The following is a 68,442-nucleotide window of genomic DNA, read 5'->3' as shown; positions in this document are numbered from 1 at the left end:
CTGTAGGAGGAGTTATCCGTACAATGAGGGTACCCTTTTGGCAGCCGCCCGCCCGCCCGCCATTTTCACCATTTTAATAACCGGATTTTTCCGTTGGAAAACCCGGTTAAAAACTACTTTCATTTTTAACAAATAAAAACTTTTAAAGCTAAAATTTAAAGGCCGCTGCAAAATTGTGTATATATATATATATACATATACATATATATATATATATATATATATATATATATATATATATATATATATAGAGTACCCGCAACGTTATTTTTTACAAGATAAACGATAGGATAGGATTCACGCACGAAAGGATAGGATTAAGGCACGATAGAACAGTATACACGCACGATATGATAGGATTGATACACGATAGGAGTAGTATAGGCGTCTGTTTAACCCCCCCCCCCCCAAAAAATGGGCTATTGTTTAAAAAAGAACAATAGGAGAACAATGGGGGAGTATCGATTGGAGGCAGGTGGGGACCACCTGCCCCACCTGTCCCACCTCTCCCCCTAAGATTTTTAACCCCCCAAGACAATGGAGATTTATAACCCCACAAGAAATGGAGATTTATAACCCCACAAGACAATGAAGATTTTTAACCCCACAACACAATGGGTATTGTAGGGGGGTGGGGGGTGGTCACTCGACCCGATATATGTAGACCACCAAAACACAACGGGGTATTGTATAGAGATGACAAAAGCAAGTATTTGTCATTGACCTTAACAAAGAGGAAAGGGAAAGGAGACCTGAGTGTAGTAAAACTGAACGTGTACTTTTAAAACAGGGGTAGAGTAAGGACACGATCCTATGAATGAAAATGGAGTAGATTGATTACCCGAGCGTAGTAAAAGAAAATTGATATGGAGTGAAAGGTGTCCTTTTAAATATACAGAGTGGAAACTATGAATTGAGATCGGCTAGATTTGAATATCGGTGTTGTTTGAGTAATGATACGGAAATTGGGTAGATTTAAATCTCGTTGTCGCTTGAGTAAAGATACCTGAACGTAAATGTCTGAGTAAAGATGCCTGAACGTGAATATTTTTCTATCTATCTTTTTCTTTCATTCTCTATCATGTTTTAACCTAAGGGACACGGTTGCGTGAGAACATTCCACCTTCTGGCAGTTTGAAGCAATCTCGACCAATTGTAATATTGTAGAAAATGCTGCTAGCTACAAGGAATGTTTTTTCTGTCTATCTTTTCTTTCATTCTTTAACAGGTGGTTAATCCTGAGGAACTCTACTGCGTGAGAAAACACTGCCCCCTGTCAGTTTGAAGCAATTTCGACCAATCGCAATATCGTAAAATACTGCTGACTACAAGGAATGTAACTTCGACAATTTCATTTTCTGACCAGATCGATCGCCGCTCAACATGAACACGAACTGTAGGTTGATTAACGGACGTGCTGTGTGCCCGCCAGGTAAATAGCGGTTGCATTACATGTGTTCGAAATGATAATACGGTTATATATTTTTTGATGAAATATTTATGATTCTGTTTTATTTTCAGTGCAATTTATCACTCCCAGAATGTGGGACCAAGAGTCCGATGAATGTAAGTCATTGTTTGTTGAGTTGGTTTTGTATTAACATTGTTATTTATTCGTGTTCTTGTTATTTATTCGTTTTGTTTGTTTTCTTGTTTTTTTTTTTGTTTTTTTTCTTGTTATTTTCATTACAAACGCCGAAGGATAGCACTTTGGTATTTTTGCTCATGTATATTGTTTCTAGTTGTTCGTTTACTTCAGATACAATCCCTCATCGTTCAACCTCGACGAGCATAACGATTGACAGTGAACGGACACGCGTGTTAATCCAACCCCTGGTTACTACCCTGTTATGCACTTGAGTATTCATCCCCTAGCATAACCACAAACATCAATCTATTCCCAGTTTCATAAACATTGTTCCATTGTCATTTCTACTTAGGTCAGCACACACACTATTACACCCTTAAAACTACATAGTCTAGTATACACACTACCCCCCCCCCCCCCCCCCCCCCCTCACTACTCAGGCTAGTACACATACTGCCTTCGCCCCCACCTGTATTACTACTTGTGTTAGACATCCCCCCCCTCCTATCACTTCTTAGGTAAGGAACCTACTACCCCTCACCACCCCCTCTCCCACTACTCAGACTAACAGCCAGACCTTCAGGAACACCAATCATTCAGTAATCAAAGTAATTATGTTTATCTTTTTTAAAACTTATATTTATCTGATTAATAATCGGTTTTGCATGGTTTTATTCTTTCAATTTATTCCATCATGTTTTAATTATAAATGTTCAAGAAATTGTCCTTTTTCACATGATGTATTAATACCTGACACTGAAAGTTTTGTGTATGTAAGAAATAAGTCAACTAATGATTAAAAAAAGTGTATTGATATTCTTATTATATTAAAATACATTACTGTATTGATTTCAACAAGAAAATAGATCAATTTTCATTGGGTTTTTTTTATTACAGCTCTAGACATTAGTATAACCGCATTGGTTCTGGCCCTCCTCCTCCTGCTCGGGTGGATAGCCAAGAGGATGATGAGACACTGCGCCCGAGTGAGGAGGAGGAGCAGAGGTTTAGAAACTGTTCCAAAGGAACGTGTATGTACTTATTTGTTTTATATTAATATTTTTGAAACTCTTAAATCATTCATTCTGAGTCATATTAAATTCGGTTTGCATGAAAAGTTTCCCAGTAAAATTTTTTGTAGCATAGATGCATACTTATGTCTTTTGTTTTATACATAGTTTGAAATGGAACCCCGGCAAGGGCTCAACCCCCAAAGACCATCTGCACCACCCCCGCCACCCCAAGCTAGGTCGCTACCAGAGCCACCCCCGCGGGCGCCTCCAGCCCGGTCTCTGGCACACCCACCACCGCGGGCGCATGCGGGGGGGGGGGGGAGATATAATCTCCGCTCAGCAAAGAGGTAATTCAATGTTTAAAGTTCTCTCTCTCTCTCTCATACCAATGTATTTTTTTTTTTACATGAAAATACGAACAAGCTCTTAACATTTCTCTTTCAAAATATGACGAACTGTATTTGTAATTTTCATTTTTTTTCAAAACCAATTTTATATATATCTATCTTTTTTTTCTCTTTAATTTCAGACCTAGGACAGAGTAGATGGGGCCCGGCAACAGAGTAGGACAGAGTAGATCGGCGAGGTCTTCCAAGAAGAAGATTGTTTTTTTTTTTAAATAGTTAAATTTGTTTTTACATGATTTCAGTATTTTCTTCTTTTTTAAAATGAACAGGAAGGAATGTCATGCGCGGATCCAAGAAAAAAAATCGAAAGGAGAGGGGGGGGTGTCTGACAGTTATTTGAATTTACCAGGGGATTCGAGGTGTATTTTTTGAAATTTTATAATTTAATTTAAAAAAATGGAATTTTGAAGGGTATCTCTGACTCGTCCCCTCCTTCTCCTTTTCTAGAAACGTGCATGAATGTTGCGTAGTGATCCGTCCGCAAGTCCAAAATAATTTTCAAGGATGGGGGAATCTGATGTTTAATTATATTTTTGTTAATATTTTTAATTAAATTTTACAAAAAGAATTTTTCTGCAATTTTTACTCATTTCCACATCCTTGAAAACTTTTTTGGCTCCATGCATGAATGAAGTATCCAATCAGCAAAATCGTAAAATCATAGAAGTATATCTCTGCTAAAAAGGTTTACCAATCTTTTTCTCATGAAAAATATTTGATACAGTAGAAAGAAAAAGTCTCTTTGCAAGATAATACATTATTTATTCAATTAATTTGACATTGTCTTCTTTTGGGGTGTCTTCTTTTGGGATCTGAAATTTAAAATTGTTAGAATTAGTGATTTCAAATAATAATGAAATGATAGACAATAAATACACGAATAAATGAATGAACTTACGCAGGGACGTGACTTTCGTCTTGTTCGTCGTCCGATATAAAGACTGCATCGTCCAAATCTGACAGGTCGCTATTTTTACAATTAAAATAAACATTTTTTGCTCAGAAACGAGCTACTTCTTTAAAAAAAATGTATGACTATGTAAAACTTTCAGATAATTAAGGTAGTGTATTATAGATAAAAAAATCACTTACAAGGGAATAGCTAGAACCTCAGAACTGAGAAAAAAATGGTGAAGAAAAGAATTAATTTTCTTTCGCAATGTAAAAATTGTCAGTCTATTCGAAACAAAGAAATTTAAAAAAAACCTACGAGGATCTCTTCAGCGTTGTGTTGTTGACGTCGGAGTCTACACTGTAAACACAGTATATTGATTTTAAATAATTGAAATTTCTTCATTTTATATTTGATATAAAACATGTGAGTGATCCAAAAAAAATATAACCCAATGGGGGAGACTGCAGGGATCCATCTTCACCCTCCCCCCCCCCCCCCCCCGCCCCGGCAAGAGTCGTCTCGGTAGACGAAGTAAAAGAGAGACAATTCACGCATTGTAAGATAGCTTTTGATATCTGATACCCCCCCCCCCTCCCTTATTTACTCATTATATTGATATTTTACTTACCAATTTCTTTTTGGCGCCATTGGGGTTTCTTTTAATCTTTAAAAAGATAATGATTTTGAATTCATGATTTTTGAATTTATTGTTTAATTATCTTATTTTTATATTACTGATGTAAAAAAAAAGTATGAACTTGAGAATTACTGACCCCTTGCCGCCATTCACGGGTGTAGCTCTGAATAAAACAAAAAGGATGATTTCCCTTAAAATAACCCCAAATCTAGTCATGATTGAACTTGAAAATTTACAACGTTAATGAGAAAGAACATTTTAAAAAAATAACTGAAACCTACATTACAGGGGTGGAGGCGTTTGCCCATCTTCTACTGTGTCTTAAAAAAAAAGACCAAGAATTTTTTTTTTTAAAATTAACATTTTGTTCAAAGTCGGGAACACTTGTGAAAAAAAGGATCGATAGTTAATTAGCGAAAATTAATTGTTATTGTCAAATAAAAAATAACTTACGAGCATGGACATTCGTCCACGAGCGTTAGTGCTCTCTCCAGCAATTCAACGAGTAGAATTTTTTGGTTGCAAATGCAGTTGCTAAAATATTCGAATTAAACTAATTTTAATTATTGTAAAACAGGAAGGCTAATATTGTCGTCTTAAGTAAAAAGATAAATTACTGACCTGACCATTGTTTTTTATGATGAAATTCCGCAAGGTACAAATCCAAAAATGATGTCAAAAATTCGGGGGAAAACAAGGTGAATATTTACAATTTTTTCCAATTTGTTAAATATTCGTTTTTCTTGAATACGGAATATTGTCGTGAAAATGATTGGTTAAAAAAATATAATGAACATGAATAATGGGGGAGGGGGGACAGTTGACAACAAATATAAAGAGTTGGAGGAAGCAGCCTACTTGGAATGCATGAAAGGTTCAACATTTGTTTAGTCATAATTTAATTATTTTTTTTTCATTTTTAGCGTTAACACGTAACCAATGTTACCGCCCCTCACCTCTCTCCGCGCCCTCCCCCCCCCCCCTCCCTTTTCTTTAAATTTTAACACTTAGTTCATAACGAAGTATGTAATAGAATTATGATCAGCTTCGAAAATCTCGATGTAATTTTTTTTTCAAGAAACAATAGCATATTGTCTAATGATGTATGGGATTTCTCTCTCTCTCTCTCTCTCTCTCTCTCTCTCTCTCTCTCTCTCTCTCTCTCTCTGCACTTCTCTCATCAACTGGTAGATTAACTGTCGGAGATGTATTTTTTTTTAATGCAAAAAGTCAGAGTGTCATTGGTATAGGGGTTAATATGGTCTCTTTTTTAAAACAAAATTTAGGTGATCTAGGTATACAGTCAAATGAGGTATTGTTATCTAATTTAACGATAGGGTATGAGAATAAATGTCATTAAATGAGATATAATATTGACATTGTGAAAAGTCAAATACCAAAGTCGAATGAGACCGGTATAAAAATTTGGTGACAAACTATTCCAAGTCTACATTTGGATTTCATTCGAAACACGAAAGTACCACTCATAATGCTTTTTGCTATCATTGTTTTATTTCTGGGGATGAGTCTATCTGTAGACCCCCTCCCCCCCCCCCCCCCCCCCGTGTTCTTGCACGATCATCAGCTTCATGGAAACCTGTAAACATGTGTATGCATGTCCGATATTAAGACCGGTCGTCCAGGTAGAATGCCAAATTATTCAACTTGTGTTACAGCCAGAATTTACGGTAAATCAGCTCATAATCCATGGAGATTGCGACGACATTGAAAAGTTTAAAAAATTCTGCTCGACCCAGGTTAAAGGAAATAATTAATTAACACTTCATGATAAAAAGAAACACCACGATAATTATTTTTTTCTAAATTAATACTTAATGATTAAGATCAATAAGGGAGGATGAAAATTATCATCCAATTGCGCAATGACCACAAGCTATCTTTGATTACGAGTACAGGGTTTCATGACATTCGACTCGAATATCACCTGCCTGACACGGGGTACCGAAAAATCCTTTGTACTATTTTACGCAAGATCTTATCAGTATCCGGGTTAAACTAAATAATTGTAGACGGGCAGGTGATGTGTAAAATAAATTGTTTAATTTTCATGGTAATTACCGTTTCCTTGTAATTAAATTTCATTTTATTTGTGAATTATTAAAATTTATTAATATTTTCGCAACATGTATTGTATTTGAATTTGCTTTTTCTTGTTAGAAATGTCCACATTGAATTCAGCACTATTTACAGAAGTACTCAACAAAAGTGAGTAATCGTTATGAATTTTTATGTTCTCTTTTTCGGACAAAATGTTCATTATCGTTTTTTAAATGAAGCATAGAGACAGCTGACGAAGGTTATCTCACCCCTTTAGAGCAATTAATTTTACATTTCATTTTAGATTTCACAAAGAATAAAGACTCTGGAACTTTAAATCAATTTTCAGTGACAGACGGAATGAAAGCTACGACTACTTTGACTAATTCTGCTACTACCTCTGACGAATTTACTAATATGCATTCAGTTTCAGTTCTTCTCCGGGTCTAAGTGTAGCAATGTCTGCTACGTACATGGTAAGACCATGCACCAGTCTCATCTTCTCTTCTAGGGACCCCTCCCATTTGGTCCAAATAGCTTGTACCTAATCTTTACCAAACAAATAATAAACAATATATTAACCTCTTATCAATAAATTTACAGCACTATTAACAGCAGCAAAATTAATAAAAGATCATTTATTTTTTTAAGTTTTAGGGCCCAGGCTACAGTGCCTAATCTAAAATCAATTAAAGATAAAACATAAATTTACCTGATCATTCAGTTCTTCTCCGGGTCTAAGTGTCGCAAGGTCTGCTACGGACATGGTTAGACCATGCACCAGTCCGATCTTCTCTTCTATGAACCCCTACCATTTGGTCCAAATATCTTTTAGTAAATATTTACCAAACAAATAATAAACAATATATTAACCTCTTATCAATAAATTTACTGCACTATTAACAGCAGCAAAATTGATAAAAGATCATTTATTTTTTTAAGTTTTAGGGCCCAGGCTCCAGTCCCTGAAAATAAAATTAGAGTTCTGAAAACCATTGTGAACCTTTGTGAAAAAATTAATATGATAAACATATATAGTATTTATAAATACTCATTCAAAGTTTAAATAAAGGAAATCATTTATTAAATTACAAAATGTAATGAATCTCAGTAGATCTATATATCTGTGAGAATCTGAGATACATGCAAGACTTAAGTTTTATTTCTACTAAATATACTAAAAAACACTTGCTAACTTAGTGTTAGTATCTGGCTGATATAACTGAAATTTAAACTCTAGGGTTTATCTTGTTGATTTTTGTTGTGTGAGTTTATCCCCAAATTTTTAATTGCTTACGACATTGGACATAGGGATCTCCTTTCGCATCTATACGTCAACTATACCACACTAGGTTTATGTTATTATTCATGAGAACGATGAGAGCAAATTCGGAATTAAACTATAATTGTTGCATCCATTTAATACCGGTGTATCAAGCCAGCAATGGTAATATTATCATATTTACAAAATCTAGAAGCTTATTTTATGACAATCGAAAATAATTATTGTCAAGCAGCATCAACATTTCAGCGGGGACCAATTATGATTGGATAAGGTAATACTGTGTTTTTCGCGAAGAACAAGTTAGTACTTTGTTTTTGAAATTAGAAAACGCCCGATTTTCAGTTTTACACTCATTAGAGTTAAATACAGTCTCGGAGCGAAACCTACATACAGGTATTAACTTACCGGTGGTCTTGTGTTTCATAAGAGCCATTATCGCGATCTCGAAGACTGGTCTTATACTTAAAGCACCGATCCAAGCTGAAGAGAAGGGAAAAAGAAAGTTAATTTACATTCTTATCTTCAATGATAAAAGAGTTATACAATTGCTCATTAATACACATCTATTTTGGAACTATTTTCGGGTGACCTAGGGTCCTAGTTGAGCGTACGTTTTATCCTTCTGCTATTTTTACGCTTTGTATGCTCACATCACACCACGCCCGATCTAATTTGCCCGTCCTATTTATACGCTTTGTATGCCCACATCACAGCACGCCCGATCTAATTTGCCCGTCCTAATTATACTCTTTGTGCGCTCACATCGCTGCGATAATGAAACAATATGTTTTTAAAATATTGAATCAGTACTTCAATATTTATGCAAACAGATTTTTTTTTTTGGGGGGGGGGGGGGGGGGTAAGGGAATTGTTATTAGTATCACAACACTGGGACGGTTTGCTCTAAAATGTAAATGCACAGATAAAGAACATTGTTCAAGGGGAGATGGGAGGATATAAGAGAGTTTATTTGTATAATTTAGTTTGCAATTGGGTACGGGATCCGAAATCTACTATTAGTATTTGAAAAAGTTTGATTATCCTTGGTGGATCTAGGATGTATGTACCCTTGGGCCTTTTAGATCTGCGCATAAAAAAATAACCTTCAGTTATATTTAAGAGACGCTGTGTTCTCACGGTTCTAGTAGTTCGTTTCCGTATCCGATTACATTGTATTTACAGTCTGCAAATAACATTAGCGTAAACACATTCAAAGCTAAACAGGAACATTTTTTTTATATAACTGGTAAATAAAATATGAAAAAAGCCAGGAAATGAGTGATATTAAATACCTTTTAATCAATTTAAAAAAAATAATACCACTGAATATAGGAAAACAAACCTTTTTTTCAAGGAAGTATTTAAAATCTATTATGCTTGTGACCATTTTAAAAGAAAAATGATATTTAAAAAAAAAACATGAGGCTCATTTTTCTCAGTTCGCATAAAGATATATTCTTATAAAATTCATCGACCAGTTAATGTAAATTTATGCCCCTAAATACGCTCATGTACTCGCATGGCTTACAAATGTGCGGCGGAGCTAAAAACAAAAGTTTATGGATAAATATTGTACACAGTGTATCCCTAAAATAAACAAGTCATGATTTACATCTTTCGTGTGCTGTTTTTTTCCTTGGTTAAACAACGGACTCTATAAGAGAGCAGGGGCTACATTAAAGATAAGTACATGCATTCTAAATAGAACCATTCAACGATATATATTTTTTGCCAATTTCCTGGGGGCTGCATTAAATATATTCTTTGTGCGACGAATAAATGTACTGTCTAAGTTAAACTAATATTTTAATTCAGTTATTAATATTTAGTTTAGCTGAGATTTACAACTTATTTGCTCAAGGATATTAAACCGAATTTTAATCTCGTAAGCCTGATTTATCTTTCCCATTTAGTAATTTGAAACTCAATTTGCAACGTTGCAGAATCTTTTAAATTCCTTAATTTTACCAACATATATTTAATTATTCAATTCCGCCGTCTTGTGTCAAAAAACAAGTTACAAGCACTGAACTTTAGTTATATTTTCAAAACTTTAAGAAAAATAAGTAAGATTTTAAAACCTGCAAAATATGATTCACGTGATTTAACGTGGAATTAAATTCCTGGCGTTGAATGAAGAATATTCACAATTCAATACCTATGACTTTCAAACATTGGTATATTGATGTATGCCGTACTCGTAATGTTTACACGTACTACATTGAAGCAATACCGCGACCTTTTTATATTCTTCTTTTTTTCCAAAAAAAGTTTTATTTCTTTGTTATGTTCATGCTCAGGTCATAATTTACACAGCTACGAAGATATCAATATATCATAGACATGCACAACATTAAGAAAAATAAAACAGAGTCAAAGTTAGATTTAATTAGCATAAATACAAAAACAATTAAGTGGCAAACATGTGTAAATGTACTGAAGAATAAAGAAGTAAGCAGAATAATAATTAAAGCAAAACGTAGACTTCTGGCGGTAATTTCCTTCCATAATTTTCATCCTAAAGCAAATTTAAATGAAATTTAATCTTATCTTAATCTCACTCATATACTAACTAAATGAAAATATCTTTTAACAGATATAGTTTGTATATTTCTTATTCACCCAAAAGGTGGTGTAAAATACGTCCCCGAGTATTTTGGCAGGAGAAATAATTTTCGAATTTTCTCTTGATTAAGCATATACCTTCTAAGCCCGCAGAAAAAAAATAAAGTTGGAGATATAAATTATTGTTTATGTTAGAGATTCACAGTTTATCTTTAATTTCAGCGTATTTAGCCCCGACGCATACTTGAAAGCCTTTAAAATTTTCGAGTGCATTTAGTTACAAGTTTTTGTCAAAATAAATTGTTTGCAAAATGAAAAAACTGTGATTCAATGCTTACGTATAACTTCTGAAAAAAAATGAAAAGTCGAATGGGTGTTTTATATTGTAAAATGCTGTTGTTTACTAGTGCAAACTTTTTAACCTTTCATATTGATACTCGTCTCTGCCAAACATACTGTTACAATGTAACACACTTTTATTCGCGTGCAAGAAATTTTTGCGGGACTCACGAGTGCTTCATTGTCGCTAATATTTCTCGCCGTGGACTAGTACTTCCAATATAGTTTAAATGAAAAAAAACGTGTAAATAAGGCTTGGTTCACGTGTTCGACGTGATTACATATGCCATTTAACTTCATTTTTTAGAATGCATTATATGTAAGATGTAGTTTCATACATTGATTAAGGTATCACACCGGTAATTGGCCAATTGAACTTAGTCAATTGTAGTTCCATATATACCTCAGAATGATTTTTTTTCCTTGACTGCATTTTTACATTTTCCTTTACTTAGTTTTAAAAAATTTTGTACCACTGAGTAGGATCATATTTCATGTATTTTGTTAGGTGATGATCTTTTTTCACAGAGACTACTTCTTTCAGGGCACATGCAGCAGCTTCCTGGGGAGTGTGCAGTCTGTTTACATACAAATGGAAAACACGTGGTTTTGAGGGTAGACCTGTTTGGAGCTAGATATTTTGAGAAAATGCAGTATCGCTTGCCCTTTTTATTGTGTAACATTTCCTCCGAATATTTTGTCATGAAAAATACAAACTGATTTTTAAGAATGTTTTCCCCTCTATAGTGCTATATAGTGAAAACAATTACCGGTGTGATACCTTAAGATTTGGCGATAAATAATGCCACGTGATATGTTAACAGGTATTGTCTGGTCGGCATAATTCATTCCTATATATATCATGTATTGTACCTAGGTCCGTCCATTTTATTCAAATATATTAACTGAAAGGAAAACGTCACAAACCAGAATAGAATTCACTGACACAATGTGTACAAAAGCATCAATATTGCGTCCATTGTCAATTGTTACAGTTAATAAACAAAATTAAACATATCAACACTAATCAGGATGTTTACATTTGTTCTCTCGGGTTTCAAATGATCTAAATAATCATGTGTTTATGAACGCCATCATTTCCGAAATCATTAAAATATATTTTTTTTACTAATAGCTTTGGTTTTTGTAGTTTTGTTTATTTATGAATCTTATACTGTGGAATCATTAATATTCGTGGTGGCTCAATTTTCGTGGTATTCGTGGGTAGTCCTCTCCCACGAATTTAAATCCTCAATGAAAACAATTTTAGAAAGTGTTATCTTTGTTACTGAAACAGTAACCGACACATCCACGAAATAACATCCCCGTGAATGAACAAAAAAAACACAATCCACGAAAATTGGCCTCCACGAATTTAAATGATTCCACAGTACATGTAATTTAGATTCCCTGATTAGCTTTTAAAGTGTTTACGCTAGCAAACTTTGAAGAGTGTAATGTCAATGATAATGGTACGGGTGCAGATTATATGTACTATATGACCACAACGTCTCTTAAAGATAACTGAAGGAATACATATTTTACACGGTTCAAGAAGTTTGGGGGATACAGACACCCCAGGTCCGTCCTTGAAAATTCAAACTTATTGAAATTATTGACAGTAGGCCTCGGACTCCCCCTCTCCTGGCAAATAAAATCATAAATTTTCTATCGACCGCCTCCACCCTACCCTCGTAAAAACATTCTTGACATATGAATACACATATGAGAGCGAAAAAGTACTATTTTTCGTAAAATGGAGTTATAATTGAAGCGAACACACCGCTGCCTGGCGTTATTAGCACCGTGCGATAATCACTGTTCATTAACAACTTTATTTTGGACTTTAGTTTTTAAATTCAACATTCATTTTTTAATATTTTCTCAATAATTAATTTTATCAAAGTTATTAAATGAATTAGTGATTGACACGTTGAGAACTTTATATGTGATTTCAAAGAGACAGAGTATAACAACATTGTGCAATTATCTGTTTCTCATGTCTTGGACATCAAAGACTTATTGAGTTTATTTAATTTTTTTATATCTGTGATTCTTTCACCCAGCTTACTTAATGTCAATGTCAATTTTTACTCATGTAAAATTGTCAGACGAATGGCCAAGGCTTGCAGCCGTATTCCAGACTAAAAACTGGCTCACCCAAAGTCTGGAATACGTCCAGCTCATCAAGAGTCTGACTTCGTCTGTTTAATTGTTAATTCATGAGACTGTTGCCACAGCGATGTAAGTGTTTGTTTGACTTTATTGTTATACAATGACATATTTACATTTGTTTTAAATGTGTGTTGTTGGGAATTTGCCGGGTATCGTAAATTATCAGAGAAAATTCGGGTTAAGTGGGAACTTATTGTTTGTTTATTCATTTTTCAGTTATTTACCTTTTGTGAAGCCATTACTATTAAAAGTTTATGATGAACTACAATGGTTTCGAGGTTATTTGTTACTGGCTGCAACACCAGTCTGGGACTGAGACAGCATAACAGTGATATATATTATGATATCTAGCAAAATGTATAAATAGTGCAGAACTGCTAAGCTAGGATTATATCATAATATATTACAATATATCTGGTTTTCAGATGGAAATGATCATCAACTGCTTGTTAAATGATATTTTTAATAAACTACGTTCGTACTGTTAAAAGAACTGGTAAATGTAACTGGCTAGATCTTAGTTTTAGGAGTTATAAAAACTGAACTGCTTGAATCTGTTTGTAAACTGCCAATTTATTTGAAAACTGCCTGTGAACTGCTTATTTAAGCACCTCATTTTAGCATGGGATTGCATATCCATTTCATTTCTGTATCATTCAGATTCAGGGCCTAAACAGAAATCAGACATTTCTCTTTGAAATAATTGAATTTTAAAATGCATCTTTTATCAGAATCAGGTGGAGATTATATAAATAATATTTCAAATGAAAAAAAAAAACCCTGTAATAAAACTTGGGCAATTGTTGCAGTGTGTTTTCTCAAGTGGTTAGCGTAGATTCTCTCAATCTCAATTCAACTTCACTTTTTAATTTCACTTGATCGAGTGATTCCACGGCTCGAATAACAGTCCGACCAATACTCATGATCACTAACAAGGTAGACAGTTATGTGTACATTGACGTATGTCTGTGGATTGTTTGTCCCTATTTTGAAATAAAACTATAGTTATCACTCACCGGTATTGGCAAACATGTAGTTATTCTCTGGTCTTATGTTTGCTCTTTGTCTGGCAACTAGGTTACTCGGTTGATCAAGCACTTTGTTTGTTTCATTTGGAATTAAGACAGGTACACCTTTACCCGTCTGCATGAAAAAGATTGTCCAATTAAAATATGCACGATTCCTTTGCTAATTAAAAATAATTTACGGTACATGGCAAACTTGTTGATGAAAACCAAGTATTTATTACATATAACATGCAGTTATGCCGTGATCACTGTTAAAGGCGGAATACAACACACGTATAGCTGTTCAAAATACATTTTTAGCAAGACAGATCATTATTGAAGCAAGAGGCCCAGGGGCCACATCGCTCACCTTAGCAAAACTGTCCACCACTCAAAATATCAAACGTGTAATCACCTTTATTGAATGGCATGGAACATGACTGCAGTAATTTTCCATGAGGTCTTTCAGCATTCTGTAGCTAAACTCGAGCTTTCACCGTACAAAGCACATAGAAATCACAAACCTGCTTTGCCTGTTCAACATGATTTGTTCTGTAAAGGCACCGACTGTGTCTGCCCTTACTTCACTGCATGTCTTGCACACGTTAGGTTTTGGTTTTATAACTGTTTGAAATCAACACAGGAGTTCCACGCCTTTTTGAAGGTCATTAGCTCCATAAAGGAACTTTCAAGTTCCGAGCACGCCCCTTACATTTAGCGTCACCCCGACGATAAGACGAATAAATATGCTTTTTTATTTCGTATCGTTAATACTTTATACTGGGTGAACACTTATATAAGTTTTGTTAAGTGTTTGCACAACAAACATATTCAAAAATATTTAAAAACAAAACTCAACCTATTACATTTAAAGTTTACAACATGACAATCTAACCAAAATTTAATTTATTTTATGGCCTCGGACCGATGTGCCGGACAAAACCATTGTAGCCTGGAGAGGGCAGCCTGGGTTTTCACCCTTAAACCCAAACAATGACAGTGACACCAGTATTTACAGTCTTTTTTTTTGTACTCCCATCACACCCAAGCCACCTTACTCGTGTTGTAAGTTCTCCTTCCCCGCATACACGACACATCTTCGAGTTCGTAATGATGTGTTGTGCTTCAGTCTGAGTGGCCACATGAGTTGTTGCCTTTGATTGGTCCTCAGATACAACAAAATCACCCTAAATAAATAAGACGTGTTCAAGTTTTGAAAAAAAAATTAAAAGTCTAATGATATAAATAAAATCCAAATAAACACAGGGTTTGGGAAGTTAATTTTAAAGTTAAAAAAAGAGAAGAAAATACTAGTACTTCTCCATACACATACTTCGTCCCTGATGGACATCTTTATAGTGGCCCCCGTAGTCACTTCTAGGTCTCTTGCCTAATATCAATATTTTCATAATATTTATACATTTTATAGGTGAATGAATATATGGTAAATATACTGGGCATATCTGACAATATGTCACCAACAATGCCGCTGAAATTAAGACGATCTTTCATCATATCGATGATTTACTCTTCAGCCGCGGTTGGGAGCTTTGGTTGAGGGCCTCCGCCAGTGAGTTTAGACTGTTTCCGTGCAGCGCAGAAACATTTCTTGGCACTTTGCTGTAAGTTACCCTACTTGAATTTTACCTGGTCACCCGTGCGCCGCTGAATACCCACTTCATTTATCATTTCGGTTACCTCTGTCCATTTTGCATTCTTCGTAATCAAGTAGCCTTGCTTTTCCTTCAAAGCATCTTCATTTTTGTCAAACAATTGAGTCAAAATGCTTATTTCTGACTGTGACAAATTAATGCTTCTTTCTCGCTTAGTCGCCATTGTCACTGTCAGACAGTAGGGTAAACGCTCGTGCAGACGGCTTAAACGACGAATTAACTAAGTTCGCTCTGTTAAATCCTAGTTAAATAATAGACACTTAACAATATTCCGAGCAACCCAAAATTAACTCTTTGTTATGTAACTTGCCATTAAAAATTATCAGGTAGTTACGGTTTTAACTAAGAGTTAATTTAACTGACGTTCTTGCAACCGAATCCGGGAGCTGTAATTGAGATTAACAATTTAATTAATTCATAGATATGCGATGAAAACCATGTAAGTCATCAGTGGTGTCCCCAGCCACATCTCAACCGACGACTGCCTAGCGGAGATTTTCTTATTCGTGGGAGTATTCTGGCATCTGATAACAATTACGGAAAGGTGGCTCTCTGGGTAGAAATGCTGTCGTAAAAATTCCCTTCAGCAGACCACTTTCAAGCAGTTATATTATCAAATCAATTGGCAACTTTCGGAAAACCACAAGAGAGATATATTACAAGACTTCCGGGACAGAGATGTTGTAGTTTTAGGTATTGATTAAAGTACAATCATTGTTGTTCATTCAGTGTCACAAAAAATAAACAGGTGCGTAAGGACAGGATCGACCCCCCCCCCCCCCCCCCAGTATATAGACCCACAGGACTTTATTTTTTTTATTGAATTATCCTTTATGACATATTTCTATTTTAATTTATTCATCCATTGCTCAAAATTACATAAAAACAAACATTTTAAAAAATCAGACACTCTGTACATATAACACAAGAAGGTTGTACATATAACACAAGGAGGTTGCTAACTTCTTCCATCTAGAACCAACAGAAGTAAGGGTTTATCGCAAGGAGTTGTATTAAAACTAGTGGGTATTGTTTTGTTGTTTTTTTTTTTTACAAAAAAACACGTCTCCCCAAGGATTGTAACATGGGGCAAATTAGCAATTGAAAAAGAATGATGTCAGCTATACATTGTACATTTAAAAAAAAAGTAATTTAACAGCCAGTTATTCTAATTTTTTTAAAAATTCTTTAACTATTTTTGGCATTCATTTCTCCATCATTAGGGGCCTTATAGTTGCCTTTATTTGTCAAATATTTGATATTGTATTAAACTTTGCCATTTAGTATGTGTAATAGTGTTTATCATTCTTTGTTGACATAGATATTAAATTACTTTTGTAATACATTGGGTTTGATTTTATTTATTTTTTTTTCCTCTTGTTGGTATAATTAGCATTATCATTATTTAGTCATTTATTTATTTTTTGTTCTTTCAATTTAAATTTTGTTGGTATCATTTTCTAAATTTTCAAAATGTCACTGAACCCTGTCTATATAAACTTTGCATCGAAGATGGAATTACAAAAACTTAAAGGTGTAGGCCCAGCCGTTGCAGATAACATTAAAGCGTATCTCAGTGCGTCCGGCAATTATTTAGGACCAGAAGACCTGGCTCAGGTAAGGAACCTAAAGCTCAACAAAGAGGAAATCGAAAGAATAAGTTTCCATACAAATCCAAAATATAGCTTTTTGCATACCACTAAGAGTCAGTCTGAGGGTTCAACTTGTGTGGGAGATGTTAGCGGAAATTCCGGAAATTCTCCCTCACCTGCTATTCATGAGACTGCGGATGAGGAAGTCTTTACTGATCAGGGGATTGGGCCGGGTGATACACCACACGGCAATCCTCAATCAGAAAGGACCGGTTCTGAGGAAATTATGAATGACGCCTTGAGGGGTTTGATTACAAAGAAAAATAAAGGTAAAAGTCAAAGTGATAGACCAAAGAATTTAAGTTACCACCACCCGTCAAGGACCCAAGTGATCAAAGGTATGTCAAAAAAGCTCGTTCTGTAAATAATGAACAAAAGCCTGTTGTAGGAGCAGGTATTGATACATTTGAGCAAAAACATGCTGTGATTGCTGGTATGGAAGGAGGGTATCTGAATACACAGATGTTAAACACTTCAGTTGCTCCTCCCATACAAACCTCATGTTCTCCAGTTCCTCAAATGTTTCCGCCAACAACCGTAAGTGCACCATACGGTAGAATGCAGCCACAATGGGGTATGCAATATTCCCCGGGCTCATCAACAATGATGCCGCCCTACGGTATGGCGCCGTGGGGACCTTACCCATATCCATATTACCCTCCACAACCATATGGGCATCCCATAATGTCATTACCGCAGACTAAAGGGGTTTTTGTACCATCAGTATCTGCGGTAAATTCAGAACCTTTCAATATGTTTCCCCAACTTGTGCCTATGGGCCACCGTTGAGTAGCCAGGGAGCACCCATATATCCTCAAATGGGGCAATCGGTACCAATCATGAGTACATATCCGACCCCAAGAGTTGCACAGACAAGATATACATTGCAACCACAACATCAACAACATGCATTGCCACAACAAATACAACAACAACCAGTACAAACTCAACAACAACAAACTCAACAACAACAACAAAACTCAACAACAACATGCATTACCACACCAACAACCTGTACAACTTCAAAACCAGCAACAAGCATATCCACCACAAGCACGACAACAGCAAAACAATGCTGTTATTCAGCAAATACCACGTCAAGACAGAGTTGATATTTTGCCAAAATCCCTCCGATATGACGGCACAGATTCGTGGGTTGCATTTCAGCGAAAATTCAATCGTTTTGCTGAAGTAAAAAACATATAAAGCAGACCCCGATGTGAGAAGCAGACCCTCAAATTGCAATTGAAAAATGACCAATTAAGGTCTTCCGTTTCCAACGGAAGACCTTATTGTTATTGCTTTGTTTCTTTTTCCCTATTCTTATTAAGGTCTTCCGTTTCCAACGGAAGATCTTATAGTTTTCGTACGATTTCTTATTAAGGTCTTCCGTTTCCAACGGAAGACCTTATTGTTATTCTTCGGTTTCTTTTTCCCTATTATTATTAAGGTCTTCGGTGGGAAACGGAAGACCTTATTGTTTTCGTACTGTTTCTTATTATTATTTTTTTCCACAAATTTTGTGCACGCGATTTCTCAGAAACTATTCGGCGGATTTTCACCATTTTTTCACAGATGATTGCCAGAGGTCATAATTCTAGACGTTTTTTGAAATTTTGAAATCGTCACTTCCGGTACCGAGTTACGGCGGATTTTCTTTTTTTTACGACCTATTTTGTGCAGAGCTGATCTCAGAAACTATCAGAGATATGACTATGAAATTTTCAGGATAGGTAGTCTATAGTTTGAAGTTGTGCACTATTATGTTGTTTTACGCCAGTGGCGCCATTTCTGTGAGCTCGCCTAGGCACGAAAAATGAGTACGAATTTTGATTCAAAATTTTCATACGTTTTGATCTGTATCTTTTTATCAGTTGATATTTTGTTAAGACATATATAACAAAAGTAGTAGATAATTAAACGTTCTTTCCAACAAAATCAAGAAAAAGGGGCTGGCCCCTTAAATTAGGGGCCAAGACACTCGTAAACTCTATTACAAATAACTTAAAAACGATCAAATATTTGTAATGCAATATAGAAGCAAAGTTGTTGATTGTAGCAATATTTATCAGGTAAAATCCTTTTCACACCCATTTAGTCCGTAATTAGAGATTTTAAGGGGCCAAAGTACTTAAACTTTGACGCAAAATATCTAGAGAAGGAGACATATTTTGTTAGGCAATGAACAAAAGAAAATGTTTGCATTGATGATTCTAATCGGATCCACTAATCAAAACTCTAAAGTATGTCCCAATTAAGGATCTAGAGGGCTGGCCCCTAAAATATTCAATCATTTGTATCTCAAAAATGAACAACAATTTTAGATGGGTGTAAGAACAAAAAATGTTAGTATTCGTTAGACCTTTCGATTGAACTCAAGAAAAAGGGGCTGGCCCCTTAAATTAGGGGCCAAGACACTCGTAAACTATATTACAGATAACTTAAAAACAATCAAGATTTTGTTATGCATTATAGAAGCAAAGTTGTTGACCGTAACAATATTTATCAGGTAAAATTATTTCCACACCAATTTATGACGGAATTAGGGATTTTTAGGGGCCAAAGTACTTAAACTTTGATGCAATATATCTAAAGAAGGAGACATAATTTGTGAAGCATTGTAGCACAGCAAATGTCTGTATTGATAATTCTAATCGATTCCACTGACCAACACACCAATGTCAGTCCCTATTAAGGATCTAGAGGGCTGGCCCCTAAATTCTTCATTCACTTGTATCTAAAAAATGAGCAACAATTTTAGATGGGTGTAAGAACAAAAAAGTTTGTATTCGTAAGACCTTGTGAATGAACTCAAGAAAAAGGGGCTGGTCCCTTAAATTAGGGGCCAAGACACTCGTAAAGTATTATAGAAACAAAGTTATTGATCGTAACAATATCAGTTTGTAAAACTCATTGCCACACCGATTGATGACGCAATTTGGGATTTTAGGGGACTTAAATCTTAAATCTTCAATGTGCTGTATGTGAAAATGCAAAACACTTTGTTAATCATTTTAAAGGATATTGACAATCGTATACATTATGTGAAAGGGAGTAGTTGAGAGGAAATTCTGAAATTTCAATGATATTTTAATCGTATCGTTAAAAAATTGAACGGAAGACCTACTCGTTACTCGTAACGAGATCGTATCTAGTTATTTTTCTTTTTTTTTCTTACAAATTTTGTGCACGCGATTTCTCAGAAACGGCTAGACCGATTTTCATGAAACTTTCAGATCTGATAGATAGTGATCTGAACCTTATAGGTTTTTTATTTTATTGATGACGTCACTTCCGTTTTTGAGAAACTGACGTTTTAGCGATTTTCAGAGGGGTGGCTTGTCCCTCTAAGTTCTCCTTAACTATAAAAGATATTGAGTTCAAACTTTCAGGGATAGTAGACGAAAGATTGTAGATTTGTAATTTTATTTTCATTTTGATCTAGCTTTAAAGGCGCCGAAGCTCGCCTGGACCCTAAAATTGGGATTAAAAAAACGTTGTAATTTTTTGTGGTTTTCTTTAATTATCTTTTTTCTGAAAAATATTTTGTTAAGACATGTAATGTAAAAATAGTTTCTATTTACAAGACCTTTCTTTTAAAATCAAGAAAAAGGGACTGGCTCCTCAAATTAGGGGACAAAAGGGCTCTAAAGTCTTTAATCTGTAGCCCTTTACTGAACGATATTTTGTGAAATGTTATAGAAGCAAATATGTTCATCTCACAGTTATGTATCCAAGCAATGTAATGATTTTTCCATGTGTTACGTAATTAAGGGTTTTTAGGGGCCGAAAGTCCAAAATTCTGATCACCCATATCTCAGAAAGGAAAAATATTTTGAAATGCAGTACAGAAGAAAAGTTGTTCAAAATGATGTTTTTAACAATATGCAACCTTCAAAATTTCGTTCAACGGCCCCTATAAGGAGATAAGGGATCGGCCCCTAAAACCTTCTTTCTCATATATCTCCAGAACGGTAACATATTGCTAAACACTTGTTGAACAAAATGTGTTTAGAATTAAGTGACCTTTTATTTGATATCAAGACAAAGGGGCTGGCCCCTTAAATTAGGGGATCAAAGGGCTCTAAAGTCTTTTATCTATAGCCCTTTACGGAGGGATATTTTGTAAAATGTTATAGAAGCAAATATGTTTATTTCACAGTTATGTATCTAAGTAATGTAATAATTTTATCATGTGTTATGTAATTAGGGGTTTTTAGGGGTCAAAGGTCCAAACTTTGATCACCCATATCTCAGAAAGGAAACATATTTTGAAATGCAGCACAGAAGAAAAGTTGTTCAAAATGATGTTCCTAACAATATGCAACCTTCAAAATTTCGTTAAACGGTCCTTATATGGAGATAAGGGATCGGCCCCTAAAACCTTCTTTGTCATGTATCTCAAGTATGGTAACCAATTTTTAAACACTTGTTGACAAAATGTGTTCAGAATTAAATGTCCTTTCATTTTATTCCAAGAAAAAAGGGGCTGGCCCCTTAAATTAGGGGATCAAAGGGCTCTAAAAATTTTATCTATAGCCCTTTAATGAGAGCCATCTTGTGAAAGGTTACTTAAGCTGAATTAGGTATAATACGTTTATATATCCTAACAATATAATGATTCTCTCTTGCGTTACCCAATTAGGGTTTTTAGGGACCAGATGTCAACAATTTTAATCTTTTCAATCTTAATTGGAAGAAATGCAAGTATTTTAAAAAGCAATGTAATAGAACTTATAAAAAGCGATACAATAAAGCATTAGTAGTTCACTCCTTTTTCCATATCATGTTTTGTTGTTGAAAATCAAAGTCGATGATGTCATATTTTCTTCTAAATATTGGACGGAAGACCTCCTCGTTGCTCGCAACGAGATCGTGTCTAGTTAAGGTCTTCCGTTTCCAACGGAAGACCTTATTGTTTTCGTTCGGTTTCTTTTTCCCTATTATTATTATTAAGGTCTTCCGTTTCCAACGGAAGACCTTATTGTTATTCTTCGGATTCTTTTTCTTCTTCTTCTTTTTTTTTCTTACGGTTTTTTGTGCACGCTAAATCTCAAAAACGGCTCAACCGATTTGCACGGAATTTACAGATCTCACTAACTATGTTGTGAACCTTATCAGAAATTTTTTTGGTTGATGACGTCATTTCCGTTTTTGAGATATTGGCCTTTTAATGATTTTTAGGGGGTTGGATTGTCCAAGAGTGTTCTCATAAACTACAAAAGATATCGATTTCAAAATTTCAGGGATGATAGACAAAAGATTGCTTTTCTGAACAAACGCGTTCATATTTTTCTAGCACAAGAAACGCCGGCGCTCGGTAGGACTCGAAAATTGAGATAACAAAAGCGTTCTTATTTTGTTTGGTTTTCTTAGTTTATCTCTTTTCTCGTAAATATTTTGTTAAGACATGCGAAAGAAAAAAGATTTATATTTACGAGATCTTTTGTTTGACATCAAGAAAAAGGGACTGGCCCCTAAAATCAGGGACCTAGAACCCTTTCAAGTTTTCACTTTATAACTCAAAAGCGGTTAAGATTTCGATATAGCTGTCGCTGCAAAAGTTGTTCATTATGATCTAATTAATGTCATAACAATAATATTTTGTTGGGGTATTGCGTAATATGAGTGTTAAAAGCTAGACTTGTTACCATGTATTTGTGTTTTATTTGGCAAATAAACGGGGTATTAGTGCGTATAACTGACATAAAGGGTACCAGTTTATATTACGGGAATTGTTAGAACGTTTTATTTATTTTCTGGTGAAACACATCATGGATAAAAGAACTTCTTCTATGCAATGCGTTTGAGTCGCATTTAAAATCTAGCTGGATTCCGAGCTGTGTATGTGAACAATTACGTATCCGATCCCTTGCCCGCGGCAGAGGAAATAGGTCACGGCTGGACTAGCGAGCGGTCTACCGTTATCCGATACACAAAATTTGCGCCTTGCTGTTATGCACCCATGGGTTTATTAATTTAGCTGCAAACAGAAAAATTCCAATTTTAAAGATTTTACCTACTTCCATAGACAGTAAACCAGCTTCCATGCGGAAAGTGTTTAATCAGTGTAATACTTTTCTAGTAAAACACATTATGAATAAAAAAAACTGTTCCTATGAAATGAATTTGAGTCGCATTTAAAAATCTAGCTGGATTCCGAGCTGTGTATGTAAACAAATTTAAGCACCGATCCCTTGCCTGCGGCCGAGGAAATAGGTCGCGGTTGGATTAGCGAGCGGCCCAGCTATACCGTTATCCAATACACAAGATTTGCGCCTTGCTGTAATGCACACATGACTTTATATCTTTGCAAAAGATTATACCTTTACCTACGAATGAATTCTGTTTTGGTCTCGTAATTTCAAAAAAAAGATAGTATGACTGTCATTGAAAAAAGGTGTTACATAATTGTTCTTTGTGATCTTGTCTATGTCATAAAATAGTTCTTTCGTTTAACAGCGCATCGATTGTGAACATTTCAGTGTGGTTTAAAACAAGAGGGTTAAACGACCACGAATTTTGACAGATTTGGCTACAAAGAGTGTAAAAAAGACACAAAACACAAGTGCGATTATATCTTGTAGGAGATAAAAAATATATATAATTAATCTACGTTTGCAATAAATACAAAATTTTATCATAAGAATATTTGAACATTTAGATCCGCCGAATATTTCTATTTCCCTTCATTGTTAAATGCTGATTTGAAATAACGTTTCGAGGTATAATAAGTGGAGACATTTTTATTAAGCTGCATGTTCCGATTGGCCATTACATCTTTGTAAGATCATTCATTTGGTTTGCATAGAAAATTATTTGATACTCGTATTTACACGGAATTGATAGCCTTTTAACGTTAGAAATATTCAGAGTAAAAAAATATAATTGGGCATACAAAACCCCCATAAATACATCATGGGATAGTTTAGCTCGGTTAACTGTTTGGTCTCATCCTTCGAATGACCGGGTTTATTCATCCTGCATGTTTTGCATCAATTATAAACAACGTAAACTTCAAAACTATTAATGAACAAGTATACACTTTTTTATCAAATAGTCATGCTGTATATTTTATTTGTTATTGTCAAAATCGTAATACAATCATACTAGCTTAGGCGTAAGGGGCCAGTTTAAACTCGAGGCGAAATAACGCGAAACCCTTTTATGTCGTTTATTTTGTAAATAAATTTGTACATTGTACGGTAAAACTTGTCTAATTTGGTGGATAAAAAACTTGGCAGGAATGGCCAACTTCCTTTTAAAGATATTTGTTTCAAAATAATTATAGTATTCATTGCAGTAGGTCTTGATCGTGTATTCTTGCAAAATTTTCAATTCTTTTGAAATATATTAGATTACATCGATCTTATTTACGGTACCTATTTTCATTTTCATTTTTTTTCGGGGGGGGGGGGGCGGGCAATAAATCCATAACGGAATACATACGATGAACATGCTTTTTCAATCGTAATTGATAATTTTTCAAACATCCGATTAACCTGAAAATTCTTAACCGGAAATTGCTAATAAACATTAACAAGTCAACAGTGGGCTGAACGAATTATTGACGAGAACTGTTATTATGCAGGAAACAATAGATTAATATTTATATATAAATGAGAATTTTATATATAAAAAATTGAGAATTTTGACAGAATAATATGCAACTTTGTACGTGTACCCATACAACGGGGATAACAAACGATATCGGCAGTTTTACTCCCACGGTATCCTGAATCACGGCCTTAAAAAAATGGGGTGAATTATAATCTACCTATCTAATTTTGGCAAAAAATGCGTATATATTTTTAACAAGACTTAACGGTATAAACTGAAATGAGCTGCTAGTTTGGATCTTTATCCACAGTTGTTTAAATCAATAGCTACGACAGAAACAATTGTCGATAATTGAGCATTAATTATCTCGCAGAAGGCCGATCGATCGATAAGTGACCGGACTACGGGAGATAACTCTCACTAATTATAAGCATCGCGGCCGGAATAGACAAGATCCCGATTGCACAATATTTTTTAATAATGCAGAATATCCGGATTCAACAAGTTTCAACATGTATATTATTTTTTCATTGAAATAAGGCTAAATTGACCAGGAAAACTACTGCAACGTACAGTGCTGCTATCCTGAAAGTTGACAAGGATAGGATAGGATAGGATGCAGGATGCACGATACATGATAGAAATATAAAAGTTAAGTTCTATCCTATCCTATCCTATCCTATCCTGCATCCTGTAGCCAATCAGATTCGAATATAAATTTCAGAGTTATTTTGCGAAACGAAAATTGGCTAAACAATGTCAATTTAATACGTTTTACAAGTTAAACCATTTAAGAATAATTATTTTATCAAGAACGCGGTGCATAACATTAATGCGTGCTAAAATGTCGGCGCTACATCTTTGTCAATTCGTACGCAAGTACGGAGTTACTGCGAGAATTCGTTGCAACATTTGACAACGTCAGAAATAGATTTCTGTATTTACTTCATTTAAAGTCTGCAAATCAATAAAAGCTTGAATTTATAAACGACTAATTTGGCATTTTAAAAGATAAACATGTATACAAGAAACAGACATTGCTTCACGTTTCATATAATTTCTTCGATGCCCAATAACAGGGACGCATATTTCTGTCCGATATTAACCTGAACATATCGAATTAATAAATGTCAGATAGCTATAAAGGCTTAAGAATTTATACTTTAAAAATAACTCCGAGTGGTTTAACTATAAACGATATAAACTTCCTAAAGGAATCATTTATATTCAGATCGTGTTTACATTTATCGCCGAACGAATCGCTCGAATAATGAGAATTACGCTCAGTTATATGTGATAAGAAAATAGTTTGATAAAAATATGTGACTAAACAGTTCCTCAATAAGTGCATCGAAGTTATTTATCTTTTTTTTATGCATAAATATAATTAAATCAAAAATCTAATCGCTTACTTTGTTTGTTTACGTTATTGTTTCCATCCCGCGTACGATTTAATTTTACCGTAGCACAGGTAATTAAGTTATCCCGCTCGATGAATATTCGGTTTTAAGATTTAATTATTCATTTTGAGTACTACCTTAATTGATAAAATCATTTTATTTTTAAATTTCGTTTCATTTAACTTGCATTCCTATATTTTGAAAGTATGGGATAGGATAGGATAGGATAGAGCTTATTTGCAGGATAGGATGCAGGATACAGGATATAGGATAGGATAGGGTAGTTTTGTCAACTTTCACGATAGCAGCACTGTATATCATTACACACATTCTTAGCATAACCCTCGTTCAAAAGCGTACAATTATTTTATTAAAAATCGGACCAAGCAGCTTTAACATTAAGATTTACATGTGTAAGACACTTATTTGTCATGTGCATGATCCTGGGCATGAATTATTTTCAATACTTGTTTATTTCTCCAAAGTGATCTCTAATTCTATTCACAACTGTTGTCATTTAAAATTACGTGAGGTAAAAAATTTGAGTCGATCTCAACTGTTAACTGTTATATATCGAAGAAATCTATTGATTTTATCATGTGTTACGTAATGAGGTAATTAGATTTTTAGGGGTCAAACGTTGAAAATTTTAATCACCAATATATCATTTGATATTTGACATTTCATTTGATATCAAGAAAAGGGGACTTGCCTCTCAAATTAAGGGACCAGAGGGCTCTAAAGTCTGTTGTTTTGCCTCGGACTAGAATGTCGCGACGTCATTGGATGAAACGCGTCACGTGGCTGCCTTACAAATTTCTTTAAAAGGCAAGCGTCAAAATTTATAGCGCAACATGGCGGACGTAACGTTATTTGAACTGATTTTCTACACAAACGTTTGTTTACATATCAAACTTTAGGTCCTCGACAAAACAAAACACTTATTAGGTTTGTTACTGACTGTTTAAAGAAATTTGTGGGGTCGGTAAAGTCCATAGAAGGCTCGGCTCCGCCTCGCCTTCTATGGACTTTACCGACCTCACAAATTTCTTTAAACAGTCAGTAACAAACCTAATAAGTAATATTATCTATAGCTGTTTACTGAGAGATATTTTTTGAAAGGTCATAAAAGCAGAAATGTTATCTTACAGTTATGTATCCAAGCAATGTAATGATTTTATCATGCGTACGTAATAAGAGGTTTTCAGAGGTCAAATGTTCAACATTTAAACACCAATATATCAGAAATGAAATATCTTTTGAAATGCAGTATAGATGAAAAGATGCTCAAAATGATGTACTAAACAATATTCAACCTTCAAAATGTCGTTAAACGGCCCCTATAAGGTGATAATGAATTGGTCCCTAAAACTCTCTTTCCCGTATATCTCAGGAACGGTAACAAATATCTAAACACGTGTTGAACAAAATATGTTTCAAATTAAAAGACCTTTCATTTGATATCAAGTAAAAGGGACTGACCCCTCAAATTAGGGATCAAGATGGGCCTAAAGTATTTTTATCTATCTAGTCATTTACTGAGAGATATTTTTAATAGGTTTTAAAAGCAAAATAAGGTATGCAACGTACTTTGAAAAAATTACGCAGTTTGAATTTTTTTTATTTAACCTAACAATTCAATGATCAATTATGCGTTACCTAATTAGGGATTTTAGGGGCCAGAGGTAAAACGTTTAATCTTTTCTATCTCAATTGAAAGAATTGCAAGCATTTAAAAAAGCAACGTAAGAGAACTTATAAAGCATTACAGGAAAGCATTAGTACGCAACTACTATTTCCAGTTCATGTTGTCAAAAGTTAAGCCCATGACGTCAAATCCGTTCTAAAATTCGGACGGAAGACCTCCTCGTTGCTCGCAACGAGATCGTGTCTAGTTATTAAGGTCTTCCGTTTTCAACGGAAGACCTTGTACTGATTCTGTTGGTAATTAAGGTCTTCCGTTTCCAACGGAAGACCTTCTTGTTATTCTTCGGTTTCTTTTTCCCTATTATTAAGGTCTTCCGTTTCCAACGGAAGACCTTCTTGTTATTCTTCGGTTTCTTTTTCCCTATTATTATTATTATTTTTTTTCTTCCTTTTTTTGTGCACGCGATTTCTCAAAAACGGCTCTGCCGATCTCAATCAAATTTTAGGATGTGATAGATAGTGGTCTGAACTTGATTGGAAATTTTTTGTATTGATGACGTCACATCCGTTTTTGAGATATTGAGATTTTTCTAATTTTTATATGGGTATTTTGTCTTCTGTTGTTCTCCTAAACTATAAGAGATATTAAGCTCAAATTTCTACGGTTGGTAAACGAAAGATTGAAGTTTTGCATGATTGTTGTTTTGTATGTTTAGCACTACTGGCGCCAAAGCTCGCTATGGCTCGAAAATTGACATTAAAAAAGCGCCGTGAATTTTTGTGCTTTTCTCTTTTTATCTCTTTTCTGGAAAATATTTTGTTAAAACATGTAATGTAAAAAAAGTTTATATTTACAAGACCTTTCTGCTGATATCAGGAAAAAGGGGCTGGCCCCTCAAAAAAGGGATCTAGAGGGCTCTAAAGTGTTTTACCCATAACTCTTTACCGAGGGATATTTTGTAATAAATTATAGAAGCAAATATGTTTATCTCACAGATATGAAGCCAAGCACTATAAGGATTTTCTCATATGTTACGTAATTAGGGATTTTTAGGGGTCAGAAGTCCAAAACTTTGACCACCTATATCTCAAAACGGAAAAATATTTTGAAATGCAGTATAAAAGAAAAGATGCTCAAAATGATGTCCTTAACACCATGCAACCTCAAAAATTTGGTTCAGCGGCCCCAATAAGGAGATAAAGGACCGGCCCCTAAAACATTCTTTCTCAGATATCTCAAGAATGGTAACGAATTTCTGAACACTTGTTGAACAAACTGTCTTTATAATTAAATGACCTTTCATTTGATACCAAGAAAAAGGGGCTGGCCCCTAATATTAGGGACCTAGAGTGCTCTAAAGTCTTTTTACTATAGTTCTTTACTGAGGGATATTTTGTAATAAATTATAGAAGCAAATATGTTTATCTCACAGTTATGAAGCCAAGCAGTATAACGATTTTCTCATATGTTACGTAATTAGGGATTTTTAGGGGTCAGAAGTCCAAAACTTTGACCACCTATATCTCAAAACGGAAAAATATTTTGAAATGCAGTATAAAAGAAAAGATGCTCAGAATGATGTCCTTAACAACATGCAGCCTCAAAAATTTGGTTCAGCGGCCCCAATAAGGAGATAAGGGACCGGCCCCTAAAATATTCTTTCTGAGATATCTCAAGAATGGTAACGGATTTCTGAACACTTGTTGAACAAAATGTCATTATAATCAAATGACCTTTCATTTGATACCATGAAAAAGGGGCTAGCCCCTAATATTAGGGACCTAGAGGGCTCTAAAGTCTTTTTCCTATAGTTCTTTACCGAGGGGTATTTCGTAATAGATTATAGAAGCAAATATGTTTATCTAACAGTTGTGTAGCCTAACATTATAATAATTTTTCTCATGTGTTACGTAATTAAGGATTTTAGGGGTCAAAAGTCCAAAAATGTGATAACCTATATCTCAAAAAGAAAAAATATTTTGAAATGCAGTATAAAAGAAAAGATGCTCAAAATAATGTACCTAATAACATGAAACCTTACAATTTTTGTTCAGCGGCCCCAATAAGGAGATAAGGTCCGGCCCCTAAAATATTCTTTCTGAGATTTCTCAAGAACGGTGACGAATTTCTAAACACTTGTTGAACAAAACTCTTACACCTGAAACAAAATAGTATCAGGCACTTAAAATGAAGATCCTTTTTTCCTGTTTTAAATCATGTATAGCTGTTAAATAGCAAAATCAAGATCGAACATAAATCTCAATTTCTAAAATCAGACGGAAGACCTCCTCGTTGCTCGCAACGAGATCGTGTCTAGTTAAGGTCTTCCGTTTCCAACGGAAGACCTTATTGTTATTGCTTTGTTTCTTTTTCCCTTTTATTTTTTTTTTTTCTTACGCTTTTTTGTACAAGCGATTTTTTGAAAACGACTTGACCGATTTTCGTGAAAATTGCAGATCTTGTAGATATTGATAAAAACCTTATATATAATTTTTTATTTTAATGACGTCATTTCCGTTCGGGAGATATTGACGTTTTAGTGATTTTTAGAGGGTCATTTTGTCCTGCTATCTCCTCCTAAACGAAAACAGATATTGAATTTAAATTTTCAGGGATTGTAGACAAAAGATTGTAGATGTGTTTAAAGACATTTGTGGTTGTCTGGCTTCAAAGGCATCGAAGCTCGCCTGGACCCGAAAATTGAGTTTAAAAAAACGACATAATTTTTAATGATTTTCGTTCTTTATCTCCTTTCCTGAAAATATTTTACCAAAACATATAGAGCAAATAAAATTTATATTTACAGGATCTTCCGTTTGATAACAAGAAAAAGGGGCTGGTCCCTTAAATAAGGGGCCAAAAGGGCTCTAAAGTCTTTATCCCATAGCACTTTACTGAGAAATATTTTGTAATATGTTTAAGAAGCAAAAATGTTCATCTTTTACTAATAAAACTATACATTATAAATTTTTATTATGCGTTACGTAACTAGGGGTTTTAAGGGGCCGAAAATCATAAACTTCGATCGAATATATCTCAAAAAGGACAAATATTTTGAAAAGCAATATAGAATAAAAGATGCTTAGAATGATGTTTTAAACAATATTCAATCATAAAATTTTCGTTATCTGGCCCCAATAAGGAGATTAGGGGTCGGCCCCTTAAATATCATATCCCAGATAGCTCAAAAACGGCAAAGAATTTTTAAACACTTGTTGTACAAAATATGTTTGATATCAAAAGAACTGTCGTATGATGCCAAGAAAAAGGGGCTGGCCGTTCAATTTAGGGGCCAAAGGGGCTCTAAAGTTTGTCTTCCATAGCACTTTACTGAGAAATATTTTGTCATATGTTTAAGAAGCAAAAATGTTCATCTTTTACTAATTAAACTATACATTATAAAAATTTTATTATGCGTTACGTAATTAGGGGTTTTAAGGGGCAAAAAGTCCAAAACTTCGATCGAATATAACTCAAAAAGGACAAATATTTTGAAAAGCAATATAGAATAAAAGATGTTTAGAATGATGTTTTAAACAATATTCAATCATAAAATTTTCGTTATCTGGCCCCAATAAGGAGATACGGGGTCGGCCCCTAAAACGTCATATCCCAGATAGCTCAAAAACGGCAAAGAATTTCTAAACACTTGTTGAACAAAATATGTTTAATATTAAAAGAACTTTCGTATGATGCCAAGAAAAAGGGGCTGGCCCTTCAATTTAGGGGCCAAAAGGGCTCTAAAGTCTTTCTTTCATAGCACTTTACTGAAAAATGTTTTGTTATATGTTTAGGAAGCAAAAATGTTCATCTCACATTTATATAACAACATATTATAATTATTTTATCATGTGTTCCGTATTAAGGGGTTTTAATGGGTTTTAAGGGGCCAGAAGTACCAAACTTTGATAACATACCTCAAACAGAACAAATATTTTAAAAAACATTATTTTGAAAATCAATATAGAATAAAATGCTGAGAATGATGTTCCTAATAAAATTCAACCATCAATTTTTTTTTTGTTGCCCCAATAAGGAGATAAAGGGTCAAATATCAAAGTCAAGGTCATATAACCTTCAAAAAATCGCACGGAAGACCTCCTCGTTGCTCGCAACGAGATCGTGTCTAGTTATTATTATTTTTTTTTCTTCCTTTTTTTGTGCACGCGATTTCTCAGAAACGGCTGGGCCGATCTCAATCAAATTTTAGGATGTGATAGATAGTGGTCTGAACTTGATTGGAAATTTTTTGTATTGATGACGTCACATCCGTTTTTGAGATATTTAGATTTTTCTAATTTTTATATGGGTATTTTGTCTTCTGTTGTTCTCCTAAACTATAAGAGATATTAAGCTCAAATTTCTACGGTTGGTAAACGAAAGATTGAAGTTTTGCATGATTGTTGTTTTGTATGTTTAGCACTACTGGCGCCAAAGTTCGCTATAGCTCGAAAATTGACATTAAAAAAGCGTCGTGAATTTTTGTGCTTTTCTCTCTTTATCTCTTTTCTGGAAAATATTTTGTTAAAACATGTAATGTAAAAAAAGTTTATATTTACAAGACCTTTCTGCTGATATCAGGAAAAAGGGGCTGGCCCCTCAAAAAAGGGATCTAGAGGGCTCTAAAGTGTTTTACCCATAACTCTTTACCGAGGGATATTTTGTAATAAATTATAGAAGCAAATATGTTTATCTCACAGATATGAAGCCAAGCACTATAAGGATTTTCTCATATGTTACGTAATTAGGGATTTTTAGGGGTCAGAAGTCCAAAACTTTGACCACCTATATCTCAAAACGGAAAAATATTTTGAAATGCAGTATAAAAGAAAAGATGCTCAAAATGATGTCCTTAACACCATGCAACCTCAAAAATTTGGTTCAGCGGCCCCAATAAGGAGATAAAGGACCGGCCCCTAAAACATTCTTTCTCAGATATCTCAAGAATGGTAACGAATTTCTGAACACTTGTTGAACAAACTGTCTTTATAATTAAATGACCTTTCATTTGATACCAAGAAAAAGGGGCTGGCCCCTAATATTAGGGACCTAGAGTGCTCTAAAGTCTTTTTACTATAGTTCTTTACTGAGGGATATTTTGTAATAAATTATAGAAGCAAATATGTTTATCTCACAGTTATGAAGCCAAGCAGTATAACGATTTTCTCATATGTTACGTAATTAGGGATTTTTAGGGGTCAGAAGTCCAAAACTTTGACCACCTATATCTCAAAACGGAAAAATATTTTGAAATGCAGTATAAAAGAAAAGATGCTCAGAATGATGTCCTTAACAACATGCAGCCTCAAAAATTTGGTTCAGCGGCCCCAATAAGGAGATAAGGGACCGGCCCCTAAAATATTCTTTCTGAGATATCTCAAGAATGGTAGCGGATTTCTGAACACTTGTTGAACAAAATGTCATTATAATCAAATGACCTTTCATTTGATACCATGAAAAAGGGGCTAGCCCCTAATATTAGGGACCTAGAGGGCTCTAAAGTCTTTTTCCTATAGTTCTTTACCGAGGGGTATTTCGTAATAGATTATAGAAGCAAATATGTTTATCTAACAGTTGTGTAGCCTAACATTATAATAATTTTTCTCATGTGTTACGTAATTAAGGATTTTAGGGGTCAAAAGTCCAAAAATGTGATAACCTATATCTCAAAAAGAAAAAATATTTTGAAATGCAGTATAAAAGAAAAGATGCTCAAAATAATGTACCTAATAACATGAAACCTTACAATTTTTGTTCAGCGGCCCCAATAAGGAGATAAGGTCCGGCCCCTAAAATATTCTTTCTAAGATTTCTCAAGAACGGTGACGAATTTCTAAACACTTGTTGAACAAAACTCTTACACCTGAAACAAAATAGTATCAGGCACTTAAAATGAAGATCCTTTTTTCCTGTTTTAAATCATGTATAGCTGTTAAATAGCAAAATCAAGATCGAACATAAATCTCAATTTCTAAAATCAGACGGAAGACCTCCTCGTTGCTCGCAACGAGATCGTGTCTAGTTATTATTTTTTTTTTCTTCCTTTTTTTGTGCACGCGATTTCTCAGAAACGGCTGGGCCGATCTCAATCAAATTTTAGGATGTGATAGATAGTGGTTTGAACTTGATTGGAAATTTTTTGTATTGATGACGTCACATCCGTTGTTGAGATATTTAGATTTTTCTAATTTTTATATGGGTATTTTGTCTTCTGTTGTTCTCCTAAACTATAAGAGATATTAAGCTCAAATTTCTACGGTTGGTAAACGAAAGATTGAAGTTTTGCATGATTGTTGTTTTGTATGTTTAGCACTACTGGCGCCAAAGCTCGCTATAGCTCGAAAATTGACATTAAAAAAGCGTCGTGAATTTTTGTGCTTTTCTCTCTTTATATCTTTTCTGGAAAATATTTTGTTAAAACATGTAATGTAAAAAAAGTTTATATTTACAAGACCTTTCTGCTGATATCAGGAAAAAGGGGCTGGCCCCTCAAAAAAGGGATCTAGAGGGCTCTAAAGTGTTTTACCCATAACTCTTTACCGAGGGATATTTTGTAATAAATTATAGAAGCAAATATGTTTATCTCACAGATATGAAGCCAAGCACTATAAGGATTTTCTCATATGTTACGTAATTAGGGATTTTTAGGGGTCAGAAGTCCAAAACTTTGACCACCTATATCTCAAAACGGAAAAATATTTTGAAATGCAGTATAAAAGAAAAGATGCTCAAAATGATGTCCTTAACACCATGCAACCTCAAAAATTTGGTTCAGCGGCCCCAATAAGGAGATAAAGGACCGGCCCCTAAAACATTCTTTCTCAGATATCTCAAGAATGGTAACGAATTTCTGAACACTTGTTGAACAAACTGTCTTTATAATTAAATGACCTTTCATTTGATACCAAGAAAAAGGGGCTGGCCCCTAATATTAGGGACCTAGAGTGCTCTAAAGTCTTTTTACTATAGTTCTTTACTGAGGGATATTTTGTAATAAATTATAGAAGCAAATATGTTTATCTCACAGTTATGAAGCCAAGCAGTATAACGATTTTCTCATATGTTACGTAATTAGGGATTTTTAGGGGTCAGAAGTCCAAAACTTTGACCACCTATATCTCAAAACGGAAAAATATTTTGAAATGCAGTATAAAAGAAAAGATGCTCAGAATGATGTCCTTAACAACATGCAGCCTCAAAAATTTGGTTCAGCGGCCCCAATAAGGAGATAAGGGACCGGCCCCTAAAATATTCTTTCTGAGATATCTCAAGAATGGTAGCGGATTTCTGAACACTTGTTGAACAAAATGTCATTATAATCAAATGACCTTTCATTTGATACCATGAAAAAGGGGCTAGCCCCTAATATTAGGGACCTAGAGGGCTCTAAAGTCTTTTTCCTATAGTTCTTTACCGAGGGGTATTTCGTAATAGATTATAGAAGCAAATATGTTTATCTAACAGTTGTGTAGCCTAACATTATAATAATTTTTCTCATGTGTTACGTAATTAAGGATTTTAGGGGTCAAAAGTCCAAAAATGTGATAACCTTTATCTCAAAAAGAAAAAATATTTTGAAATGCAGTATAAAAGAAAAGATGCTCAAAATAATGTACCTAATAACATGAAACCTTACAATTTTTGTTCAGCGGCCCCAATAAGGAGATAAGGTCCGGCCCCTAAAATATTCTTTCTGAGATTTCTCAAGAACGGTGACGAATTTCTAAACACTTGTTGAACAAAACTCTTACACCTGAAACAAAATAGTATCAGGCACTTAAAATGAAGATCCTTTTTTCCTGTTTTAAATCATGTATAGCTGTTAAATAGCAAAATCAAGATCGAACATAAATCTCAATTTCTAAAATCAGACGGAAGACCTCCTCGTTGCTCGCAACGAGATCGTGTCTAGTTAGGGTCTTCCGTCTTCAGCGGAAGACCCTTCTATTATTCTATTGTTTCTTTTTCACTTTTCTTATTATTAGGGTCTTCCGTCTTCAGCGGAAGACCCTTCTATTATTCTTCGGTTTCTTTTTCAATTCTATTATTATTATTATTATTATTATTCTTTTTTTCCTTACACATTTTGTGCAGAAGATTTCTCGGCGATTACTCGTTCGATTTCTTTTAAATTTTCAGTAAAGATGCCCCGCCGTCCGAAGTTTGTACCGCCGGAAACTTTTTTAGAAATTCACTTCCGTTCGGAAATTATCGTCATTTTACGATTTTTAAAAGTCAATTTTGTCTGACAGGTTTTTCAAAAATGAGTAAAGATATAAGGCTGAAATTTTCAGAGATGATAGACCTACTGTTTTTCTGGCGCAACACACTCAAGAAAGTGTCTGCCAACACTTATTTTTGTCAAAGGAAAAAAATTTAAAAAATTAAATTTTTCGACTTTTTTATTTTTTAATATTTCTTTTTTTTATTTTAACAGTTGATAGTGACCCTCTTACTGATTCAGAATATGTAATTTGTTTTAAAATCGATCAAGGCGTTCTCGAGAAATTAAGCGTCAAAGTCCTGAAGCGAGAGCCCGAGTAGCTCAGTTGATATAGTCGTGGACATGGCCCAGGCGACCCGGGTTCAAGCCCCGACTGCCGAAAAAAAAAATTCCTATTTTTTGGATAGAATAACAATTTCGTCTCAAAAGTCGTCTTCTCTACTCAAAAATCTCACGGAAGACCCACTCGTTGCTCGCAACGAGATCGAATCTAGTTCTTATTCTTTTTTTTTCTTCTTACCGATTTTGTGCAGGCGATTTCTCGGAGATGGCTTGCTCGATTTCATTCAAATTTTCAGGGATGATGCTTTGTCAACTGAAGTTTGTACCGCCGGAACGGTTTTTAAAAATTTACTTCCGGTCGGAAGTTATCGTCATTAAACGATTTTTTTAAAGTCAAATTTGTCTGCGACGTTTCTCAAAAATGACTGAAGATATAGAGCTGAAATTTTTAGAGATGATAGATTTAACGTTTTTCTAGTGCACTATTGTCTGAAAAATGTCCGCCGTCACTTCCGGTCTTCTCCGGAAGGAATTTTGAAAAATTGAATTTTTCGACTTTTTTATTTTCCATAATTTTTTTTTGAAATTTTTACACCTTATACAGACCTTCTTACTGATTTAGAATATGTAATTTGTTTTAAAATCGATCAAGGCATTCTCGAGAAATTAAGAGTCAAAGTCCTGAAGCGAGAGTCCGAGTAGCTCAGTCGATACAGTCGTGGACATAGCCCAGGCGACCCGGGTTCAAGCCCCGAGTGCCGCAAATTTTTTTTCTCTTTTTTTTTCGCTTAGATCTTCGATTTTATCTTTGAATTGATAAGTTTAATCTAATCTATTCAAAAATCGTACGGAAGACCCACTCGTTGCTCGCAACGAGATCGAATCTAGTTAAGGTCTTCCGTTTCCAACGGAAGACCTTATTGTTATTCTTCGGTTTCTTTTTCCCTATTATTTTTATTCTTTTTTTTTCTTCCCATTTTTGTGCACGCGATTTCTCAGAAACGGCTCAACTGATCTCCATCAAACTTTTAGATGTGATAGATAGTGGTCTGAAGTTGATAGCAAATTTTTTGCACTGATGACGTCACATCCGTTTTGGAGATATTGAGATTTTTCTATTTTTTATATGGGTATTTTGTCTGCGGCCGTTCTCCTAAACTATAAGAGATTTTGAGCTCAAATTTCTACGGTTGGTAAACGAAAGATTGAAGTTTTGCATGATTGTTGTTTTGTATGTTTAGCACTACTGGCGCCAAAACTCGCTATGGCTCGAAAATTGACATTAAAAAAGCGTCGTAATTTTTTGTGCTTTTCTCTCTTTATCTCTTTTCTGGAAAATATTTTGTTAAAACATGTAATGTAAAATAAGTTTATATTTACAAGACCTTTCTGCTGATATCAGGAAAAAGGGGCTGGCCCCTCAAATAAGGGACCTAAAGGGCTCTAAAGTCTTTTACCCATAACTCTTTACCGAGGGATATTTTGTAATAAATTATATAAGCAAATATGTTTATCTTACAAATATGAAGCCAAGCAGTGTAACGATTTTCTCATATGTTACGTAATTAGGGGTTTTTAGGGGTCAGAAGTCCAAAACTTTGACCACCTATATCTCAAAACGGAAAAATATTTTGAAATGCAGTATAAAAGAAAAGATGCTCAAAATGATGTACTTAACACCATGCAACCTAAAAAATTAGGTTCAGCGGCCCCAATAAGGAGATAAGGGACCGGCCCCTAAAACATTCTTTCTCAGATATCTCAAGAATGGTAACGAATTTCTGAACACTTGTTGAACAAAATGTCTTTATAATCAAATGACCTTTCATTTGATACCAAGAAAAAGGGGCTGGCCCCTAAAATTAGGGACCTAGAGTCTTTCTACTATAGTTCTTTACTGAGGGATATTTTGTAATAAATTATAGAAGCAAATATGTTTATCTTACAGTTATGAAGCCAAGCAGTATAACGATTTTCTCATGTGTTACGTAATTAAGGATTTTTAGGGGTCAAAAGTCCAAAACTTTGCTCACCTATATCTCAAAAAGAAAAAATATTTTGAAATCGGTATAAAAGAAAAGATGCTCAAAATGATGTCCTTAACAACATGCAGCCTAAAAAATTTGGTTCAGCGGCCCCAATAAGGAGATAAGGGACCGGCCCCTAAAATATTCTTTCTGAGATATCTCAAGAATGGTAACGGATTTCTGAACACTTGTTGAACAAAATGTCTTTATAATCAAATGACCTTTCATTTGATACAATGAAAAAGGGGCTGGCCCCTAATATTAGGGACCTAGAGGGCTCTAAAGTCTTTTTACTATAGTTCTTTACCGAGGGGTATTTCGTAATAGATTATAGAAGCAAAAATGTTTATCTAACAGTTATGTAGCCTAACATTATAATGATTTTCTCATGTGTTACGTAATTAAGGATTTTTAGGGGCAAAAGTCCAAAAATTTGATAACCTATATCTCAAAAAGAAAAAATATTTTGAAATGCAGTATAAAAGAAAAGATGCTCAAAATAATGTACCTAATAACATGCAACCTTACAATTTTTGTTTAGCGGCCCCAATAAGGAGATAAGGTCCGGCCCCTAAAATATTCTTTCTGAAATATCTCAAGAACGGTGACGAATTTCTAAACACCTGAAACAAAATAGTATCAGGCACTTAAAATGAAGATCCTCTTTTCCTGTTTTAAATCATGTATAGCTGTTAAATAGCAAAATCAAGATCGAACATAAATCTCAATTTCTAAAATCAGACGGAAGACCTCCTCGTTGCTCGCAACGAGATCGTGTCTAGTTATTATTATTTTTTTTCTTCCTTTTTTGTGCACGCGATTTCTCAGAAACGGCTGGGCCGATCTCAATCAAATTTTAGGATGTGATAGATAGTGGTCTGAACTTGATTGGAAATTTTTTGTATTGATGACGTCACATCCGTTTTTGAGATATTTAGATTTTTCTAATTTTTATATGGGTATTTTGTCTTCTGTTGTTCTCCTAAACTATAAGAGATATTAAGCTCAAATTTCTACGGTTGGTAAACGAAAGATTGAAGTTTTGCATGATTGTTGTTTTGTATGTTTAGCACTACTGGCGCCAAAGCTCGCTATAGCTCGAAAATTGACATTAAAAAAGCGTCGTGAATTTTTGTGCTTTTCTCTCTTTATCTCTTTTCTGGAAAATATTTTGTTAAAACATGTAATGTAAAAAAAGTTTATATTTACAAGACCTTTCTGCTGATGTCAAGAAAAAGGGGCTGGCCCCTCAAAAAAGGGACCTAGAGGGCTCTAAAGTCTTTTACCCATAACTCTTTACCGAGGGATATTTTGTAATAAATTATAGAAGCAAATATGTTTATCTTACAGATATAAAGCCAAGCAGTATAACGATTTTCTCATATGTTACGTAATTAGCGATTTTTAGGGGTCAGAAGGCCAAAATTTTGACCACCTATATCTCAAAACGGAAAAATATTTTGAAATGCAGTATAAAAGAAAAGATGCTCAACATGATGTACTTAACACCATGCAACCTAAAAAAGGACTAAATCCATGTTTAGCTATATATGGCCCTGTGATATCTCAAAAATTAAACTAGATCAAAATGATATAAAATTTGTGTTATGTGTTAGTCTAGACCTGATACTATTTTGACATGCCAGAATTTCCCCGCCAAAACGTCTGCTTGCAAAAATATGTAAATGACAAAACCGGTTCCGGGCCGGTTTTGGGGTAAAATCGCAGCATTTTCGTTCTTTGGTGGTTTTTTTCAACAACAGCACACCCTCTGATGCAAAATATGTTTTTAAATTATGAAATTGTATCAATAAAAAAAGATATTCAAAGTGAAATTTTTTAGATCAGAGGGTGTGCTGTTGATGAAAATTTAAAATGTAAACAAGATGAGGAGCAATCCGGATTTACTTATTTTTTGACAGTATTGCACGTTTTTTCACACCTTTTTGTTTTAAAAATATAAAAACACAAGAATCAGACACATTATGTCATTGTCATTTAAATCTGACAAATAAAAAGGTACAGTGTGTTGTTAATGAAACGTATATGTGATCAATTTTTACACTAAATTTTGCGCATGCACGACATTCCATACATGCTTATTTGCATACGTAAACAAACAGAGGCTTTTACCTTGCGTGATTAATCTTGAAAATACACGGACGGAAGATGAACAAAACCTATAGAAAATGGAGAAAGAAGAACTGTGAAGGTATGTATATGAATTTTCTTGAATACGTAGATTTCTGTTGATTTTTTCTTGAATAAATAATATTGTTCGCAACGTTCGTCTGCATGATACTATTTGATAGATGAGAAGATTGGCCAATGAATTGTTCAATCTGTGTGTACGTTATTCAGCCTTAAAGACTGTTCTTATATAGACATGTAATTAAAACATACAAGAATGGTTATTAATCTGAAAATTTGGTCTAAAAACAATTAATATTCGATTACAGTGCATACTGTATAGCAGATGTCATGTAGGCAAAGAGTTAGTCGTCTATATTTAGAAATAAAAATGAAGGACGCAATATACATGGAAAATATATATTCCTATATATTTAGTAAATAAATCAACCTGTATAAACCATAATTATTTTCTTAATAGACGGGAAAACGGCCAAGTGTTTTGTTTTAAAGTTTTTTTAGTGTACTATAAACATATAACTCAATGTTTCTCCGGAGTCTGAATGACCGAATGGTAGCGTTCTCGATTACAGACACGACGATCCGGGATCGATCACCACTCGGCGTGATTTTTTTTTTCTTTAAATAATGGCTAGAAATATATTGAGTGCACCTTTTTTCAACGGCACTTCTATAAACCCCCCCCCCCCCCAAAAAAAAAAAAATCATCATATTATAGCAATTAGAGTTAATCTAGAAAATCATGCAATACGTGTAAATGATAATATATTGATCACATGTCTAAAACAAAACTTGTAACACAGCTGAAGGTCTGCAGCTCCCCAAAATATTAGAAAGACAGTTCCATCAAATACTACAGTTTGTCAATTTGAGTTTTTCTGTAAAGTTAATTTATACTTGATACATTGCAAGTATTTGCTTAGTAGTAGTAAACATAAATATTCACAATACAATGTCATATAAAATGAAATCTTTATTTTTTAGTGAACATTAAAGTTGTGTATAACTACATTTTTGTTTTGTATTTTCAGAACATAAAAATGAATGAAGATCAAGTGAAAACAGAGAGTAAAAAGATTTTCCCATGCATCCTTTGCAAAAAAAGAACAAGACCAAATGACAGGAAAAAATGTGAGTCAACAGCAATTCGTCGCTTCCTCAGAAAGAACTTTCTTGTTGAGGCAAACTCAAACGACATCTTGTGCAACAAGTGCAGACATCGCTACCATGGACACCAGAAAACTTGCCACCAGACGTCCAGTTCTCTTCCTGTGTCTCGGCCTCCACAACCAGGAGTGTGCAGTCCACCATCCATATCTTTGCCTCTCCAGAGAACACCTTCTTCACATGCCTACTGCTTAATCTGCAAGCGACCGGGTCCTAAACTTGTTGTCGTGTCTTCAGCAGCTAGATTTTCAGCATTTCTTCACCATGAAATTATCATCCCACCTGGAAGCAGATGTTGTCCATCCCACATTGATAAAGGAGAATTCAGACCTGGTGTTTTGACCAATATACAGACATTTGAGTCTTCTCTTGTAAACAAGTCGACAGTGCTGGAACTGATCCAAACAATTCGAAATTATGCCCTCCAGACCTCAACAAGCAGATTTTCTTTCGAACTGTCAAGCCTGAGCAACACTGATTATATTGCACTGACTGGCATCACTAAAGAAAACTTTGAAGACCTCCATTCCTTTATTTCCACTGATATTCGAAACACACAAAACCGAGGCACAAGGATGTCACTTGGAATCTTTCTTCTGAAACTGAGATCAGGAATGTCAAATCAACTTCTGGCCACGATTTTTGGAATTTCAAAGTCTTCCCTCTGTAGAGCAGTAAAATCAGTCCGTACAGCACTCATGAAGTCATTTGTACCACATCATCTTGGACTACAACATACAACAAGAGAAGAAATTATAGAAAATCATACAAGACCTCTGGCACAGGAACTTTTTGGTGATCTTACAAATAAAAAAGCTATTGCTGTTTTGGATGGAACTTATATATATATTCAGAAAAGTAACAACTTCCAGTTTCAACGGAAATCATATAGTTTACATAAAGGCAGGCCCCTTGTTAAACCCATGGTTGTCACATCCACAGACGGATACTTTCTTACAGTTCTTGGACCCTACCTAGCTAGGAATAATGATGCCACTATCCTCAACCATATGCTTCATACCAACGCAGAAGATCTGAAGGGCTGGTTCCATGAAGATGATGTTTTCATTGTAGACAGAGGCTTCAGAGATTCAGTCGAAATGCTTGAGGAGCTGGGAATAAGGGCCGAAATGCCTCGTCTGATGAGCAAAGGGCAGAAGCAGATGACAACCTTAGATGCTAATGCCTCTCGTCTAGTCACCAAGGTCAGTTGTTTCTATATTTTGATTACCAGACCTATAACATAAAATCAATCATTAATCATCATGTCAAAAAAACTTCAATAAAATTACGTTTTCAATAATTCTATATCTGTTCTTATCTTAAATACAACCAAATGCTGTTCCAAATCATTGATTTTATGATTTTCATCATTTATATTTTTTTCTTTTAGTAAAGATATATCCACTGTTAATTTTATATAAGGCACTTTTACCTTTTTTATTAGTGGTGCTTGTTCTTAACTTTACAGATTCGTTGGGTCGTTGAGGCAGCCAATGCAAGGATAAAGCGATGGAAGTACCTTGCTCATGTTCTTCCAACCAATCAAGTGCCGTTTATTGGTGACTACGTGCGCATCGTGTGTGCCCTCTCCAATCGATACTGCAAGCCTCTGTCAACAGGAAGTGAAGATGACGATATGGCACTTGCATGCAAAATGAGGTATTTATCTACAAAAGTTAACTCTTTAAAGACATTTGTTGAAGAAAACTGTCTAGATAAGAAGTCTGTAAAGTGGGAAGTGGCTACCGATTCTTTGGAATTCCCCAACATCAGCGAAGATGATATTCGAAATCTGACCTGTGGGGTTTATCAACTTAAGTTGTGTCCAAGTTATATTCAGGAGTATTTGGAGGGGGATGTGGATATCTTGGTTCACAGTGAGTTCCATGGGCTTATCAGGGTCAAGCTACAGAGCCGTCATGTTTCTTCCAGACAGTATCTGCTCTGGATCCAGTTTTCCGAGTCTAAGATCACTGCATGGTATTGCAGATGTCGAGCGGGTGCCCGTGTTGTGGGAGTATGTTCCCATGTTGCCGCCGTTATCTGGTTTCTTGCTGTTGGGAGACACAACAGGGAGGCTATTTCATCTATTCAAGACTGGTCCGAGTTTGTCACTGATGCAGCTGTAATTGACGAATCTGAGGACAGTGATGACAGTGAGGTAGAGGAGTAACTGATCGAGTTCATTTTTCTTCTTCTTGTGATCAATCAGACTCTGTTGGCATCCTGAAAATATGAACATTTATGATTTATAATATCAAATATTCATTTATCTGATTCATTTAAACATAATACAGATCTGGTTGCATTATTATTACACAAATGTTTTGTAATCAACAATTTGTCAATAGTAACATATTATGACTTAAAGTGAGAATTATTTGATAATTATAATTATTTTACATATGTACTAGTAGAAAAATCTAATACACTACTGTCAAAAGATATTTCTGTGCATTAATTTAAATAAGATGTTTTATTGTTGTCTTTAAGTATATAAAATCTATCTAAATCATGATGGAAGCACACTACCTACTTGTTATCATGCAATTTTCTTGTCAATTACAAAATCTTTACTGCAGATAAATTGTACCATGATTATATATTTACCTACATGTCTGTATAACTTAAAACATTGTTTGCACTAAAAAGGGGTATCTCCTCTGTATAAACTAATTTCAGTGCATTTTTGCATGATTTGTTTTGTATCATGTTCATTTAATATTGAATCAATTCATTTTGTCATCTCATTTTTAAACTAACTGACAATGTGCCATAACGAAGAATCTTTTACTTTATGATTACCATATTTGTTACCCATTATTTGCTAATTTAATTTCTGTGTTTCACATGTTACAAGTAAATATTCTTATATATATTTCTTGAATATATGACATTGTTTGGGTTGAAAATGGTAGTTACATGTATGCTATGTAGAGTTTTAAAATGTTGCAAATAGAGCATAGTTATAGCTGTTGTTGTTTTTTAATAGCTCTTCTTTGTTTTGTTTTCTGTTTTGCATTGGATCTAATGTATATCCTTGTATATTCTTGGAATTGGGTAAATGTGTGAATGTTTCAGATCAGCTGATGAACAAATGAATCCATGAAATGCATGATATGTGTTAATAAATAATACCTTTAATAACAAATAAACAATAATAAACCAATCTATAGTAAAGTGAACTTTTTTCCGCAATGAAATGGGCCAACAATTGAAACGCTGCCAACACACCATATTCTGTGGCTATGCAGCGTGTTGGAACAGTACATGTGACTCGATCGTTGATCTAACTTTTTTACTATAAAATAATTCAAATATTTCTTATTTTATATTTCCTTACGTTACAGAGAGAATATCGATATGTTTTATAACACTTACTTTGCAAATGCGTTGATTAATTCCTTTGCATCCGTCGCTGTACAACCCTGTTTGTCACCGTGCGAAATCGTGTCACAATGGCCGACTTTACGGAAACTAAGGTGTGCCATGCGGGTTAAAAAAAAATCATGGCCGTTGTGTTCTCGATTAAATTCTGGCAATGAACTTATCTTTAACATCAATTTAATGACAAATATATTCAATTTCATAGATAAAAATATAGCTAATATGTAGTTGACTTGAAGACTTTTAACATGTTTAAAGACGTAACGTCATGCTTGACGCTATAAAATCCCCTCATTTTTCGCTATTGTAGTGTCTTAAAATAAACATCAGAAATAGAATTTCTGAATTCTTAAACACGAAAAAAAAGTTACACGACGAATGAAAAAATGTTTTAGAATATTTTTAATACAATATTAATTGCTTTTGACGTAAGGCCGATTTTGACATAACATGGATTTAGTCCTTTGGTTCAGCGGCCCCAATAAGGAGATAAGGGACCGGCCCCTAAAACATTCTTTCTCAGATATCTCAAGAATGGTAACGAATTTCTGAACACTTGTTGAACAAAATGTCTTTATACTTAAATGACCTTTTATTTGATACCAAGAAAAAGGGGCTGGCCCCTAATATTAGGGACCTAGTGGGCTCTAAAGTCTTTTTACTATAGTTCTTTACTGAGGGATATTTTGTAATAAATTATAGAAGCAAATATGTTTATCGTAGAGTTATGAAGCCAAGCAGTATAATGATTTTCTCATATGTTACGTAATTAGGGATTTTTACACAGGATGAATGACCATCTTTAAGTCCTCCTTAAAGATAGCTTAAAGGTGTTTAAAGGTAGCTTAAAGACTATCTTTAAGCCACCTTTAAGCTACCTTTAAGCTATAAGTATTGCTTAAAGGTGGCTTAAAGAAAGCGTAAAGATGGCTTAAAGGCAGCTTAAAGACTATCTTTAAGCCACCTTTAAGGACAACTTATAGGTCCTTAATGTCCAAACTTCTTTAAGCCACCTTTAAGCCACCTTTAAGCTACCTTTAAGCCACCTTTAAGCCATTAAAAAAAAATTAATTCAATATTGTGCTTAATTTCCAACAAAATGTATTAACTTTATGAAAGAAAAGATATTAAAACGGTTTTTGTTCTAGAAAGAAAAATGAAAAAAACACACCAAAAAAACGGCCACGGCGAGAATTGAACCCGGGACCCTTAGTTTACTAGCATCACCACACATTTTTTTTTTTTTTTTTTTTTTTTTTTTATCTTTTATTCTCACCACACATCCTCTGCGCCACGGCAACTTACATATAGATGAGCGTTTTTATATCCTATATATCAGTGGATATTGAATCACTGTATTGAATGTGTTTACTTGAAAAGATTTTGACAAACCATTCAGTTTGTAACAATCAATTATATCTAATTTATAAATTACATGCATGCATGTATTTAGAATGAAATACGGAACTTGGTCTTCAGTGAACAAAAATATATTATACCTAAATGGAAACCGTTAGGTTCACTATAGTAGGCTTTCTTAGTTAATAAATTTAAACCGAGTAGATATACGTTCATCTAATTTATAGCTATAAAAATGTAAGAAAGAAAATGAAATCATTTCTTTTATTAAATGCATTGATACTATTAGGGTATTTGTTCAATTTCCCGCAATTTCCCGGTTTTCATGATCGCGGCCCCGTTCCAATATGTTTAAATATTTACATGTAATTGTATGTACATGTACATGATTTTTAAACTATCAATTCTATAACAAACAAAATTACCAATTACCGGTGACGTATTTACTGCATGTGGCAATTGCAAATGACTTGTACATACAATTGTATGATGTGCCAGGCCGGGTATATTTGACATATTTACCCTTATACATATATTTAAATAATCAACCCCTATTTATGATCACCGGTACATTAATTAATTAGCCTCAAGATTTTACTCTTACATACATGTATCGTTAATTTGTAGACGTAACATCTTTGAAACCCAGAGTTAGGAAATAATACTTTGAAAATGAATTACAAATGTAAATTAACTTTTATTCACTAGACTTATCGTATACTCGTACATACTAAGATTCAACGCCTTTAGAAACCCTGACGTGCACCTGGGCACACGACACACCTGTTGTGTATATCTTGTATATTCTGTGTTAGTTCCAGGGGTTTTCTTAAATTGGACAAACAATAGACTTTAATTAGATATACACAAACATGCACCTGGGCACACGACACAACTGCTGTGTATATCTTGTATATTCTGTGTTAGTTCCAGGGGTTTTCTTAAGTTGGACAAACAATAGACTCTAATTAGATATACACAAACGAACAAAACTATGTCTAGACAAACAAAGCAGTAATATCCTGCCCGATATAACAAAGGCAGTTGAGAGTCTTTTCATCTTTAACATGTATCTAGCAGATCTAGAGTTAGAAATAATGAAAATTGAAAAAAAAATACAAACCTTAAACCGATTAACAAATTAAATCATGCATTTTTGGTTCATTATCTTTATTTTGTTTAATAACGGATGAACTGAGAGAGAGAGAGAGAGAGAGAGAGAGAGAGAGAGAGAGAGAGAGAGAGAGAGAATTTTTTTCACCGATTAATTTATAATAGGAAACAAACATACTTTAATTAATTTTATGCACATATTAAGATACATAGACTGCGCTCATACCTACAATAATTTTGAAACCCCCCAAAAATTATGAAGAATTTTATAACGGCAATCTGTGTCCATCAGAGCGGTGCTGATGATAGCGATCTGTGTTTAATGGAGCGACGATTAAAACCGCCTGGAACACCCCCCCCCCCCTTCCTTGGAAATTATATTATCACTCGGATGACCCCCTCCCATCTCTATAAAAGAGCTTTTGCATTTAATATATGTTTTTATTGTTCAGCTTGATCAATATTGACTTAAAGGCCACTTAAAGACAGTGTAAAGGCAGTGTAAAGAGAGCGTAAATGCCACTTAAAGATGCTTAAAGGTGGCTTAAAGGTAGCTTAAAGAAGTTTGGACATTAAGGACCTATAAGCACTTGCTTAAAGGTGACTTAAAGGGGGCTTAAAGGTTGTATAGCCTTTAAGCTCCTTTAAGTCACCTTTAAGCCACCTTTAAGGACTTGCTTAAAGATGGTTTTTCGCCCTGTGTTAGGGGTCAGAAGTCCAAAACTTTGACCACCTATATCTCAAACGGAAAACTATTTTAAAATGCAGTTTAAAAGAAAAGATGCTTAAAATGAAGTCTTTAACAACATGCAGCCTAAAAAATTTGGTTCAGCAGCCCCAATAAGGAGATAAGGGACCAGCCCCTAAAATATTCTTTCTGAGATATCTCAAGAATAGTAACGGATTTCTGAACACTTGTTGAACAAAATGTCTTTATAATCAAATGACCTTTCATTTGATACCATGAAAAAGGGGCTGGCCCCTAATATTAGGGACCTAGAGGGCTCTAAAGTATTTTTCCTATAGTTCTCTACCGAGGGGTATTTCGTAATAAATTATAGAAGCAAATATGTTTATCTAACAGTTGTGTAGCCTAACATTATAATGATTTTTCTCATGTGTTACGTAATTAGGATTTTTAGGGGTCAAAAGTCCAAAAATGTGATAACCTATATCTCTAAAAGAAAAAATATTTTGAAATGCAGTATAAAAAAAAGATGCTCAAAATAATGTACCCAATAACATGCAACCTTACAATTTTTGTTCAGCGGCCCCAATAAGGAGATAAGGTCCGGCCCCAAAAATATTCTTTCTGAGATATCTCAAGAACGGTGACGAATTTCTAAACACTTGTTGAACAAAACTCTTACACCTGAAACAAAATAGTATCAGGCACTTAAAATGAAGATCCTCTTTTCCTGTTTTAAATCATGTATAGCTGTTAAATAGCAAAATCAAGATCGAACATAAATCTCAATTTCTAAAATAAGACGGAAGACCTCCTCGTTGCTCGCAACGAGATCGTGTCTAGTTCTTTTTATTCTTTTTTTTCTTCTAGACGTTTTTTAAAACTCAAATATCTTGCTTGTGTGTTGTCCTATAAAGTTCAAATTTGCAGAGCTTATTGGTAGTTACTATTTCTTAATATCTATGGAAAATCGTTGATATCGACACTTCCGGTACCGAGTTATTCCCCTTTTTCCCCAAAATATAGGCATTCTTGTGCACGCAAAGGCTCTGAAACCGCTCACAGCCTGTGTTACAAAGTCATAAATCTTCAAAATAGAGAGTTTGAACGTTGTCCTCCGAGTTTTGTTTTTACAATTTTCCTCCTTTAAAGTTTCAAAAAATTAATTTGAATTTGTGTTTCAAAAAATGCTGATTTTTTGTTGTGTTTTTGTTATGTAGCTCTTTAGTTTAAAATTTTCTCTAAACACATATAGAACAAAATATGTGCAAAATGTCAAGGGCTTTCACTTGACACCATTGAAAAAGGGCTGGCCCCTTAAATTAGTGGTCTAGAGCCCTTAAAAGTCTTCGCTTTATAACTCAAAAATGGTTAATATTTCGCTATAGCTGTTGATAGAAAAGTTGTTCATTATTGTGTTATCAATGTCGTTACAAAACTATTTTGTACCGGTAATGCGTATTATGAGTGTAAAAAGCTTGTCTTGTTAACATGTACCTGTATTCATTTGGCAAGTAAGCGAATCGTCTTCGTGCTAATAACGTACATATATTAACAGCTGAAAGTGTTCCAGCATATACGGGATGCTTTGATTCATTTGAAAAAGTGTCTAAAAAGTATACGTGTACATGTTTTTCTTACAGCCTTTTTTTAGAGTAACCTCTGTTTAGGTCCTATAGTGGACAACCGTTAAGAAAAACAAAAACGAGAAAATATAAACGTTCTTTTTCTTATCTAGTGAGATACATAAAATAGATTTTTAAAAAAAATAACTTCCATGAAATAGATTTGAGTCATTTTACTGCAAGCATTTCAAATCGACCTAAATTCTTAGTTGTGTGCGTCATTACATAACCCATCTCGCCCGCGGCCGATAATCAAAGTACTGAAAGTACTGAAAGCCGGGCTAAGATGCAGGGTTTTGTGCGTTTTAATTTATAAAAAATATAGAATTACATTTATATTGAAACTATAATCATCTAAATTGTTATTGGTTTGTTAGTATTTTCTCATTTTGATGCGTTATTTCCATTATTTTTTATAATATTTTGAGCTTTACCCATAGCTGCAGATATCAGTGCAACTCCAAGTCTGCAGAAAATGAACATACCCGGTATATTTCCTTGGATTTTAGGAAATCTGAATTAAGATGTTTATTTATTTTGAATTAAGTTGTTTATTTATTTTGCATGGTAGGGGCATTTTGTGTCATTTTACAAGTATTCATTTGCCTACAGAGTACTTTTAATAAATTAATCATGCATTGGACTTTTGAGATTGTTAGATTACAGGTACTTAACCCTCAAATAAACTCAGTAAATCAAAACAAGTATCTGTTTGTGATAGAGATTTATTAACGTTTGATAAGTCACATATTTAACAAAGATGAACTATAGATAAAGTATGAATAAACCAAGAAATTATTACTTTTGTAAAACAAAGAACGCTGTCTTTGGTGAGGCAGAATCTAGTAACTATGTAGATGTAAAGTAATTTTTCACCAATAGGATAAACAAACAGATTAGCGATATATTAAATGCAATATCAATGAATAATAATAACAGTTAAAGGAGCAGTGGAAGGTTTTTTTTAAAACAAATGATATTTCATACACAACAAAATTGTATGGAGAAGAACACATGCATAAAATGTGAAACAGAAAAAAATCACATGTATCTGCTAGCCAATGCTCAGTAACAATACCCCCGCTATGAGATAAAGAAACAGAATGAGCCAAAGTTTCTTTATTTAGATAAGAAACCCTCCTTCTAGCAGGACTGGACGTAAAGAGTGTGAAAGTTTGAAACACAATTAATGAGTGGTTGTGAAAATATGTTTAAAATGTATATCTAACATAGAAACAGTAATAATTTAACAGAAAATCGACACAATATTTGTACAAAAATTCATCCCTACATTTAGCATACCTAAACAAACACAGTGTTTGATTGTCAAGCATTTTAGAATAATAGTTGCAGAGAGAAATGTTATTAAAATTTGTTACAGTCAGTCAGACACATGGGTAAAATGGTAAATAAAAGCATCTTCTTCTGAGCAGGGGTATAATCTATTCTAGAAGGTAAAAAATTTTCTAGTATCTATACAACACATCCTAATAAGTACTACCTACAGATTAGACACTGCTATCTAAAGAGTAAATCTAGATATGAATAACTTTTTGTCTAGTCATAAAACTAGAACAATCAACAACTAAGCCTATGTTTGAAATTGTTCATCATAGTTGATCTTACGTACTTACTATGATGTTAAAATAATTAAAGTTTTTAAACAGTGTACTGGTGATTGGTTTGTTTTGAAAAGCACGATTCAAATATCATATGTGTTTAAGCAGTTGATATTGTTTGTGCAAGGTAGATATCGTAAGCAAAACTGTTTGTAGATTATGGACCTTTTCAAGCAAAATATAATTCTATATGGTTTTTAATGTCAAGTGTGCACTAATCAAATAATATGCCCAAGGAAATAAAATAAACAAGTAAAATTGATTTTGAAGATGAAAAAAAAGAAATAACACATCAGACATTTCTGATGGGGCAATATATGGTCAGACAATGTAAATGAACATTTTATGCGTGAGCATGATGGTCTTTGAAAGTTTGAAGACATTGCAATAGAAAGTGAGTATTATCAGATTTTAACAATCAAAACATAGGTAACAAAAGTCATATATACAAGACTAGCTGAACACATTAAGACATCTTTTAAGGACAGTAGGAAATATAAAACAAAAATATGTGCTATTTTCATGGCAAGATATGAGTTCTATTTGGCAGCACTGTTTTTGGCACTATATAGGGAAAATTAGAGTAAATGATTGGGTGTAATTAGGATATATGATTGGCCATCCTATTTTCATAAGTACTTATGAATATTAAAATTGGCATGAAATAAGCACACAATCTTTTAAGAAATAGAAATACATGTAATGTAAACATTACAAGTAAAGGTTTGGTAAACTAAACAAAAACCCAACATTACATATGTGTACTACATTATCAAAACAACAATAAATTTAAAGGTAGAAAAATGTTACAATATTTGTACAATTAACATGTTTATGTTAAACATGTAGGAGAACTGAACAATTTAAAAGAAAACTGTAACATATTTTAGAAGATAACTTGTCCACAGAGAGAAATGTATCAATACTATTTCAGACAAGCACACAATTGATGAAAAGGTCATGGCATTTTTCGGCACTACACAATTAGTATGACACATATTTTGGGATTTTAGGAAGCATAATTGAAAAAGTAATTGAGCAATGAAATATAAAAATATGTAAGAGGTAAACAATTGTAAAATATGGCATTTTTTGGCACTTTCTGAAAAATATCAGGTTTCAAAAATACTTATGATGTCAACTTTCATATGTTCTATGCAAAATATATGTTACAATTGGTATGACACATATTTTAGGATTATAGTCAGGTAAATGAAAATGTAATAGGGCAATGAAATATAGGAATAATTGAAAGGTAAAGAATTATATTGTATGATATATTTTCAAAGGACATTGTATGTTGTTATTCACAACCTGTTTTTTTTTTTAACGAAATGTATGAACATACAGGACTGTGTAATGATATTATTCTGAGAAATTTATAAAAATGATATTTGCAATAATGGCTATACAATAAGTGAAATTAGGTAGCAGGACATAACCTGGTATATGCAGAGTCTCTATGCCAGATAAGAAACAAGGCAAAATCACCTTGAAACATAGCCGTATGTTAAGATTTCTAGACTCTCTGTTTAGAACAATCCATATGTAAACAAACAAAGTATTTAGATGAAATATATACAAAAAAGCAGAACTTGCTTTAAAAAATGTTACAATTTGATAAGAAATATGCAGACAAGCATAACAAAAAAAACAAAATTCACAAGAACATCCACACTCCTACAAAACAATACAACTACTCAACATGCAATTGATCAGTTCACATCTAAAAATGTTTTTGGACAGCAGAAAATTTCCAAATTATTTTCAAGCAAATGTTTATGATAAAAGTAAACATCTTTTAATGGAGACATTAAACATGGCGGAGATTATTTCTAGAATTCCTTTAAGATTATTAAGTGTTCAAAGAACATTACATTAATGTTCACAAAAACTCAATGCTTATGACACTGCTCCCCTTTGAGGTGCATCTAATAGACAGCATCGGATTGCAGCGGCTGATTACATAACTTTCAATTTCCTCTTTCTCAACATTTGGTAGGGCAACTTCTACCAATTCCAATGGCATGGTTAGAATGGTATCATCTTCCAACAGGAATGTCATATTTTCCCCATCAACACAACCAGAGACAGCCTGCTTGACTTTCACTTCTGGAGGACAATCCGTCTTCTAAAAACATAAGATCACGGTTATTTTTTCAGTTCTTTACCCCAGTTCTTGCATAATCAGGAATATTGAGAAATACATTGTCAAATCATGACATCTTTGTTACACTTATATACTACATGTAGTATGCAACTCCTTCTTTGTTTGTATATGAAGTTGGCACTCTTAGCAAGTAAGAAAGTGATAAGTATAACTACTTACTGTAATTTTGGTTTTTGAAGTTGTTGTCAAGGACACTTCATTGCGGAAGGTGTTGATCACAACATCTGTGATATGGACATAATCTCCTGGTCTTATGTCTTTTTCAGCAAAGCTGCGCCACAATGCAACTTTGCACTTGCTTGTTGCATCCTCTATGTAAATGTTCTTTACATTAACTCTTTCCTCCCTTACAAAAACTTGTCTTGTTGCTTCTTCCTAAAATATAGAAAAATATAGGTAAGATAAGAGATAATAGTTGTTATTATAATGAGGAAGAGATGATTTATAAAAAAATACATAAACTTAGACGATGGCATATATATCAGACATATACTAATTAAATTAAATCACTCCATTAACAATTTTTTGATAAATATTAATTACAAAATGTCAAATTGAATTTGTAAAGTTTGTATCTTACCTGGGTGATTGTCCCCTTTATTGAAACTCTCTCTTTAGGCGGCGAATTCAAAGCTTCGCTCACCGTCTTTGTTGGGGCAGGTGGGGGGTGCAGAAGATTTTTAGCTTGGTTCACAATGTGCTCAGGAACACTAACTTCTGCACAGGGGAATACCTTTGTGTTGCTAGTGACAGCAACCCCGTCAGGCTTCTTAATCACATTTCTCAAGATAACTGAGCTCCCCTCCTTGAATCTTGGGAATTTTGTCTGGTCATACACGACGCACAGAACTGCTTTTCCCTCATCAGCTATGACACAGTTTTTCAGAATACGTGACTCATTTCTCTCATTGGTGTAGGAATGTTCCGGATCGGTGTCGATCACTTTGGCTTTAACACTCTTAGTGTAAGGGATTTGACCCTTTTGCGCCATCAGATCTGACAGAGAGATAGTTGTAGCCTGAAACAGTGATATGTTAATTAGTTTATTGAATATTAATGTACAGCAGATTAAGAAAATTGAATGAATATATTGTTTGGTGTAATACATTTGTATTGGCAGGCACAACAAGATGAATTTAGACTAGTGACAAGCTGAAAAGTTATCATGTTTTAAGATGTTTCTGATATCACTGATAAATATATTGGTTTATGATCAGAATAGTATGATTCTAATGTTCCAGAAAGACAAAGACGATCTTGGGGGAAATTTATGTAAATATGATCTAAACAAGAATCATAATCAGTTGTTGGAGATTTCAAAATTTGATGAAATGAGTAATTGTGCTGAAGGAAGTTTAATACTGAACAATTTTGTAATGCATTTTGATTAAAGTCTCCCATTATAATGGTTGGTTTAGTTATATTTATGATTGACTGTAAATATTGCATGACATTTGCAAAATTCTGATTGGTAGCTGATTTTGGAGGACAATAAATAAAACAAATATTTGCAACATCCAAGATTGTAATAAGTAGTTCTATACCACTAATTGAGGTTGCAATTAATTGGTTCTGAACGATATTTGGTTTGTAGTACAATGCCATTCCATGTTTGCTTTGTTGTTGATCAGCACAAAACAAAGAGAGTCCTTCAATGTTGAGATCTAGGTCTGATTCAAATACTCTAGTTTCACATAAAGCTAGAATATCCACATGCTTCAAATAAATGTCTGAACGAAGATCATCAATATGTTTTCTCAAAGAGCGACAGTTATGAAAACATACAAGTGCACAATTATTGTTCAGTTTACTCAGATCTGGTAACCTGAGTTGCAGTGGTGATGTTGTTGTCATACGGTTCATTTCCTCTCGGACATCTGAACAAATACTTATCTTTTTGGAGTTTAATTCCTTGATAAAGAGGTTGGACAGGTTTTTGATACGACTTAAACCAACATAATGGATATGGTCATTTTTCCTGCTTCCAAAATGTAAAACTGCACTATTCATAGTAGACCCTTGTGCCTTATGTATAGTCTTTGCTGCAGACATCTGTAGGGGAAACTGTCGTCTAACAACATTATAAGTTTTGTAATGCTGAATGTTAAAACATCTTGTAACCTCTAATATTGGTGTCCAGCTATGGGGAACATTTGTTGTATATAAACTGGAATATTTTTGTCGCCATTGGCAGCCAGATGAGGAGTTTTCAAACTCAACCCAAACAATACTGACACGATGATGCGATGAATCTACACGATAGTCGAACATTTTTATTGAACAGGATGCCCCATTTGTTAAGCCATCTTCTACACTTACATTTAAGCACAATTCATATGGGGGTCCAATGGCAAGATGGAGATTTTTTTGAAGTCCCATTGTTTTCCCTGCATCATCTGGCACTTTGTTCAATATTTTTTCTTTTAATGAACATGGAACATCTCCTGAAACACTGTCAATTGAGTGTACAACTGCCTTCATAGAATCAGGCAGTTTTGTTAATAGATGGAAGTTATGCAAATCACACTCTGCACGGGTGGTAAATAAATGAGGTATCAAATCTAAGTCTGGTGGATGAATAGCATTTGGTGCATTGAGCAGTCTTGACTGCAGAATCTGTATGTCCTGTGGAATCATATGGTTTCCTTCCCGTAGCCTATTCAGAAGTTGGGCAAATGATTTGTCATCTTTTTGACGCATTATTTCCTCTAATTCAAAAATGGTGAAATGGTCTTGCCACAAATTAGCACCAATAGATTCAATGCCTACACGAGGTATAGTAAATATCCAGGAATCCATTACAGGTTTTAACTGATACAAGTCTCCAAATACTATCACACTTACACCACCAAATGGTTTGCAACACCCTTTTATCTCTTGTAACCTTAAGTTTATGAAATTAAACATTCTTTTTCCCACCATTGATATTTCATCTATGAATACAATTTTCAAATGAAAGAACCTGCATCTCATAGAATCAAGCTGGTGCATATCTAGGGGCTTGAATGCAAATCCTCTTCCAACTGGTATACCAAATGCAGAATGTATTGTATTTCCTCCTATGTTATGAGCTGCCTTGCCAGTAGGTGCACAAAGAAGTACTTTCAGGTTATCTGGGTTTTCACCTACTTTATGATTGAAGTACTTAATAAGAGCTTGGTAAAGAGATCGCAAAAGAACACTTTTTCCTACACCTGCTCCACCAGTAAGAAATGTATACAAGGGCGTTTCATTTGTTTTGAAATGGTTTAAAACATTGTAAAAAAATTGCTTCTGTTTTTCATTCAGACTCTGTACTAATGACCTGTAATTATTATCTGACATTTCATTCATTGGTAACGATTCATTCTCAAATCGCTTACGTGCTATTCCAAAATCCTGACCAATATCATATTCATTGTTTGATACTGTGCCTGTGCAATGACTTTCTGTTCCAGGGTCAAAACAACCAAAATTATCAGACAATGTAGAACCCTGAGCAGAATCAATTGTTTCTTGATGTTCATTTTCAGGCAAGACAACATTCCTTTGATAGTCATCCATATCATCTACATCATGCAACATGTCCTCTCCAATTTCACATGATATCTTCATATATCGAGCTTTAACTCCCTCCACTTCATCCTTAACCTTCGTAAAACTTTCTTCATATGTATGACAGCCATGTAAGAGATCTGTTTCCTCTTTTCTCCATTTTGTAAATAACATCAATAACTGCCTATAATGACCTTCCCTATCAACATTTAGTGCAATGGTATGGTATCTCAATACCTTCTGCTTTTTGCGCTTCTTCATAATGGTTCCATCTCTAAATTCAAACAATGTCTGCTCATTATGAGAAAAACTGTCTGTATCTTCATTTGATTCAGCTGAAGCTAAAATATCATCTTCTAGGTCATGTGAATAATCTTCCTCCAACAATTCTCCTTCGCAATTTTCAACTTGCTTCTTACACTTTTCTAGAGATGTATCAAACCAAGTAACAAAATCTGCATAACAGTATTTGCTCATCTGTTTTGGTCGTCTCTTGTAGCGTTTTAAAGCATTATCTGATTCCACATTAGTTGAGGATTCTGGCATATCTTTTAAACTGGAATATGGTTTTAGTAAGACTGTTCTATTGTTTAATTCATTTGTGTCAATGAAAACCACTTCTCTGGAAGATTTCCTCAAAGGCATTTGAAGAACCAAGTATGCAGCTTCCTGCGCACCTATTTCCACATGGCTAAGAAATTGATTACCAATTCTTCTTACTTGCTGTCTTATATCACTGTCTTTTTGTTTGGCTTCTTTGCATGCTTCAGATAATATGTTTGATAAACCCCTTTGACCTTTTGAGATATATGACACTATATATGAAACACAAGCATAAGGATCAAGTATGAACTGTATGTCCATGTTTGCCTCCCAGCACTTCAATAAAGTTTTGTTATAGCTGTTAATGCGCACTTCTTCCACAGTACGCTTTAAGAAAATTTTGGAGACAGACAGTGTTGACCGTATTGCCTGCAAGTAAGATGCCAAATTCATGTCTAGTTTGCATAGAAAGTCATCAAAAATGACAAATTCCTGTGTATCATTTGATTTCATATCAGATAACATTTTGGCAATTTTATGAAAATTCTGAATTCCAAGGGCTTTTTCTTCTTCATCAAGAATGGGATCCAGAACAACTGTATTAGGCATGGGAGGAAGGGGGAAATTGAATCTACATATGGCTTTTCCTTTTTTCCTACAGGTTCTAGCATGTCTATGAGTTTGGTAATTAACTAAATTGTATATTTCATCATCTTTTTTGCATGTAACATGTTTATCAATGAATTTTGCCACTTCTTCATGATTTGTTCCATTGTATTCAGGTGCATCTTTTATCCAAATTAACATGTGCACATGTGGAGATCCTCTTTGCTGAAATTCTACTCGGTAAAAAAAATCAACAATTTCTCCAATTGGATTCATTTTGCTTTTCATCACATTGACCAGAAATGTTTGGAATCTATGTTCAAAATACCTTGCACAGGTTACTGGGTCAGATTTTATCAAAATGCATTTTTCTTCCCATGTCAATGCACTGACTTCCTCATCAGTTAGAGACTTTTGCTTGACCAATTTGTTTAAACATTTCAGTAGGGGTGGCCACTTTGTTTCTGCAGCTGAAAAGGAGCAAAACCAAGTTGGTGTTCCTAATTGCCTGATCATAGCAAATACATCTTTCTTTGTTTGCTCCCAATAAGGTGGTGATCCCCTTAAGTTCCTCAGTACTCTAAATCCATCATCTTGTTTTACCAAATTGTCGACAAAGTTAGGAGATAGCACTTCAGAAACAGTCATTTTTTTCCCTTTGGTTTTACATTTTCTTACTGCTAGAGTCACTTTGTCACGAATTTGTTTAATTTGAAGTCGTTTTAGTTTATAGAAAATATTTGGTATAGACATCGCAGCCCTTCTATCAACATTTCGTAATTCCCATTTACAAATATTGCTATAATGTACTGGAATAGATCTTAACGAATTGTCTGGTCTAGCTTGTCCACAATATATAGTTGGGAAAGCTAAATACTCAGAATACACATCTTGAAATAGACCAAGGGGTGTTTGATTTTCACCAGGTGCTAAAGACAATATTTGGTTATATTCCCTAAAATCCATTGCTTGTAAAACAGTGTCAGTATTGCCTGTTGGTCGGTCATGAAAATTATCTTCTTCAGTCCAGTCATCAGAGGACTGATTTGCATCCTTAGATTGCAACAAATTCTGTGTCTCAGGGGCATCATTTACTAAGTTTTGATTATCTTCAACTTCTTCACTTTGTATACACCTGCTTGCATCCTCAAACCAAGAATTGTTTATTTCTATGCCTTCATTTTTGAATAAATCACTATGTTCAACTAACCACTTTGCAGCTTCAAGCACTTTGTTTGGTCTAATTTTCTCAAATGCAACACTGTGTTTATATGACAGTTTTCGTTTTAATTTTACTGGTATTGTTTCTGTGTCATCCAACATTCTTGGTAGTTGTTTTACTGTTGCATTGACATCTGCTGGTACATTAACAACATTACCCTTTAAATTTAATTGGCCACCTCTTGGAAGCTCTCTAAGTTGCATAAATGCAAGTCTTGGTGAAATAAGTCTTTCCTCTAGATGAGTAATATTCAACTGCTCTGGAATAATGGGAAATTTCATATTATTTGCAGTACTGCATGCAGGAATTTTACCTTGTTGAATGGCAAGTAAACATGTTTTACAAATCCATTCATTGTTGTTTACACTCTTAATATTTGACAAACAAACATTCATCAAATGCTGATGTTTGAATCTGACCAATGAGGTCATGCTTACAGAGTGGCGGAAAAATGTTTGTGTGCAACAAGTACAAACATACAGAGGACCATCTGCTATTTTTGATTGAAATGTCTTGTAAATACAATCAATGTCCTGCAGAGACTGAGTCTGAGATTCAGTTGAATTTGTTGGCTGGTCTGACACATTTTGACAAACAGAGGTTTGAAAATTTTCATTTCTATCTAAAGTGAACTGTTCTGAAGATTGTATGTGATCCCTTACAAAGACATTATCTACAGAGAAGTGAGTAGAGGATCGAACAGTTTGATTTTCAATACAATTATCTATATATGACACTCCATTATTTGGAGTTGTATGTTCAGTCTCGGACAAACATTCTGTTGATCTTAATCTATTTTGATCAAATTCTGTTGATTTTGCTTGCTTTCCTTTGCACATGTACACATTTTCTTCAATAGATGCCTTTCTTTTCCTTTGACCACCATTGACCTTTACTGAATTTATGCAGTTCACCTTGGAGGGAACTGTTATAATATTAGTTGCACTATGGCTTTTGCAGTAAATTTTTTTTGGTTTGTTAAACACAATATGATGCAAATCATACTGAATTTCTTGGGGCTTTAAAGCAGTCAGAGAAGATGCAAACTTCCGTAGGTAAACACAAACCTCAGATAAATTATCAAGAACACTCAGAATACTTTTTCCAGACTCTGAAGGTAAACCAAACTTGTCTCGTGCATGAGGATCAAAAAAATAATATTTTGAATCATGGAATACAATTCCAATTGCTGTACCAACACATATGAATATCATCAACTTGGAAGCAGTTCCACTGCATAGGGTTGCAAATGCAATCTCTAATGACAATAATGGCCAGTTGCCTGTAAAATCTGAGGAAATTGATCCACTAATTGTTGATTTCAATTGAAAATGAACAAACACATTGTCAAATTTCATATGACAAGGAATCGATGAAGGATGTAAGAAATCTGATGTTTCAGACAAAACATTTCTAATTTTTAAGTATAAATAATCCCCAAGATGTAAAATTTTGTGTAATATGTCCTTTGACCATTCAAGAAAAGAATAGTTCTCTTCAAATGCTGTCAGTAGAAATACAACACAATTAGCAACACACTGCCTTCCCCTAGACAAATCGCTAAACAAAAATTCATCACCTTGATGATAGTCAGCATTGCACAATACTTTAAAATCCACCATATTTTATATCATAAATATATGGAAAGTTCAAGCTTCAATATCTCACCTAATATTCTTTTTTTTCAAAGACAATTATGATCACCAAGTTTCCAAAGTTTCAATATCTTCAGGTTTTTCAATTTCTCTCCATGTTTCAATTTCTATTTTCTCCAAGTTTCAATAACATATGTCTTCCCTCCAAGATTTACATGCATGTAACAGATACAAGACAATTCATGATCTCCAAGTTTCCAATTTTTCCAAGTTTTTTCAAATTTCCCTCCAAGTTTCAATTTTTAATTATCTCCAAGTTTCAAAATTGTGTTTTCTCCAAGATTTCAATTCCTATCTTTGTCAGATTTCCGCTGTCTTAAGGATCATTTATCATACAAGTTAATTTCTTAATCATTTCTCCATATAATGAATTATCTAAAAAAATGTACTCGTATGACCTTAGTCAAACCTATTAATCAATAATCAAGGTTTCTAATAACTGATAGATAAGGAAAATTAATACAAATACTGTAATAGTCTGTGCAAAATGATGCGACGATAGCCGATCAAGTAAAGAAATTTGTTGGAAAACACCGTTCTATATATAGAGGGTACATCTTAAAGCTCTAGTGGGGATCACGTGACCTTAATTTGTAAACATTGAAAAATGACTAGGCCAGTATTGAAACATCTTTTTTCTACAAACATGTATGTCGTGGATGTTTAATAAACTATCAAAAATAATCTTAGAAAAACTTAATCATTTTTACGCGCAAAGTAAAAATGTATATCAATCTTGTAAACATTGCCTGTGCCTGCCGAGGTACTACATGTTATATATCTTTTATAGCTCAAAACTTAGATTAGCTCCATAAATAAGAAAAGCAATATTTACCATGTCAACTTCTCTCTAATTCTTGATCTTTTTACGCAGTTGTTGTTTACTGAATTCCTTCTAATGATGAAAATCTGCTCAAAATCTTCTCTGGACACTTTCGCTTTCTCAAACCCACGCTATCTTGTTTACGTTTTGATATTACTACGCATTGTACATGATTTTTTTATTCGAAACGTAAGCATGTCTATATTAATCATAAGTGTTATTTATATCACTTTTGTACATTTGAAATTTTGAAATTCAAAATTATATCTCATATGTGTACATGAATTTAAATGAAAATTCATTTACTTCTGGTACTATTTCTGTATGCGCATGAACATTGAAATACGTACTATACAGAGTGTGCATGTGGAGCAGTAATATTCAAATCTTCCATACATTTCAAATGAAAAAAAAAGTATATACAAACATGCTTCTTTGTTTTCATTTTCTTTACTATATTAAACAGGGTAGAATTTTAAATACAATTCAACTAAGCAGCAATGATTAGTACTGAGTTAAGATGCACTCTTTTAAGTGCGTATGGCGGTGTTGCGGTCAGCTTCCGCCTTGAACAGGCTGACAATAGCCGGCTATTGCTCTTTGAGCAATACGCCCGGCTAAAAATGGATCGCCAAGGTCGCGGCTGGACTACCTAGCGGTCAGCGGTTATCTAATACACAAGAATCGCGTCTGTCATATGTGATTTTACTTAGCAGCAAACACAAGAATCGTACACAATGACATTAAAGCTTACTCTTCTTAATTTGAATTAAACGATAGAATAAGAAATCGTTCTGTTTAATCATAAACTCGAACTGAAGCAGTATCAGACAGATAGATCAACTGTGGGATTAAAGGGGAAAAAAACCTATATTAATTAGAGTTTATTCATCATACTGCAAACATTGTAAATCTTCCTGGGTTCTGAGCTTTTTATGTGTGTTTTAACTTTACGTAAGTTATCCGATCCCTCATCCGCGGCCGAGGAAATCGGTCGCGGCTGCACTACCTAGAGGTCAGCGGTTATCTAATAACAAGATATATATACAAGAACTGTTTCAATTTTATGTTCTTTTTGTTCACCTTCAATTTATTGAATGAAACATTAGAATGTGAATTGAGAAGCCCCTCTAAAAATTGATAAAAGCGATATTGTTCCAAATCAGAAACATCATCAGACATAAATCAATAGTGAATTTGTAATTCTAAAATGTTCTAAAAACTATACATGTACTAATAATGTTATAGATAAACAACGAAAAACCACAAAGATTAAACCTTCAAATGATCACCCCTAGAACATAGGCAAGGAGATCCCGCGCGAGTGGACATGTGATCCGCGGTAGCTCGTGTTCTTCTGCATGTACTTTATCACACGTGCATGTTTATTGATATTTTGTACGATTCCAACTATTTGTTTATTCGAGATTTTGACCGGTACATGTAAGATTGACTTGTGTTTCAATTTAAGATTTTTTTTATTTACCCACAAATATTTCCGCTAAATACTGCTGAGAGGTTTTATAGATATCGTAGAAAGCAGTTGACGTCTTCATAAGGTTGCACATAAAATGAGAGAGAGGGAGAGAGAGAGAGAGAGCGCTCAAAATTGGAAGCATTATTTAGCCGAATTAAGAAAATGAAACAGTCTCCAAGCGTTCAAGGCAGGATAAAAAAAATCAAATATCAAATTAACACATGCGGTAGAGGCAATTGCAACTTATCTGGCCTTTCTGGCACGTTTGGAAAAACACCTCGAATGTATTAACATCACCGGATGTTAGAATATTATACAAAATGGAGTCGCTTCCCATTAAAATAAGTATCGGCAAGAAGTTTTGTATGTCGTTTCTGTGTTATATTTTAGTGTATATTGATACCTTTAATGAAGTATAGCTCACATCTCAACAGATCATAAAATGTGTTGTAATTATATTAAGTTTTAAAAAAAGGGGGGGTCGTCATGGACGCCTAGGTAATACATTCGAAGTGTTTTTCCGAGCTTGCCAGAAAGGCCCGAGAAGTTGCGATTGGCGGTAGAGGCTGACACGATAGAATTGCGGGATTTAGTGATTATTTTTAGAATGTTTACATGTGTTTTTAAACAAGATTTGTTTAGATTTTATCGGTTTCATGATCACAGTGCAAGGGATGTGTACATTTTTCTCCTCAATGTATGTCACCTTCCCACCCGTGTGTTTATTCGGTCAGTCTATGCTAAGTCAAATGAATCCGCTCCACGTGCGACCGAAAATCTCGTGTCGCGTCAGCGCACATAGCCTAAAATATTGCCCCCGGGCTGCAGATCAGCAATTGATAAATAATTGAGTAACATTTGGAAGGATGCTTTCAATGCAGCGGTCAATTGTTAAACAATAAGTGTTTAAATATTCGATGTCAATCAACCTCACATTAAAGGTGCGATATCGTAATCTGAGAATGTGGCTAAAAAATTAACCTGTTGAACACGCTAAACTTCTATAGTTATGAACAGAATAAAATATATATTATCAGAGACTTAAATAACTTAATAAGTTATTTATGTCTCTGGTTTTATAAGTTAACAGTTTTAAGTCAAATATTAAATAAAATTTGTTTTCAGGATTAGAAGTAATGATATACGACTACATTAAGCAATAAAGTCGGTCGATCGTCATTAAGGTCTTTCGATTGTCGTGTGACGTCATTGTGAGCAATCCGGAATATTTTACCGTTATCGGTTATAATAAAAGTGTTATGTGGTGCATAGTTTTGCCAATATTTCTTGATTTATACTTGTGTTTAACACATTTTAAGCTATGTAAAGTGAAATGACACCAATGTTTAACAATTCATAGAGAGTAGTTTGAGTTGAAATCGCTGAATTCAATGAAAAACTGATAAAACCGTATATAGGCAAACTTGACAGAGACCACAATTCATAATTTTTTACCAGGCAAGGTAAACATTTCTTTGCAGATTTCGATAGGATATATAATGAATTACAAATGTACCAATTTTCAGTGAGTTTGAACCATTATTTCAAAAGTTATAGACGTTTTATGTTGCTAAACTGTACTTATTCATGGTTGAAAAATCGTATCAAAATGCACTGTAAATGTGATAGCTTTCATACTGGCAATTTTAAATGGCCTTAAAATGTTAAAATACTTAAAATAAAGGATTGCGATTAATTTCTTTTAAAAATTGCTTTATTATATCGAAATTAGTTAAAATAAATGTGATGTTTGATAAGAGAGCAGTCGTTGCTATAACTGTCCTGATAGTGTACTTGTGTTAGCTCCTACAGCATGAACAAAATATTTGCAACATACCAATATTTAACCTTTAATTTGATTGTTTGCATATTAATCATCAAATTTAAACAAAAATTACACAGATTAAACCATAAAAACATCGAGGGTGGAGAAACCTTAAATCATCAGAATACTGCAAGTGTCGACAGTTTCTTATTTCTTTGAAATAATTGTAGTAGTTCAATTGACTTGCAGACTATAATATAGCAACTTTTCTGCCTCCCAAAAATGTATGCATTTAATTGCGATAGATATTTGTTCTTGGGGATTTTACTTATTGTTATATGCATATGATAAAAAAAATCATTGAAGTTGTGTAATATGAGGTTGTAATGCAGATTAAAACTCAGCTGAATATTTTATTTTTGATCTAGCTTGTCAAAGTGGGAGATTGTTAACTTGTAGCTTGTTAACTCTGAAAAAGTCTAGAACAGAAGAAATAAAGTCTTTATAGCTTTCGCTACATCTTCTAATTTATGTGTACGCGTACATAAAGCTATTTTAGATTTTTTTTTACTGTATAAAAAAGTGTTTTTTTTCCTAACCTTAAATTTAAATCTATAGAAATTCAATATCTACATGTAACATCTCAATAGCTTTGATAGCTTATTACCGCTTGGAAATCATTTAGTTATGCAAATTGACAAATGCCCATGAAAAGACATTATTGGACCCCAAGGGTTTCTTATCCTTTCCGACGATGATGAGAAGAATTCAAATGTGCATACAAATCATACATTTACATGTATATTTATATGAGATATGATAGAAATAATTGAAAAATATAGGTCTTTTTTGTGCCGCACAAAACGGGCGAAAAAGATTTTTAAACCCCACGAAAATAAATTGAGGGGGGGGGGGTAAATAAAAATCACCTTGTCCGTCCGTACGTCGTGTCCGGTCTATATCTTTCTGATGGAGAAACATTGGAAGTGTTCTTACTTCATACAAATAATACTCATTACCTGACGAAGCGTCATGACCTAAACCCAAGGTCATTTGGACAAAGTAAAGGTCACTGACAGGAAAAGTGCAAAATTTGTTTCCGGTCCACTTTGGAATTTCTTACTTCACACAAAGATTGCTTATGACCTGAGGGTGTGTAATGATTTGTTCCTAAGTCATTTAAGGAGAAACATTGGGAGTTTCTATTTCATGTAAAGATTCCTGATGACCGATGATGTGTCATGAACTTGACCTACGGTCAGTTGCGCAAGTTCAAAGTCATATTAAACATGTGTCATATCTTGTATTAATGGAAATGAGTAAAAGCTAGAGTTTGTCATAAAGATTACTTGTGACCTGTAAATATACCCTGCCTTGTCTGACTCACTACTTAAAGAAAACGAACCATCCATTATTCTCTAACAGAGAAATACGTGAGTAATGACTTCTTTCTTAGCGGGGATATCATTTGTGAGCTTGCTAACAGTACCTTTTAGATGGTCCAGTGGGAGCAATGCCCCCTTTCTCTCAACCAAAATTTCCCTTAAGTTTACGCTTAGAAAATTGATTTTTGGGTCATTTCCCCCACCGCCACATCCACACTTTTATTATAATTAAATTAATTATATACATGTACATAAATGATGTACTTTTTAAAGTTATCCTAAACTTGAAGTAAGTTAAACGAAGAACTTGCCTGGTATGAAAATAATACTTTGAAATTGAGTCTCCTTTTCGATTTCTTGAACTTACTATTATCATATTGATAATCCAGTATAATTAAAAACCATTTCCCTTCTCCTTACACTCGCCAGGTTCTGATAGACCTGTATCAATAACAGAATATGCCTTTATCTGTTTAATGAGTAGTGCAATACTCAATCTAGAGGTTACATAGAAAACAGGTATGAATTAATTTTTTTTGTCTCCATTTGAAGAGTTCCAATCAATTTTCTAAAGCTCTAATTCGTAAGAAGAAATTGTCATGTAAAGATGACCTTTTATCAATACAGGGTCTGTCAGGCTCTGACAAGTGTCAGGAGAAGGAGGTATTTTAATCAGACTGATGGACAATCCTTTCGCGACACGAAGTTGCGACGGAAGACCTACTCGTTGCCTTGCAACGAGCTCAGCTCTAGTTATTATTATTTTTTTCCACAAATTTTGTGCACGCGATTTCTCGAAAACTATTCAAATGATTTCAACCATTTTTTCACTGAAGATGAGACTTTAAATAAACTTCATACATTTTTGAGAATTTTTCTGTCGTCACTTCCGGTACCGATTTATCGGCCATTTTGCACATTTTTACGACCTATTTTGTGCAGAGTTGATCTCAGAAACTATCAGAGATATGACTATGAAATTTTTAGGATAGGTAGTCTATTGTTCGAAGTTGTGCACTATTGTGTTGTTTTACGCCAGTGGCGCCATTTCTTGGAGCTCGCCTAGGCTCGAAAATTGGGTACGAATTTCGAATCAAAATTTTCATACGTTTTGCTCTGTTTCTTTTTAAGAGTTGATATTTTGTTAAGATATATATAACAAAAGTGATAGATATTTATAAGTTCTTTCCAACGAAATCAAGAAAAAGGGGCTGGCCCCTTTTTTCAGGGGCCAAAAGACTCGGTAACTCTATTACAAATAACTTAAAAACGATAAAGATATTGTAATCCATTATAGAAGCAAAGTTGTTGATAATACCAATATCTATTAGAAAAGATTATTGCCACGCCCCTTTATGACGTAAAAAGAGATTTTTAAGGGGCCAAAGTACTTAAACTTGGACGCCATATATCTAAAGAAGTAGACATATTTTGTAAGACATCATAGAAAAGAAAATGTTTGCATTGATGATTCTAATCGATTCCACTCATTAAAACACCAATGCCAGTCCCCATTAGGGATCTACAGGGCTGGCCCCTAAAATATTCTAACATCTATATCTCAAAAATGAACAACAATTTAAGATGGGTGTAAGAACAAAAAATGTTTGTATTCTTAAGACCTTTTCACAGAAATCAAGAAAAAGGGGCTGGTCCCTTAAATTAAGGGCCACGAGATTCGTAAACTCTATTACAAATAACTTAAAAACGATAAA

The 68,442-nt window shown here is 34.1% G+C and overlaps 3 protein-coding genes and 3 long non-coding RNA genes across 9 annotated transcripts; 3 read left to right on the top strand and 3 right to left on the bottom strand.

Annotated features, from left to right (window-relative positions):
• The first annotated feature begins 466 nt into the window (after positions 1–466).
• Positions 467–3,290, top strand: LOC117685993 (uncharacterized). 2 transcript variants are annotated; one of them, XR_010712219.1, is made up of 6 exons: positions 467–1,432; positions 1,522–1,566; positions 1,760–2,196; positions 2,486–2,619; positions 2,767–2,948; positions 3,131–3,290. XR_010712219.1 is itself a non-coding variant. In XM_066079828.1 (5 exons), exons 1-5 carry the CDS (start codon positions 1,384–1,386, stop codon positions 3,144–3,146), a joined length of 426 nt encoding a protein of 141 aa, XP_065935900.1. In that variant the 5' UTR covers positions 471–1,383; the 3' UTR covers positions 3,147–3,287. The 2 variants fall into 2 exon arrangements, 1 of the variants encoding a protein (XP_065935900.1); XM_066079828.1 differs by lacking the exon at positions 1,760–2,196 and having other exon boundaries at positions 471–1,432; positions 3,131–3,287.
• Positions 3,291–3,728: 438 nt separating this feature from the next.
• On the bottom strand, positions 3,729–5,120 carry LOC105329795 (uncharacterized). The gene is made up of 8 exons (XR_010712216.1): positions 4,994–5,120; positions 4,822–4,860; positions 4,677–4,703; positions 4,532–4,567; positions 4,219–4,260; positions 4,101–4,124; positions 3,907–3,975; positions 3,729–3,820 (listed from the first exon to the last, which is right to left on the bottom strand). It is a non-coding gene; the product is annotated as an uncharacterized lncRNA (long non-coding RNA).
• Positions 5,121–40,294: 35,174 nt separating this feature from the next.
• Positions 40,295–41,797, top strand: LOC136272721 (uncharacterized). Its single transcript, XR_010710755.1, has 2 exons — positions 40,295–40,647; positions 41,618–41,797. It is a non-coding gene; the product is annotated as an uncharacterized lncRNA (long non-coding RNA).
• On the bottom strand, positions 41,540–45,281 carry LOC117691567 (uncharacterized). 3 transcript variants are annotated; one of them, XR_010710745.1, is made up of 5 exons: positions 45,138–45,281; positions 43,503–43,982; positions 43,189–43,365; positions 42,728–42,989; positions 41,540–42,481 (listed from the first exon to the last, which is right to left on the bottom strand). It is a non-coding gene; the product is annotated as an uncharacterized lncRNA (long non-coding RNA). The 3 variants fall into 3 exon arrangements; XR_010710746.1 differs by having other exon boundaries at positions 43,554–43,982; XR_010710740.1 differs by having other exon boundaries at positions 43,189–43,982.
• LOC136272703 (uncharacterized) lies at positions 42,329–44,925 on the top strand. Its single transcript, XM_066074918.1, has 2 exons — positions 42,329–42,958; positions 43,225–44,925. The coding sequence occupies exons 1-2, from the start codon at positions 42,329–42,331 to the stop codon at positions 43,927–43,929; spliced, it is 1,335 nt and encodes a 444-aa protein (XP_065930990.1). The 3' UTR covers positions 43,930–44,925.
• A 7,767-nt stretch (positions 45,282–53,048) lies between the features above and the next one.
• Positions 53,049–62,251, bottom strand: LOC105345273 (uncharacterized). Its single transcript, XM_066074868.1, has 4 exons — positions 62,113–62,251; positions 54,298–54,735; positions 53,877–54,092; positions 53,049–53,678 (listed from the first exon to the last, which is right to left on the bottom strand). The coding sequence occupies exons 1-4, from the start codon at positions 62,113–62,115 to the stop codon at positions 53,433–53,435; spliced, it is 903 nt and encodes a 300-aa protein (XP_065930940.1). The 5' UTR covers positions 62,116–62,251; the 3' UTR covers positions 53,049–53,432.
• Between the last annotated feature and the right edge of the window lie 6,191 nt (positions 62,252–68,442).

The sequence above is a fragment of the Magallana gigas genome, chromosome 1 (assembly GCF_963853765.1).
Source record: "Magallana gigas chromosome 1, xbMagGiga1.1, whole genome shotgun sequence".
In the NCBI taxonomy this organism is placed as follows: domain Eukaryota; kingdom Metazoa; phylum Mollusca; class Bivalvia; order Ostreida; family Ostreidae; genus Magallana; species Magallana gigas.
The sequence above is the reverse complement of the archived record's forward strand: the minus strand, read 5'-3'. Positions and strand labels throughout refer to the sequence as shown.

What these genes read in the sequence shown, in the direction of transcription:
- LOC117685993 (XM_066079828.1), top strand. Translation starts at nt 1,384, where the DNA reads ATGAACACGAACTGTAGGTTGATTAACGGACGTGCTGTGTGCCCGCCA. An exon ending in ACGTGCTGTGTGCCCGCCAG is followed by an intron (nt 1,433 to 1,521) that starts GTAAATAGCGGT and finishes TTTTATTTTCAG; the next exon opens with TGCAATTTATCACTCCCAGA. An exon ending in AAACTGTTCCAAAGGAACGT is followed by an intron (nt 2,620 to 2,766) that starts GTATGTACTTAT and finishes TTTTATACATAG; the next exon opens with TTTGAAATGGAACCCCGGCA.
- LOC136272703 (XM_066074918.1), top strand. Translation starts at nt 42,329, where the DNA reads ATGTCACTTGGAATCTTTCTTCTGAAACTGAGATCAGGAATGTCAAAT. An exon ending in CCTCTCGTCTAGTCACCAAG is followed by an intron (nt 42,959 to 43,224) that starts GTCAGTTGTTTC and finishes TTAACTTTACAG; the next exon opens with ATTCGTTGGGTCGTTGAGGC.
- LOC105345273 (XM_066074868.1), bottom strand. An exon ending in TAAAGGGGACAATCACCCAG is followed by an intron (nt 54,093 to 54,297) that starts GTAAGATACAAA and finishes TCTATATTTTAG; the next exon opens with GAAGAAGCAACAAGACAAGT. An exon ending in CTTCAAAAACCAAAATTACA is followed by an intron (nt 53,679 to 53,876) that starts GTAAGTAGTTAT and finishes TTATGTTTTTAG; the next exon opens with AAGACGGATTGTCCTCCAGA.